The sequence below is a fragment of the Chanodichthys erythropterus genome, chromosome 6 (assembly GCF_024489055.1).
Source record: "Chanodichthys erythropterus isolate Z2021 chromosome 6, ASM2448905v1, whole genome shotgun sequence".
NCBI classification, from domain to species: Eukaryota; Metazoa; Chordata; class Actinopteri; order Cypriniformes; family Xenocyprididae; genus Chanodichthys; species Chanodichthys erythropterus.
In genome coordinates, this window is record NC_090226.1 from 27,336,290 (window position 1) to 27,408,378 (window position 72,089).

A 72,089-nucleotide genomic window follows, 5' to 3' on the forward strand; every position below is an offset into this window, starting at 1 on the left:
TATTTATATACACCTGTCGGGGGCGGTGCGCATTATGCAAATATCGCACGCCAATTCCATTGGCTTGTTTTAGTTTACACGAAGCTGATAGGGCTCTCTAAGCGATATCCCAATTCGTCGGTCACTACTGACGTACGTCTCCGTTCCCTCCTTCAGGGAACGAGGGTTACATACGTAACCGAGACGTTAAACACAGAGCTTATTTTTTTGCGATTTTCCAAAAGTCTATGTGTTACGCCCCGTTCTATTAAAAGAAAGGGCTGGCGTGAGTTTTGTGGATAACAGGGAAACCGACTGTTCACCACAGACAGCAAACTAAGATCCACAAAAAATGTATAAAGGTGGAATACAAAGAAATCAAATAAAAGGAGCCATGGCTTCAGGGTGCCCCAAGGCCAAAACAACAAACATAACAGCTTAAAAATAAAATAAATAATTACCCTAACAAAAGAAACAAAAATACAATCAACTTCCCTAACTCCCTAAAATAAACAAATCGCAAAGAAAGTCAAAAATAAATGGCAGGACACCCCTACGCTCCTACAGCATAAACAAAAATGTAATTGAAGCACTTCCGAGAGCGCCGCCCTTTTAAACGGAGCAGCCGCAAGCTCAGCCAATGACTATCTGTCCACAGCAGCCAATCCCTGCACAGACATTTGAAAGGGAAAAAACAAAACTCCACATACAAAACAAGACAGATGCCGAATATCGTAACACCCCCACACATAAAGAAAAATCAATAGTTGATTTTAAACAAAACTGAAAGAACGAGATAAGGCATCTGCTAATACATTGTCCTTGCCCTTTTTATAACGAATCTCAAGATTAAAATCTTGAATAAACAAGGACCAGAACATAATTCGCTGATTTGCATTGCGCATTCGAGACAAGAATACCAGTGGATTGTGATCAGTAAAGACAAGCACTGGAACAGAACTTGATCCCACGTACACTTCAAAATGTTGTAACGCCAATAATAAAGCAAGAGCTTCTTCTTTGATAACACTATAGTGTAACTGATGTTTCAAAAACTTTTTTGAGAAATACGCTACGGGATGTCATCTTGCAAAAGAACTTCTCCGGCTCCAGTAGCACTAGCATCAATGTCAAGTTTAAACGCACGTGAATAATCCGGTGCAGATAACAACGGTGAAGATCACGCTTGGTTTCTGGTACAGGAAAATTAACAATTGCTTGTACTTTCTGGGCGACAGGACGCACTTGTCCCTGTCCAACTCGCTTTCCCAAGTACATGACGGCCGCCTTGGTAAATTCACACTTAGCCAAGTTCAACATGAGGGAAGCATTAAGCAAACACGTAAAAACAGTGGTTCCCACAGGAAGGTGTTACCACCGAAAGAGAAGCAACAGTAGAGCTCTTTAACTCCACTTGTTCACCCCGAGCAACATAACGCTTCAACATACTGACATGGCACACACAAGTCTTTCTCTGTCGATCACGAGTACAGATAATATAGACAGTATGGCTGAGCTTTCGCTCCACCACATAGGGTCCAGAAAATTTTGCTTACAGAGCAGAGCCACGGAGTGGTAGTAAAACTAAAACTCTGTCTCCTTTCACAAAAGAATGTGCAATTGCATTTTTATCAAAACGCTCCTTCATCTTCACCTGAGCGTTTAATAGAGCTGACTGAGCAAGATCTCGAGCTTTATGCAAGCGTTCTCTAAACGAGCTAACATAATCTAAAAGATTACAAGTGGGCTTTTCTTCAGACAACGAGTTCTCTTTTAGCAGCTTAAGTGGACCGCGCACCACATGCCCAAAAACTAACTCCGCAGGGCTAAATCCCAGAGAATCCTGAACACTTTCACGCACAGCGAACAACAGCAACGTTAATCCTTCATCCCATTCTTTTTCTGAATCAACACAGTAAGTTCGTAACATAGTCTTCAATGTTTGATGGAATCGTTCCAGTGCTCCCTGAGATTCAGAGTGATAGGCACTGGAAACGACATGTTTAACATGCAACTGGGACACGACTTGATTGAACAACCGGGACATAAAATTCGTTCCCTGGTCTGTCTGAATGACCCTTGGAAGTCCAAAAGTAGAGAAAAACACAGTGAGGGCTGTGAAGGAACGAAGTGGAATTGCTTCGGGGTAACGAGTTGCTGTGTACATAAGCGTAAGCAAATAAGTATGCCCTGCTTTCGTTTTCAGTAGAGGCCCCACACAATCTAATATGATGCACTCAAATGGTTCTCCAATAGCAGGAATTGGCTTGAGAGGTGCTGGAGAAATAACCTGGTTGGGCTTCCCATCCATTTGGCAAACATGGCATGATCTGCAGTATTTTGGAACATCCGATTTAATCTTAGGCCAAAAGAAATGACGCAGAACATGATAAAGAGTTTTAGCCACACCTAAATGGTCAGCCATGTTATCATGCGCCACACTTAATACTTGTTTTCGAAAACATTTGGGAACAACTACTTGGTACAATGTGTCCCAACCTGAATTATCCGACGCTGAAGGTGTCCATTTCCGCATTAACACTCCATCCTCAAAGAAATAATTTTCTTTTTTATTTACAGCAGACTCTCGACAGAATTCAAGCGACTGGTCTTGCCTTTGCTCAGCTGCCAATAACGTACAATCTACAGAAACATATCAGCGCAATCAACTTCAGCACCATTGCTAGCGGACAGGTTGGTGCTGCTTAGCGGACACATCTGACTGTAACGTACCCGAATCAGTCACATTCTCATTAACGAGAAAACTATCAGAAAGATCAATCACGACCGGAAATTTTTGAGATTGAGCTGGAGTAATGACACAAGCGGGAAACACCGACAAATTTGCTTCTTCCTTACACACAGCGGAAGCTTCGTAAAGTGGATTTTCGATAACTTCAGGAAGAGGGAAGACTTTCCCACCTGCCAGGTCATTTCCGATAATCAGAGTTACTCCATTTATAGGCAATTGTGAATGAACGGCCACTTTTACGAAACCAGTTACCCACTCAGATCGAATATATATTTTATGCAAAGGAACCTTTTCTACTCCCATTTCAATTCCTTGGACTAGCACATCAAAACCAAAATACATTTTCTCCAAGAATAGCAACACACTTCCTAGAATAAATGACTGCACAGTACCAGTATCACGCAACATGGTAGCAGCCCACTCGATCGTTTTCCAAATCAGTTAAAGAAATCATTCCCTGCCAAATGAAAGGTTCAAAAACTGCATCTATTTCTGGCTTTGATTGTTTGGTAACAGTTCGTACAAAACCAACTCCTTTTGGTTTAGCCTTATTTTTCTTTTTCAAAACGGGACACGCCGCAATTAAATGGCCAGCTTCGTGACAATAAAAACACTCACGAACATCAGATTGCACCGAAGATTGACGTCACTTTGATGCTCTCGCCGCCAGCGGTGTGAACACACAGTAAGGGACAAAGCAGAACAAACTTCCTGGGCCTTTCCAGTTAAGCGACAAAAGAGGCCAAACTTCCTTCGGCCAACTCAATGCAGCAGCAATGCGTTCAAACGCTCCAAAATATGAATCAACCTCGGCCTCCCGAAACAGTGGGACGAGGTTGATCTGTCTACTAATGTCAAAATCCGGAGACGTTACAGAAGGCATAGGCAATGATGAATCAGAAACATGTTGCAAGCTCTGACTAGTTCAATACTAAATTCCATTATTCTATATCCTTTTCCCCGATACTCAAGAAAAAAACTGCCAATCAAACGCAAACACCAGCAAAACGAAGAAAAAAATTTTACATACCATACAACGAACATGTTACCATCTAACGCGTCCCAATTCCTTACGAGCGGACGAGCCCCCATTAGTTACGCCCCGTCCTATTAAAAGAAGGGGCTGCCGTGAGATTGGTGGATAACAGGGAAACCGATTCCAGCCGTCAGATCACCACAGACAGCAAACTAAGATCCACACAAAATTTATTAAGGTGGAATACAAAGAAATCAAATAAAAGGAGCCATGGCTTCAGGTTGCCCCAAGGCCAAAACAACAAACATAACAGCTTAAAAATAAAATACATAATTACCCAAAGAACAAAAGAAACAAAAATACAATCAACTTCCCTAACTCCCTAACATAAACAAATCGCAAAGAAAGTCAAAAATAAATGACAGGACACCCTTACGCTCCTAAAGCATAAACAAAAACGTAATTTAAGCACTTTAAACAAAACAGGAACTGTGGTTCGCGATCTGCTGACGGGAGAAGGAATCCGGAGCTCCTCACGCCAGCAGGCCAACGCCATCTTCCGAGAGCGCCGCCCTTTTAAACGGAGCAGCTGCAAGCTCAGCCAATGACTATCTGTCCACAGCAGCCAATCCCTGCACAGACATTTGAAAGGGAAAAAACAAAACTCCACACACAAAACAAGACAGATGCCGAATATCGTAACACTATGGGAAAAATGCATAGGCTTTCGATCGAGAGAATCCGTGCACTGCTAACTTCTGGGTTGGCCTACAAAATCATGTAATCTCTGAGGTACTCTATATTAGCCTTAAAAGTGTGCATAGATCCACACTTCGAAAATATATTGGAAATAGTAGACCATCCGGGGACTTTTGGCATACTTTTTTCAACATATTATGCTTTGGGACACACATAGGGTGTGTCTCAATCAGTTCCCTAGCTCCCGAACTTGTGAATCAGTATATCATGTACACAAATTCGGGCACTAGTAAGGACAATAAAGGACACTGGCTCACTACACATTGGGACACTTATGACTATATTTGCGGCGACGTGACAAACGTCCTCATTGTACAACATCACTACTGGTATTTATGAACAAAAGTAGAGCTGATTCTGACATTGTAATGTTATTTAAAATACTTTATGATAAATACTTTGCTTGTTACATATACGTGCAACATTTCAGCCATAAAAAAAAATTATTAATGTTAGCTAGTTTATGTTCATTACCTGTTTAACAATGTATGTTTATGCTGAAATAAATAATGGTTTGTATTTTTAAAAACATCTTTTGCTCATCGTTATATGTAGTGAGTTTGCTCATGTGATTTAAGTTTCATACTTCAGAACTTCTGTTAAGGGAGCAAAGTGAGCATCGATGCGCCCTGGTTTTCATGGTGCATTGTGGAACTTTTTAGGAAGCGAACGTTTCAGTGCCCTGAAAGGATTCTGCGATTGAGACAGCCCTTAAAATGGCCGACTCCCTGATCAGTGTCCTGACTACTGAACTAGGGAGCTGATTGAGATGCACCCTTATCTTACATATTATTTAGGATGGATAGTATGAACATTGGGACGCAGGGCTTGATTCAGATCCCAGTAGGTCGGGGTAATTTACTACATAGTATGCAACCCGCCGTTTAAAAAAGAAAGAAAGAAAGAAAGAAAGAAAGAAAGAAAGAAAGAAAGAAAGAAAGAAAGAAAGAAAGAAAGAAAGAAAGAAAGAAAGAAAGAAAGAAGAAAATAAAGCTTATACTACATAAGTTTAGGGTAGATTTTGCTGTTGCAGACAGATTTCCAAGGTCTGCGACAAAACCCCTAGATCGTGCTCACTGCAGTTGCCGATGCTTGTTAAGTATATGAGCAGGTCAGCATTGTGGTCTGAGCCTGTCTCGAACATTCTCAAATGCTGTGATAAAAGACTTGTTCAAGATGCATGTGCACTGTACAGACCGATGGCATCAAAGTACCGTGAGAGCGTCTGGACAGCATTTGACTCCTTATGCTTTTGATTCGCTCTCATGCCTATTTTCAAACTTGTTTGATATTACTGCCACATGATCTTACATGGTTCATTCCAAACGGGATATATCGCCCTCCGAAGGGCGCTTCGGAGTGAAAACAATCATGGCCACCATATTGAAGAGATGTTCCAAACCGAAGTGCTCAAAACTGGCCACTTCAAAGGGCCCTTCGGAATGAAGGATTTCAAAGGGTACAACTGATGGACACTTCGGGCCCCCATGATCCTTTGCACAAGGAAGGTGTTTGGCGTCACAGAATGGGTACAGGAGGCTCGAAGTTCGATTTTACCTATAAATGTATGTATAGTATTTTTCTATACTACTGTAATATTTATACAAGTTAGATTTGGTACATTATTATGGTCAAAATGACATTGTACTTCAACAAAAAGTCTTTACAGCTCCCTTTATCAGTCCATCCAAATGTTTAAAATACATAGACACAATATACAATATGGTGCGACAAACCAAAAATAAACAAGTAAACTAATGTTGAACAAAAGCCACATCTTTCCCAGTCTACTCATTGTTCAGAGTGTTTTTTTTGGTGGTCAGCCAGCGTACAAAATGTGCGACAAAGGTGCCTCCTTGATTGTTTCGTTAAAATGACGCAGAAGTGCATTTTTTTTTACGCCTATATCTTTCATCCCTTCAAAGCTCTTCAAAGGTAAACTATTTGAAGGGATTAGGGCATAGGGATGATCCATTCCGAATGGAAAGCAGGAAAAGTGTGTGCAGTGCAATGTCAAGGTGGAACTAATCCAGCCAATCACAATGCAGATGGTATAAATGGAAAAAAATCTTGTAATCACTTATGTGAATTTATGTGAGAAAATGTTTTTTTTTTTTTTTTTTTTCCCATTGTTGTTTGGGACTTTTGACCAAATGTCTTGTAGTTTGTGCACCTCGTCAGCGTTGTGTTGTGTTGTATGCTATGACAAGACAATGATAGATGGCAAGAAACCTTGTTGTGTGGTGTGAGCACCACAGCAATTCAGGTAGTCTTGAATGAACCCTAATGGAGACAAACATGTGGAGAACCTTGATCCCCAGGACTGGAGTTGAGAACCACTGACTTAATATATCCCACCCCTTGACAGGTACCATTGTACCAATATCAATGTTATTCACTTCACCTGTCAATGGTTTTCATGTTGTGGCTAATTGGTACATTTCAGAGAAGAGTTTGGTAGAACTTCAGCTGACACAAACTTAAAACTTAACAAAAGATTAAATTGGTAAAACTTAAAACTTTTAGATTTTGCACTACACAAACATGTTAATTGCACTTTAATTGTAATATTGTCTAAGCAACAATTTGTTAGCGTTAACATCATCAATCAACAATATCAGCAGTTGCCTGCTAAACAGCAACAGCACACTTGCATGTATTAATGTAACAAGCAAAGACACTGGCATTATACATTTGCACGTACACAGTTGCAACATACAGCACATAAAGTCTTATAGGTTTTGAATCCCATCGTTGACCAAATTACAAGCTGTACTCAGCCAAGATGTCCCTAGAAGCAATCCACAAATCCCCAGCTATACTATCTTTTATGGTATAATTAATTCTGCAGATATTGCCAGTTGCCAATCCTTTGACATTCCCCACATAAAGAAGATGCAGCTGAAGCTCTACAGGTAAATATAACACACTTTAGGCTGGAATATAATGACCAATCAGAAGATAATAAATTAATGTCACAGATGAACTCTTGATGGATGCTGTATTCATTAGTGCATAATTTGAAAGTGTTGATTTTAGCACATATATTTGAATATCCAAATCAGTCAGTAATCAAATGTCCATTTTTTCCATGTTGTTGTTTTGGTCTTCCAGAGGTGCTCTTTGACATCAGCCTGTTAAGTGAAAAAGAGGAAGATACTGGATTTACACAAATACACAAATACAGTACAGTTTTATGATCTGTAGTTTATAAATTAACCTGTTAGGCTGACATGGTGAGGTTCACAGCTTCAAACCCTACAAGTTCGATTGGTGAGGGAATTGCCTTTTTGTAGATAGTTCGCTAGAGAGGACAAAGTAATAATATTGTTTTCAGCCCACAGAAGCAGGAAGGCAATAAGCCATTTTAAATTAAAAAGACATATGACAACATATGAAATGTGTTTATATGACAACAACCTCTGGAATTTTCACTTTCATGTCAAAGGTCTCTGGTGAGGATGCTACAACAGTGACAGCTGCCTGGCGTTCTGGATTTTTCTCATATTTCTGGTAGAAACCCATAAAATAAGACATGCCAGGAACATACTCTTGAATTCTGAGGGAAATTCATGTGAGAATAGAAAGATAACATAAGGCCTGAGATTTGAAATAGTATAATAAACAGTAATCTCAAGCTGTGCATTGGTATTTCAAGAAATTTACCTTTGACCAATTGTTGTGAACATTGAGGGCAGAGCTCCCCAATTAATCTTGGTGTATATGGAAGTTTTTGACTCTGGCTGGCATGCTGAGGACACCCTCATAGATACATCATATGTCTGACACTCTGCACCCCATCTGAGATGGGCCTAAAAACAAAGGACGAAAATCAGTGAGGAAATATGGAAACCAACAAGAATAAGGTGCACCAGAAAGCTTAAAAGAACTTTACCTTTGCTGATGAATAACTCTTATCTACATTTGCATTGGCACACATTTTCCAGTTTGCTTCTTCACCAACTTCGGAGACTATCATTTCAATGTCGTCTCTTTGGGCTGTTGGCAGATAAAAGGCTACACCTTCATAGCCCAGTGGTTTTGCTGGTGGACTTAGACCAAGTGCTTTTACTGTGACTACAGGGTCTGGAGTAGAATCAAGGTCCTACAGCATGAAGAGAACAGCAGAGCTTAAATAAGTTGACTAAGTAATTCCTAGATAGTTACTCTCTAGATATGTTCAGAATATTGAAGTGCTAACATTAATCCTGTTCTCATAGTCATTTTATATTACTTTTGCACAGCAATATCACTGCTCTAATACTGCTATAACTGCACTTTCTAATACAATTAAGGAGTAAATCTGGATTCATTGGAATCACTCAAATGCAATTAAATGCATTTACCAGCAGTTACATAAATCTCTGGGTGTACTGAATGAAAAGTTTCTCACACACTGTATATCATGCAGTACATTTACAGTATGCACAGTTGTAATCAAGCTAGTCTTCATCTGTCTGTCCAATACACAACACAATATGTAATTGAACATTTGAAGGATTAAGTCCTTTTTAAATATCTTCATTTGAATCAATGATTTTAGATGTTTGTATTGCACCTGATTTGCAGGGTATGAACTGGATAGACTGTGTTCCCCACAGGAGGTGATCTCATCTCTTGTGTCCTACATAGAAGGAGCATGAAAAACAAAATTTATTCTGAGTTCACTAATGGGAATGATGAAAAGTTATGGCTGAGTCATTGTACCTTGAAGACTCTGCGACTGAGATCCATCATTTCACTGACTCCTGGAGGGTGTTTCATGCCCGCAGTGACCTGAATCTGAATCTTTTCAATGGGTTTTGCACTCTTTGCTTCAGAAAAAGCAACAAGTTATTGATAGGAATCCTTAAATATTCTTTCTTTAAAATATTCTTATAATCCTTTGGATTATAGCAATAATTAATTCAAGCTTCTGGTACCTGGTTCTAGTTGATATGAAAAGCGGGTATTTCCAAGGAAATAATACAGAGGATATTCATGTAGGTAGTGTGATCGTTTTGCTTCTGCCTCAATGCAGATTGCAGTTCCATAAATCTTGGCCTCAGCACATTGCCTGAATTTCACCTCATTGTCCTCAGTCTGCCACAGAAAGACTGTTTAGACAGCAGGATTTGACAAACATCTCCATTTTGTTCTAGAGTTGTAAGGGCTATTGTACTGTACCTGTTCATCCCTTGAAGTGGGTAAAATTCTTCTGGCCAATGGCAAACCCTGCTGGGAATTCTCTGTCTCAGGCATCATGGGAGTTATTTTGGATAAGGATGGATCCTCAATGTTTCTCAAAACAGTGAACACATTAGAACTGTTTGATGAAGAATAAGAAATCATCAGGATATTTGGTGGCACTTTATTGTGTATCACAATTGTGCAGCTGAAATCTTGGAAAACGTACTTGACTGAAAATAACTCAGTGTCTGTTTTGCTCGGAGTCAAGTTCATTTCATATTTTTGCTCTTTTATGTTTATTTTCAAGCCAAATGCCCATGGCAGGCTAGTTACTATTTTACTCTTCAGCTCAACACCACACTGGAAAAGATCTATGTTGATTCCATGGAAGACAAAATGATCCTTTGTCACTCTGTAGGCAGGAGGAAAGTCAAATTTCAGCAAATAAACCATAAATAATAAAGAAATAGTTACATCAAATAATGAAAATTGTGTCATTGTCTAATCACCCTCATGTGAATTTAACAACTATTTTTATGGTGGACTTATGGTGCTTTTTTGTCATTTTGAAGATAACAATCCCTGTTCTGATTCACTTTCATTATACAGAAAAGAGGGGCTAGGATATTATTCACAAAATGGCTAAGATGTTCTTTTACAAAAGTAAAAGTCATACAAATAATACAAATTTTAATTTTTGGATAAACTGTTTCTTTAACATGCTTTGTGATCCAGATGAGCATAGACATAAAGGTGCAGTCAGTAACTTTTCCATCATTAAAAACATTTTACACAAAGAACTCACTGAGATTGAATACCATTTTATTTTACATTGAGTTGATCACATGATCTCTGAATAATATTCACTTTATTTTAGTAACAGTGGAATAAATTCATGGCTGACGGCAAATTACAAAATTCTACAATGGCATGGGTAAATGGTTACATATGTCTTAGGGTTACGTAACCCTGGGTACGTAACCAGGGTATGTAACCCTGGTTCCCTGAGAAGGGAATGAGAAGCTGTGTTAGTGGCTGATGCTATGGGAACACGTCCTCATGGAACCCAGTGTCTGAGTCATACCTGAAGCATGGTGACACAACACAGTGTTCATTCCTTTTTCAGGGGACCGGGGTTATATATGTAACTCAGTTGCTGATGCTATGGGTACGTTAATACCCACCATGCCATTCTGACCAATGCCTGCCAGTGTGCTAAGACACTAAGTACAACTCTGTTGGTCCTAGGCATTGAAGGGCTCAACAGGCCCCGACCTGAAGCAGCCTTATGCATCAGCAACTAAGCTGGCACATTGCCTTGCATAAATACCCCGCCAAAAAGGATGGGGAAGGTGAGATAAGAAACTGGACCACCCGGGAACTCCACCCTACTTCAACACCCAGTTTTTAAACTGAAGAGGGTGATTCCATCTGTCAAGCTCAACCAGGGGAGGGATCAGCCTTCACCAAGTAGAATGGGAAGAAATTGGGCCACTAGGGAAAACAATCATATTTCAACTCCTAGAGAATAAAAATAGGATGGGCAACACCTCCTTTTTTTAATGTAATATATTGCTCTACCCTTTTAGGAAGGGAGGATAAGCTCTAGCTTAACCCCTATTCCTTAGAATAGGAGGAGGGTGACAGGTGACAACGTCTATTCACCTCTTAGCTCTACTCACTGGATATCCATCAAAGAGCACAGCCCTGCCTAAATCTTTCTCTCTTTCTCTCTCTCTCTCTCTCTTTACAATAAAATGGAGAGGGCAAGGGTGGGAGAATGGGCCATACCGCATCAACACACCTAATCCATCTCAAGACCTAATAAAGACTGGAGAGGAAAGGCCTTGAGTGTCAAGCTCAACCCAACAGATATCCATGAGGAGCATCCCCAAACTTCTCCACAACTATCTCAACAACAGTGCCAAAAAGTGCAGGGGGCGAAACTGAGGCATCAAGGGGGACAATCTTATCAGACTCATTGATGCCTGACAAATTGAGCCAAGATGCCTAAGAAGGTCGGCTTCCAGCCTCATTGTTGTCTGGCAAGGCTTGGAGGGCAAAACAGGAGCCTTCAACAAAGAGGATGACCCCAGAAAGAGATAACTAGCTAAATTCTTTTCAAACTGAGGCATCCCTGCTTGCACAGACCCTCCACCTTTTCATAACTCAAACTAGAGGGAACTATATGGGCTAACTATGGCACCAGAGCTGACCTGACAGGAATTACTTATCTGAACAACACTAATGATTTCCTGTTTTGAACCCAACCAGTCTAGCCCTAATCTGGTGGTAGCCCGTCATAAACTCCACATGCTCATAATATGCGGAGCTACAATAGGAGCCATGAGGCCATCCAAACCCTTTGAGAACTGAACGCGTGTGCTATTAATTGATGTTGCTACATCCTCACCACTGGGTGTCAGTGTCCAAGTTCAAGATGACTGTCATTTCAGCCTGCCTACCATAATCCAAAAACTACTAAGTGCACCTTTAAAGAATCGTAGCTGAAAACATTTTATCATTACCCAGCAAAGCCATCTGTTTGCAGGGAAATGTCTGATCTTAGCAGTTCATCCAGATGTTCCTTGGGAGGAGGATTAATTTCAGCTTTAGCTGTAGACATAGAATATATTATAATTTTATTGTTATCCCCATCTTTTCCAGTATTCACAGACGTCTAATGAGAAACTGACAATAAATGGAAGGGGAAAAGGTATCACCTTTCATAGTAACAGCATTTACTATGGAATAATATTTGCTGATTTCAACTGGGAGACCCAGACAAGTTGGCTGTATGAATCGAGCTTCATACACAAGATGCGGCTTGGTCCAGTGCCAGGAAATCCCTTTTTGAACATCTTGAATCTTTTCCCAAACTTTACTCTCCTTCCCTGCAGAAGGACTAAGTGACTGAGGAGTAAAAAAAAATGCTTTATGTTTCTAAATCTACACAAATAAAGAATCAACAAGACAAACAAGTCTCTATATCCTGCTAAAAAAGGCAGATGGTGTAATACCTTTGTGATACTCTGAATGAAATCTCCGCTTACATCCATTAAAAAGGCTTCCTGTCCAAACAAGCGTATATATGCTGTCAGTAGAGGTTTGTCTTTTGGTAGATTCTGCCAGTCTGAAAGCTTTAAAAGATCAGAGAATATCCATTAACTTAATGACTGACATAAGTTGTACATTTCATAAATCCTGAGACTGACGATGCTCACAATTTTCAATATAGTGGCAAAATCTGTGACTCCTAAATCTTTCTTGAGTTGAGGGATTTTTCCTGCAAACAGCTCTTTTATTCCATCTGCGTGGACACCAAGCTGGAAACATATTAAATATAACATATAAAATCATGGTATACATAAAATTACTTTGAATATCATAGCTTTGATTTGATTACCTCTAGACATTGTAATATTCTGCCAATGAAATGAATTTTTCCCTTTATCATAAGTTTTGAGGGTATGAGACTTTCATTTTGCAGAATATAAACATCAGTGGATGTCCCAAATAAAAAGTCATCTGAGGAGACAAGAAACTGCATCAGACCATCCCCAGCAGCATTAAAACACTGTACTACAAAGCTAACAATTGAAGAGAGTCAAACCCACCATGGAACCAGTCAAAATGCATGCTCTTGCTGTAGCGATAACTCAGATGGCCAAGTTTGCGGGTAAGGATCTTCATGGCAATATTACAGGCAGTTGATCTTTTTACAAGAAGTAAAGAGGAATGAGGACATTTCAGATGCTCTAAAAAGGAGATGAGAAAAACACAATACTCATTTTTGCATGCTTACAGATGTTGATTATCAGGGGTGCGGGACTTGGCAATGCCTTTGAGCAGAGAGTAGGAGAAGCTGGCAACCTGGAGGTCAATCTCCTCTAAGAGGACCTCAGTTATTACTGAGATCAGAGCTATGGATGGCTTGGTCTCTAGAAGCACCATGCAGGCCAGCATGCGGATTTCAGCAGGAAGATTCTTCTGTACAAAGAGGTTCAAGACAATATCCTGTACCTGCAAACATACAAGAGATAGAGAGTTGGTCTGCATCTGCTGAAAGTGGTCCTTGCTAGTAGAGACCTTTGTGCTCATGATTTTTTCAAGTAGCATGAGCTCCTGGATCAATAATTTTTCTTGGTCCTGGAACAAAATTTCTGTCAAATCTAACAAATGTGGGAAATTAACACTCTCTACTAAAAGTGGAAATGTTTTCACAGTGGAGGGTAATTTTATCATATCAACAAGTTACTGTGGTCAGAAATGTGTCTTGGATTGGTCTTTGACAAGAAATGCTCTTGTTTAGTAGTAACAGTGTTCTTGATTACAGTAAGTAAAAAAAATTTATTAGATGTAAAAACAAAAACAAACAAACAAAAACATCCAAGTTTGCAAAGGCATGTTCAGATATTGCCATTATACCACTTGTGCCCATCATGAGCACTCTTCATAGAACATAGAACAATATATACTTAAGCACAAAGTATACTTCGATTTTTATGTGAGGGTTCGTATACAGTACACATGACCAAATTTCATCACCAGAATAGTATGATCACTGCCTGATTGTTGTACTTGGTCATAACTCCTGGATAAAAATACTGTAGTGCAGACACTGGACAAAGATGAAACTTTCTAGAGTGCATATGTGGACTCTCTGCATTCGTGCATGCTATCAAATGAACTATACTTTGAAAAGCTACGCATTTGACTGTATGCATACACTAGTGTACACATAAAAAAAAAAAGAAGTAGCTTTACAATGCATTCAAAAAATATTCAGACCTTTTGAGTTTTCACATTTTTATGTTGTTCTATTTTTTTCACCTCAATGTACACTCAATACCCCATGAGGATAAAATGGATCTGTGAAAATATTGCAATCTATTAAACAAACAAACAAACAAAAGCCCTAAAAAAAAAAAAAAAAAAAAATCACAATTACTTGACATATTCACACCATTAACTCAGTACTTTGCAGAAGCACCATTGGTAGTGATTATAAACTCAAGTCTTTTTGGGTATGATATGTCAAGCTTTGCACTCCTGGATGTGGATATTTTCTGCCATTCAAGTAGATCTTCTTAACTCTTTCCTCACCAGCATTTTATTTTTTAATTGCCAGCCAGAGCCATTTTATTCTAGCGTATTTAATTATTATTATTTTTTTCATTATTTATTTTTTTTTTTTATCAAAACTTGAATGGGGGTAAGTTTCATTAAAAATGATTGAATTCAGAACGATGATCAAAACATAGATTGAGCAGATTGAGTCCATCAGCACCCTCATAGCTTGCACAGTCATATGCCACTTTCTGGCATTTTTTTTGGGGTGGGGTGGGGGGGGGTATTTTAAGCTGAAACTTGACCAGACCAGAGACTTAGGGTGCTTTCACACTTGGTTCGACTGCCTGGACCGAACCCGAGTTCGGTTGCTCCCCCCTCCACCCTGCCCCCACTGGACACATTATATTATTTGGGTCCGACCCGCGGTTCGTTTGCGTCATCAAACCAGCAGCTGTTTACTACGTTGCTTAGTAACGATGGTGCAGGAGAAGGCGGCAAAAAGCATAACGTTGCTCTCCTCACTTTTATATTTTTGTTTTTGAACCGTTGGTTTTGTTCATAACGGCTCTTGCGTCTATTTGCCGCGAATGTAGAATGTTGAAGGCGAGCAGAAATGAGAAAAGCTACGCTACAGCTCTCTGTTGCATCATGTCAGTTACGCTCGTCGGGAAATTGAGTGAAACACACACACACAAACACACATTATCATCAAATAATACGGCGTTAATAGCGGTTCACTTCCGCAATTTGGTACGTTAGCATTCATATCAGAAGCGAACCGTACCAGAGTTCACTTGAATCGCACCCCAGACCACCCTATACATCATGTGAAATAATAGGTTCATAATAGGTGCCTTTTAACCCAACCTGCTGGGTTTGTCCATATTTTACCCAGCTTGGGTTGTTTTTAACCCAGCATTTTTTAGAGTGAACAGTGCTGTTGACAATATATTTTTGTGCTAATGAATGTGTCTCTGTGTGCGCGATCTGTATATGATGTGCGCCATACTGTCTGTGTGTATGTGAAGTGCGTTTGTTTAAAACAGCAATTAACTAACGTCTACAATAAGAACGATGTACATTCACATGATCAATATTGAGTATCCAGATTGTATAATCAAACATATCTTGTGGAGCGCTCGCGGAGTATGCATTTACTTGTCATTAACTGTTGGATCCAGAGCGTAGGCTAAATGTGAGATTCAAAGATTTTTTATCCTGTTGCACTCTCTATAGGTCATGATCATAGTCAACATCAAGCTTAAAGCATCATGGCAGAGCATGTGCAACCCCTAGTGCACACCAATTTGTAACAGGGTATGTGGCTTTGTACAGAATTAACTAATCATCAAGCTCTTGTGAAATAGTACACACCTGTTTTAACCTGAAGTGACTCTGATTAACTTCAAATAAATCTCAGCTTAAATCTCTTGTAGGGTTTTTTTGACATCTTCTTTGTTGCATGCTCCTACAAGAGCCACAAAAAGGCTTACAAAGCATCAACAGGATCTCATTACAAAGGAATCGCTCAAATGAAGGCTACGAAACAAATTCCAAGGCATTAGATAGGCCTATGCCACGGAACACAGTGATGACAGTCATTAACAAGTGGAAAATGTATGGCACAGCAGTGACATTATTTCAAGAACAGGGCATCCCTCCAAAATTGACGAGAAGTCAAACAGAAACTGGTAAGGGAAGCTGGCAAAAGGCTTACAGTAACATTAAAAGAGTATCAGCTCTTTCGGGCAAGTATTAGTTTGCTCCCTACATGTGACAACTGTTTCCTGTATTCTCCATCAGTCTGGGCTATGGGGCAGGGTGTCAAGATGCAAGCCTTTTCTGACTAAAATAACAACAACAACAACAAAAACAAACATCCAACCCCAGCTAAACTTTGCAAAAACAAATATCCAGTCTCCCAAAACCATGTGGAAAAATGTGTTATGGTCGGATGAGACTAAGTATTTTATTGCCAAAATTTAAAAAGGTGTGTTTGGCACAAAAACAACACAGCATAGTGGTAGTAGCATCATGCTTTGGAGCTACTTTTCGTTAGCTGATTATGGGGCTTTAGTGAAGGTGAAGAGAATCATGAATATCTCATTTCTGTATTTGACTGCATTTAGCTTTTCTTTTGGCTTCACCAGTGCACAGTCCCTCCTGCTGAGAAACACACCCACAGCATGACGCTCCCACCATGGATGGTATTGCACAGCTAATGAGAGGTGCTTGGTTTCCTCTATACATGATGCTTGGAACTGAGATTCATTAGACCAGAGAAAGTTGTTTCTCACAGTCTGAGAGTCCTTTTTTTAACCAATTCCATGCACACTTCTGTCTCAACAACCATAATGTCTTTCTACAAGTTTCCATCTCTACACATTGATCTTTGGAGTTCAACCAGAGTCACTACTGGGTTCTTAGTCACCTCTCTTACCCAACACTTCTACCCCAATTGTTCAATTTCTTCAGATGGTTAACTCTAAAAAAAGTTACATTTAAGAATTATGGAAGCCACTCTGCTTTTAGGAACCCTTGATGCCCTAGAATGTTTTTGTAGCATATCAACACAGAACTGACCTCAGCTGAACAATGACACTATTTTCTTTTTAAAGCAGCTTTACGTAGAATTGAACTTGTTTGCATCATTTAATCAATATTTTCCTGTTTATCACTGTAAAGCTGTTTTGAAACAATCCCTTGTATAAACAATATCGATATGTAGTTGACTTGACTTGAGTACTTACACTATGGGGGTCCCTGCCTGCAAGCAGTCTGAATGCCTGGACTGCAGCACCCTGTACTCTGGTTGGAAGTTTTTCAGCTCCACCTGAGTAGCCTGGAAGGAACTTTAGGAGAGTCTTGATGCTGGAGGGATGAGCTGCATTTCCCAAGGCCTTTAGTGTAAGGACCATGTCCTCTTCAGAGTTTTTACTTAGGCTACTTGCAGCCATATCCAGTAATGGCTGGACAACATTATTTACAGAAGACAGGGTAAGGTAAATAACAGAGAAACAATTCAACAAAACTAGCAGATTATAAAATATTGTATTTGTATAAATCATTCGAAACACAGAAGTGGGAGACCGCAAATACCTGCACCACAGTAACAGGGCAGGGATCAGTATACACACAGTATCTGTAAAGAAGAGATCCATATGCCAAAACTACGGTGTTCCACAGGAGAGGTTGGGATTTACTGAAAGGAATTGTCAGGAACTCCTGGAAAGCAGAACAGAGGATCAGAAGGCAGCCATTAATAATTGTAAAATATTTTTTACTAGGTCACTGACTCACCTGAGCTAATGCCACTGACACAGGCTCAGCAGACAAGTGGTTAAATGCCACTACAAGTGCCTGTCCTGCCTCATTCGCTGTTATGTCTCCTACTTTGAATCTGGTCTCAAGGAATTTGAGGATCCTCTCATCTGTTGCCTCCACAACCAAGTCCAGGAACCACCTCCTGAAGACCAAAAAAGAAGAGTCAGTGGGAGAAGATTGTATAGTATTTACTTACATTAGAGAAAATACCTGTGCTCATCATTTCCTGAGACCTGCTTCCATAACTGCTCTAGATTTTCAAGTGTTTCCACACGTAGCAACTGAATTAGATCCAGAATATCTGTGCTGCTTGCGCTGTCCACGTGATATATGTTAGCCTGAGCCAAGCGCTTAATTAAATCTAAAATCTGTGGAGTACAGGATAATAATAATAATAATAATAACAAAACATTCATGAGTTAATGTACACGTCTGTACATGTTTGAATATTTATAGGTGTATGATCTTGTAGGTTTGCCTTTGGTGCTGGATTGTTCAGGTTGATCATCACAACAGGAATTGGTTTGAGGTCCTTCTCTGTCTTGTACATTAGGTTGCCTCTACTTTGCACCTGTCCGGTCACTATTTTGTCCGCTGTGTCTGAAACTTTGAGAAGCTCAATGTCTCGTCTGCCAAAGGGAACACAACAATGTCATGCCCAATCAGCAGTCTTGCAACCATTTTTTAGCTGATGACTATTTAAAGCACTTACAATGCCAACATTCGAGAGTTTCCTCCCTTTACATTGAACGGAGAGAAATATTGGCGCTCCTGAGCAAATGCTTTAGTGATCAGACCGCCATCTACCGTGGACTTCACTGTGTAGGTGTGTTTCACTGTGGAAACAACATTCTCACCCCTCTGTAAGTTCATATAGCATAGCATTCAGATCAGTTCAAGGTTGAACTTCAGACTTTTCATTTTCAACTGAAATTTACAGTTATTTACAATCGCTAGGACCCATTTCTCAATACTTGGGTCACAGTGAGCACAACAGAAATCTATGTGGGCTAAACTCTGGATCATTTATCATTGCTTCGGCACAAAATGCATTCAATGACTACATTTTCAAATTACATTAATTCTTTTCTCACTTCGACACAACAAATGGCAAAACCAATTTGCACATGCTTACATACTGTTTTAAAAACTGTTAAAATTAAGTTCAAAACAACAACATAATACAAAACTGAATACGACAAAAATATGTTACATTTCTACAGTAATACTGTAATGAAATTTATTCTGAATCTAAAAAAATCAAATACTATAAAAGCAATTAGATGAAACTTATGGAATCCAAAGTCTGATAAAATTAAAAATAAATACATAAATAAATACATAAATATACAAAGAAATGTAAAAAGCAACAATAAATAAATAAATAAATAAATATATATATATATATATATATATATATATATATATATATATATATATATATATATATATATGAATAAATATATATAGAAAAGCAAAAAAAAAAAAAAAAAAAATATTTATATATATATAATTATGTACATATTTACATATTTACATATACATTAATTATGTATATATTTATTTTTTCCACATTTATTTATTTTTTCTATTATTTATTTATACATTTATTCATTTTTATTTTTATTTATTTGTTTATTTCCATATTTGTTCATTTCCACATTTATTAATTTCTACATTTCCTTTAGTTTTACATTTATGTGTTTTTACATTTCTTTGTCTGTAGGGTAATGAGGAGGGCGTGGTTTGCCTCAGACATAGCAATCGAGCTCAGAGTAGGTGAGAGCAAAGCGTTGAGGACACAGTGACACCTTGTGGTGTGCCCTGCTGACGTTAATAATGGGATGAATGATTTTGATGGGTAGTCTGGCCAAAATCTTATATCACGGGTTAAGTAATATCACCCTAACTCACCCTAACTTCTTTCCGTGTCCTGACCAGTGTCCGAATCTCAATCAAATGCATGCCCGTTCATTCAAATGATTAATAATGGGAAATAACAAGCACTTCCATCTCAGAGTCCCTGTTATCAGATCTGTTGAAGATGTTGCTGTTTATGTTTGCCAGCACAGGATATTTTACAAATACAGACCAGACGATGTTCTACGGGCATGTCCGGAATAAAGAATAGTCTATCCATGTCACACAGTACAGTTAGGGTGATATTACTTAACCCGTGATCCATACTACCCATTCAAATCATTCATCCCAGTATCAACGTCAGTAGGCTACACTTCTTGCATTTCAGGCACCCTCCTCATTATATGGACAAAGAAATGTAAAAATACATAAATGTAAAAATAAAGAAATGTAGAAATGAATAAATGTGGAAATTAACAAATATGGAAATAAATAAATAAATAAAAGAAAAAATAAATATATACATAAATAAGGAAATAATTATATAAATATATATTTTTTTGCTTTCCTATGTATATTTATTTATATATTTATTTATTTATGCTTTTTGTTTTTAAACATTTCTTTGTATATTTATTTAAGTATTTATTTATTTTTAATTTTGACAGACTTGGGATTCCATAGAAACTTAGCACCTACACAAACAGAAACATTAGTCTTTCATCCATTTATCCATTCAAAGGGGAAAACTTCAGAATAATTTTGTACTGTTATGTAAACATGGCTCATGTAACAAACTGCAGTGAATTATTAACAATAGAGAGTGTTATTCTTGTTTTGTTAAGAAAAGAAAAAGCTGAAAAGAGAAAACTGATGTTAGCATTTTTAGCTCTGTGTTTTATGACTGACAAAGTGTGTTTGCTGGGTGAAAATTAGTTGATTTGAAACATGAATGAAGTGTTTTGGTAGATTTAGTGCATTTTTAGCGATTGTAAAGAACTGTAATGAAATTTAACACACACCTGTTTGCTAAGTTTGTCTTCAGGGGCGAGAGCCATACCGCTGTACAAAGCAGCTGGCTGTTGACAGTTGGTGATATCAACCATTTGGGTCACTATCAACTCTTTGGCATTGGAGTCTTCTTCAACAGTATAACTGCTCTGACATACACCATGAATTCCCAACTAAAGACATACAAGAATCATATTTTCATGTTATATGTATTCCCCATAGAATCATTCTCTCATTAATGACTGTTTCGTTCCAATAACATATAGATTTCATACTGTACCTCCACCAGTTCATAAAAACTTTGTGTGGTTTTGACTGTGACTTGTAGAAATCCAAGGATCCCTCTCACAATATTTACAACTGAGTTTGAGACCCCAGGTGCTGTCCGAATGTCAGTAATTTGTCCTTTGGAGAATTCAAAAACGATTGGCTGGCTGAACTCGGCAGACAGACGTTTAGTGAGCTTTTGGGAAGGGCTAAAGACACTTTTCCCAGGTATGCCATTAAAGTCTTCAAAGTCTACATTTGAGATCTTCAAATGAAAAGCACATTTTATTGCATGATTAGACATTATGTAATTATTCTTAATATCTGCTGAGTCAAGAATATATCATGTTTCTTAGTTCAGAACAGATTGAAAATATAAATATTAGTGTTAGTACCTGAAGGACAAAGGTTTGTGGCGATTCACCGATGATTTTAAAAGTGCACCTCAGCTTCAGCGCTGACTCAACCAGGTCTGGCAGTTCCCGTCCCACTCGTACCAGTCCCTCATATTTATACTCGTATGTTTTTTTAGAGTTCAGGAAAGGCTCTAAAATGTTGGCCATCAACAAATAATGAACCAGTATTATCTGATATGTCTCTGAATCCTAATTAACTTGTTTTAAAAATTGATTTTATTGACATATACATCACATACAATAATAAAAATAATATTGTAGTAAATCTTAAAATAAGGAGGCAATCTCTACAGGTTTACATACCATAATTGACAGTCTCGCTGGCTAATGGAGGGGAAAGAAAAACATTACTATTCTCCTTTTTAAGCATTAAAGTACAACATTTATGGGAACTTATTTCTAAATAATAACCTGGAAATATCATGACCACACTCTGCATGCAGTTGAATTTGGCTTAACTCTTTTCTGTTTGTTATTATTATTATTATTATTATGTACTCACCAGCCAGGGGAACCAGGAGACAGAGATACAACCACCACATGATTAAGTCCAGAGGTGGTATCAGTCACTTTGACATCATCTTTTATAACAGAGATATGTCTTTCCCTCCTACTCCCTTATCTGATGCAGTTAGTGAGGTAAAGTGACCCTGTGGCACCACATTTTGGTCCTACTTTATATTAAGTGGCCTTAACTACTATGTACTTACATCAAAAAATAAGTACAATGTACTTATTGGGTTCATATTAAATTGCAAAACACTACTGAGGTTAGGGAAAGCTTTGGTGGTATGGGTAGGTTTAAGAGTAGGGGTAAGGTGTAAGGGATGGGTCAACAGTGTAATTATGAATGTAATTACATAAATTAATTGCAGATGTAATTACATGCAGGTGTTTTTAAAACATAAATACAATGTAAAAATATGTATGTACACAATAAGTGCATTGTATCAAATGATTAATTTAAATGTAAGTACATAGTAGTTAAGGCCACTTAATATAAAGTGGGCCATTTCTCCTGTTTCTTCTCTTTTTGCTAAAAATGTAAATATGAATGGAATGTATATGTTACATCTTATGCTTGGTCACTAAAGATTTATATTTTACAACATAAAAAGTAGAAATTGTTCATTACATTGGCAGTATGCATATATGTATGTTAAGTATATTGTTAAATATAACAGAATATAATGTAAAATATTACGTAATGGGAAATTATTCTGTAAATGCTAGTCTATAAGAATGAAACACTGGTTTATGTTGTAGAAATAGTTTGAGTAAACAGAACTAGGGGACAAAGGTGTGAGACAGGTCAGCGTGATCACAGACAGTGTCATCACAACCTGTTAGGAGAGCATGACCTGTTAAACAAATAACAAGATCAAACTTGTACATCTCATTTGAACTTGAACATATCATCATTAAATATTAATTTAAATATAAATCAACACACATAAAACAATTATCTAATAATAATTAGGTGTCATTTCACATTCTAAAATCTTAAAACTATTGTAATAACACATTTTGTTATTAGTTCACATAAGGCATTAGTTCACCCATTTACTGATCCTTATGTCATTCCAAATCATTAAGACTGGTTATCTTCACTATTATTTTTTTAAATTTAAAATTATGACATAATTTTCAAAAGCTCTGAGGTTAGTCTAACAATGTAGCATTCTTAATAAATAAAAGAATGCAATTCTTTGAAAATCCTGGGATTCTTTAAGGATTGTGTTCTGGCTGCTCTCTACTTATTGTGTCTTTTTCTTGTCTTTGGCTGCATCTGAAAGCTGAAAAATGTAAGTGTGGAAGTAAAAAGGTAACACGGAATGTCCAAATCCAATGATTGTGTCACATCCTGTCTACTGAGATACCTTCATCTGATCAATTTTTGAAGGCAGCATAGATGTATCCTTCCCTCCCCTGTCTATGATATCTCGTTATTATGTTCATTCGATTCTGTGACATTTGAGCAAAAAATAAAAGTGGTGTCTGTTTGTGTAAATGTATAATTTTGACCAACTTTTTCCACTTTTAATGTCATTTATAGTAATAAATTAGTATTATAGCAATTACTTATTTACTTAGTTATAACCAATCCTCCCTCTATTTTATTGTAGATGCTTAAACCATTAAACTTCTTCAGAAGTGTCTAAAATCAGTTTCATATGCAAACACTGCCTGTAATATCAATGCCTGATGCCTAAGCTTTTGAATGCAGCCTTTTTTTTTGTCTGTTATGTGCTCCCCTTGTCCTGCCCACTTTGATTCTGCCACACATCCCTCAATTAGCCCTTGTCTAGTTCGCGTTCTGTTAATTGCATCACCTGTTCCTCATATTTTTCCCTCTGTATTTGTTGTGTTTCTTGCTGTCCAAAGGATGTGCCCTTTGCTCTAGTGCTTGTATTTCTCTTTGTTTGCCACAGTTCTCTACCTAACTTAGCCACAGTTCTCTACCTAACCCCCCGACTTCCTGTCTCAGGGTTAGGGGCCTGTCTGTTTGTCCTTACCGGCTTTGTTTAACATTACTATATATTAAATATAGTTATTAACTCTGCACTTAGGCTGACATGAACACATCAAAGTAGGAAAATGTTTTTATTAGTCTGGAATACAGTACATACAAAATCATCTTAGTCAATAAATTGTCAGAAATAAAGAAATATTTAGCTATTGACTGTCATTTAGCTGCTGAATGCAATTGGTTATAAAATTTCTATATCATAGTGTTCAGTAACATTTTAGTTTTTATTACATTTTAATACATTTCTCTCAAAAAATAAATATATTGGAACTTTTGCACAAATTTTCATAAGTACATCTTTATAGTGCTTAGATTTAAAAGCATTTGTAGACTGGCACAGAAGTTAATCTCTCTTTTGATAAAGTTCATCGCAGACACTCAAAACAACATGGAACATTCTTGAATAATCTGTAGTACTCCTCTTGAATCTGATGATAAAAGTGAAAACATTTGCAGTTAAAGGTGTAAAATGGTAAACATTAATACTGAATGAGAATTAATGAAACGTCTCTGGTTACATATGTAAGCCATTTTTTATTATTATTTTTTTTAAATTAGGGAATGAGATGCTGCGTCATGACATTGACTATGGGAACACCCCTGTTTAAGCCGGTGTCTAAAACATGTGGAAACACAGCAATTTCATTGGCCAAAGGCGAGGTCAGGTGATCAGCATAATTGCATCATCAAGACTATAAATAGGTGCCTGAAATAAATGTCATCAGATTCTTATTGACTGAAGGAAAATGCTCAGGCATGCATAAAATATGGTAAAGGGACGCTGCATCTCATTCTCTTCTCATAAAACTGGTTTACATATGTAACCAGAGATATTCACATTCGAGGGAACTCAACGCTGATTTTGACGCAATGGGAATGTTAATTCCCACATCCCCATACAAAAGAAATGTCTGACCAGCAAGGTTGAAAAGTATGCATACACACAAACCCTGTAGCCCAGAGAGCAGATTAACCCAGAAGGAGTGAGAGCCTGGGATTGAATCCATGTTCACTGTTAAACATTATGAATGTCTGTGGTGAGGGCCAGTCTGCCACAGCACAATCATCTCGTAAAGGTGCATGATTAGATAATGCCTTAGAAGAGGCCACACTCTAGTGGAGTGGGCTCTGATGCCTAGAGGTGAAGCCAATCCACAGACCTCATAGTCAATCTAAAAAATGCTTGACTAGCAAGGTTGTGAAGTACGCTATGCACAAACCCTGTGGTCAACTGAAAGGATTGACCCAAAAAGACTTGAGAGCTTGGGTTTGAATCTATGTCCGAACTGTAAAACCACATGAATGTTTGCAGAGAGGACCAGCCTACCGCAGCACAAACATCTTGTTAAGGCGCACCCTTAGATAATGATTTAGAAAAGAAAACTTATACTTTGAAGCCTAGAGGCAAAGCCATTCCATGCACGTCATAGGCAAAAGAAATCACATCAACAATTTAATGCAACAATCACTGCTTGGTGGCAAGGGAACTTTTGCTGCATCCCCCAAACCAGACCAACAGTTGATCATGCCACAAGCCTGAGTGGTCAACTAAATATTTAATACCCTGACTGGACATAAGAGGTGAAGGCTCTCCTGCTCCATCAAGTCAAGTGGTGGAGGAAAAGGCTAAAAGAGTGACTGAAGGAACTGTTGAGAAAGGCACCTTCAGAACATAAGCCAGCCTCTGGTGAGTTATAACTTTGACCTGTCTAGAAGCAAAATCTAAGCAGGACGAGGCTATTGAGAGGACCTGCAAATATCCTGCTCTTTTAAGTGAAATAACACCACTCTAAGGCTGACTACATAGGCTCAAACGGAGCCTCTGACAAACCTTCCAGGATTATGGGAAGATCCCAGAAAGGAACATGCAGTCTGCAGACAGGCCTCAGCCATCTGGCATTGCACAGAAAACAAGTTTCTATCTGGCACCATATAGAAAACAAGATACTTGGGGTTGCCTCCCTACTGAAGCTCCATCAATGCAAACGTAATCTCAAGTATATCAGGGGACAGCCCTGCTGAAAGATGCTCCTGCAAGAACTCGAGCACTGAACCAACTGGGTAGTGGACTGGGTCAGGGTGGTGCTGGGTTCACCCTGATGCGAGGAGATGCCACTTTAGGGCATAAAGTTTCTTTCTGTAGGGAGCTCTAGCATGTATGATGGTCTCAACAACCTCAGTTTAGAGACTGGAATCTATGAGTTGGTACCATTCTTGGCCAAAGCACAGCTTCCAAATCTCGGGCCAGGGGTGGAGAATCAAACAGAAGGTCCATACCTGGTCAGAATCTCCCATGGAGAGCCTTCCAGGAGATATATTAGATCCGAGAACTAGACTTGAGTCAACCAGAACAGAGCCATTAGCAACAGGCTTCTGATAGGCAAAAGTCTTGCGACGGCAACATGCCATAAGAGTAGGACCCTAGGCAACACCGGGGTCTTTCACAGAGAAATGTAAGAAACATCTGCGTGTAACCCTTATGACTCATAGAGGGTCTCTCAAACATCCGGCTTCCTAAAGACAAAGAAGCTGATGACAATTATTTCAGGTGCCTATTTATGGTCTTGATGACGCACTTACGCTACATCACCTGACCTCTCCTTTGGCCAGTGAAATTGACATTTCCACACGTGCTTCAGAGACCTGCTTATGCAGGCGCATTCCCATAGTGTCAAAGTCATGACGCAGCGTCGAGTTCCCTCATCAGGGAACTGTAGATTAGTGTGCACCTTACCCTTCTGGATAGAACACAAAGGAATATGAAAATGAACATCCCCTGGAACACATTGGCGAAGGTAAAGAGATACGCTGTGAGGGTGGTCTCATATAATATGTGCATGACACCAAATGTCCATGTAACTCCCAGAACAAATAGAAGAGCAATAGCTCCTCTTGCACAAGACCTGTGGAATAATATTTGAATAGCAAATGTTAAAAATATGTCTGCAACATTTTTCAGGCTGCAGTTTGATTAGTAATTTTAGTATTTGGCTACCCTGACATGCCCTAAGAAGAAAATTAAAATTTAGTCAGTGCCTGAAAATTGGGATATAAAGACAGAGTCCAAGTTAAGTCACATGTAATGTCCACATGTACATGGAAATGATGTAAGATTTATTTACCTGATATTTTCATAGTGACTGATTTCAGGTTTCTTTACTGCAGTGTGACGATAAACCTTAAAGATGATCACAGCAAATGCCATCAAATTAACCTGTGAGGGAGAGGGAAAATTGGCTTTGATGTAATATTCATCCAACAAGAAAGTACACTATGAACTGTATGCAGGAATTTGTTTGATTAATTAAACATCATATTGTTTATTTATTTATTTATTACATTTTTTGAGAGCTCTAATTAAATTACATTTTGGATATCAATTTATCTAGATTTGTTTGTGGTAATTCAATCTGCTGTATTAAAACTACATCATAGTTCTAATGAAAAGGGTTTTGTTAGTGTATGTAAGCCCAGAAGAGTATCAATGGGTTATAGACTGTCTATATTACAGTGTTGTTAGTGGATGTTACTATATGTGACACTAAAACAAGAGGAGATACTCACCAGAATGATCAGACAGGCTGGTCCTATGAAACTCCAGATGAAGTTATTTTCAGTGCTTAGCCAACACCTTAACAAGATATTAATAATATGAAATAATTACAATTATTGTAAAACTAGATTTACATTGTTTGAAGAAAATATGTGTTATACTATCCACCTTATTTTACAACATGGAAGTAAGCTATTTTTTGTGAACGTGTGAGAATTCCAATTTGTTAGCCACTAGAGGTACAGTAAATAACTAGAAGAATAATAAAGTGACTATGGTGACTATTTGCGCTACAAACCAGTGTGTTTATGATTACAACAGGAAGAAAATATAATATGAAAACAACTACCAGTTTGCAATATGAAGCAGCATTACAAGCAATTTTTGTACAGCTAAAATAACTGGAAGATACCGGAAGTTTTGCAAGTTAATGTTGACCATGTTAAAAAAAAGAGATGGATTTCTCAAAGTAATAGTCATGCTTTTCTTAGCAAATACCACTACATTTAAATTCTAATAACTTACACAGTACTGGTGCCATAATATTTATAGCCAAGTGTTGCAGATATTGCGACGACCACTGCGGGGCTCCCATAACCAAATACGTAGAAGTTCCGGTGTAGGAAACCTTTGTTATAGATGACACCAACAACGATGAGATATAAATGGATCCCCTCTATACACATCCAAGCAAATGCAGCCAAGAAGAAATAGTGCAGCAGGCCAGCGATAAGAGAACAGAACCACTGAAACACACAATGATCAAACATGAATCAACACTACATTACTTAATATAGGCTACTTTTGTACAGAGTTTATGTTGCCATCTGACACATTAATAAAGTCGGAGGAGTGAACCTTGTGTGCACTCTTGTTAATCCCGATGAGGAAGATGAACTGAGCCATGAAAAGGCTGCAGCAGAGGTTCTTGTGGATCGTGGTTCTGGTGTTCTGAATGTCTCGGAAGAACCAGAATGTGAAGATACACAGCGACAGGCATATTAAGGAGATCACCATTCCCAGCTGCGTTATCCTCGTCAGAACGCTATAATGCGCAAGTAACTACATAAAACAGAGCAGGAAAAGGCATTTAGGATTGTTTAAAACCAAATTGTGAATTCTTCTCTAATTGTACCATGTTTACAAATTCAGAGTCAGTTGGATTTACAATGTAATAATAGCATACATTGATGAAAAGGTGAGTGAGGCTTCTGGGTGGTTTTATAGCACATTGTTATGTGGCTGTTATGATGCCCAAAGTAACTATGATATTTTAGATTCCTAGATATAGTTTGGGTTCCTGCTTCAATGTTTTATTGTCTGCCAGCTATTCTCAACAAACCACATAATTAAAGGTAACATAAATCATTGCTTTTTACAAAGTAAAAAGTTCTTGTCAGATTAATGTTGTGAAATATATTATTACAATTTAAAATAACTGTTCCCTTTCAGTCGGTCACGTTCGACGTACGTCAGTAGTGACCGACGAATTGGGATATCACTTAGAGAGCCCTATCATCTTCGTGTAAACTAAAACAAGCCAATGGAATTGGCGTGCGATATTTGCATAATGCGCACCGCCCCCGACAGGTGTATATAAATAGGAAGCGGATGCAATCGCACTCTGTCTTTCGCTTCGGAGCCATTCTCTGGTGTCCTGTCTAGAAGACTCCTTCTTCGTTTTGTTTTCTTTACTAAAACATTGCCTTTAAAAAGCAGAAGAGGATTGACAGCAAGCTGTTGGTGCTGGTGAAGAAGGGCACGTTCAGCGAGGTCGCGAGTGTCCGAGGAGCTGAGCTATAAGCTCGAAAACTGCTGTTTTCACAGCAACACAAAGAGTGTGTGCGTAGTAGCGATTTGGGCCGGTTCCTCGGTGTGTCAGGGAGTGGTGTACCTGACACATCGCGTCGCTCCCTGGGTGCTTCAGCACGAGTGAGTTGACTTCCCCTTCTAAAAGAGACTTACAGACGAACCCTGACAGTATGTCATTTCGTCTGTGCGTTACTGGGTGTGGTCGTTCCCTGGTCCCTGCTGATGGGCACAATCGCTGCATCACGTGTTTGGGCGTTCAGCACGCAGAAGCAGCCTTTGTGGATGGTTCATGTTCCCACTGCGGGAAAATGACCATCGCGGTGCTGAGGTCGAGGCTCTCCTTCCTGAAGTCTCAGGAAGCGGGAGTCCCCTCTCCTATGCCGCGTACGACCGTTTTTTCCGGCCCCAGGAACCGGAATGACGGTACGGCGCTGTATAGGGAGGGCGACCTGAGGATAACGGTCAGGGCTCCCCCGTCGAGCGGAAACGCTCCGCGGGCCCCTGCCCCCTCATCAGCACCGCAACCCATCCTGCCGCCGTTGGTTTCCGCTGGGCCCTCTTCGGACTGTCCAGCCGTTACCTTTGGTGCCCGGCGGAGGATCAGATGTCGATCGCTGCGTCGGAAGGCGAGTTTGAGTGTTCGGGGGAGGAAGATCCGGACGCGCTTCCGCCCCGTTGCCCGAATCGGATCCCGAACTCTCGGCTGTGCTCTCCCGGGCCGCCTTGTGTGTCGGGCTCGAGTGGAACCCTCCACCCTGTCCCGGCCCATCTCGGCTGGATGATTGGTACTTGGGGGGGGGTCGCGCTGGTCAGCCCCAGCGTCCCGCCCCAATGCCTTTCTTCCCGGAGGTACATGACGAGGTGACCAGGTCTTGGCGGACACCGTATAGTGCCCGTACCAGGCCTGGCCCCGCGTCCGCCTTCACCTCCCTGGACGGCGGGGTAGCCAGGGGGTACGCGAGGATCCCACCAGTCGAGCGGTCTGTTGCGATGCAATTGTGTCCAACGGCCACTGGCTGGCGTGGTGAGCCGCGTCTCCCGTCCCGGGCCTGTAAATTCTCAGCCGGTCTGACTGAGAAAGCTTACAGTTCCTGTGGGCAGGCTGCCTCCGCCCTGCACGCGATGGCCCTCTTGCAGGTTTACCAAGCAAAGGCGCTGTCGGAGATGCCCCAGGAAGGTCCTGACCAACAGCTGCTGGGGGAGCTGCGCGCTGCCACCGACCTTGCCCTCCGGGCAACGAAGGTGACAGCACGCGCTGTTGGTCACGCGATGTCTACCCTCGTAGTCCAGCAACGCCACCTCTGGCTGACCCTGGCGGACATGCGGGATGCCGACAAGCAGCGGTTCCTAAATTCCCCCGTGTCCCCAGTCGGCCCATTCGGCGACGCGGTGGAGAGCTTCGCCCATCAGTTCTCCGCTGCACAGAAGCAGGCTGAGGCTATCAGTCACGTTATGCCACGGCGGTCCGCTGCTGCCTCCACCCAGCCGCCCGTGGCTCAGCCTCAGCCCGCTCGTCGGCGAGGGCGCCCACCTGCACCGTCCTCCGCCCCTGCTAAAATGGCAAAGCAGCAGCCTACACCAGCCAAGCAGCAGGGTGCCGGTCGCGGGCGTGGTGCCCAGCCCGTCTCCGCTAAGCCCGGTGGTAAACGCAAGAGCAAAACACGGCACTAAGACGGGCAACCTGGAGGGGAAGGTTCTCGCTCTTCGGGAGAGAATACCATCGTCTCTCCCACCCCCGGAGGAGGGCCGGGGGGAATTTGTGATGTCTGTCTATCAACCGCCGCTGGCTCCCCGGAGTCCAGCGGTACCCACTTTTTCACAAAAAGAGCAGTTTCCTCAAACTCCAGGTCACAACAAGGTGTGTCTGTCAGTGTGCCAGGCTCCGCCTCGCCGCTGACAGCTCCCTCCCTCCAGGCGGCAGTGTGATGGCATAGACCGCGTTCCGTGCGCTGTCTCCCATGCACACTGCTGCCTCGCAGAGTCCGACCCCACTCCGGGCCGCCCCCAAGCCGTCCGAGTCGGGTCCCTCTCTGCCTTGCTGCCCCACCCCCGGTGCGTCTGTGGTGCCTTTGGTCCCGCTGGCTCAGTGTCTGGAAGCGTGGATAGCGCTCCCCAGCCTGTCCAGTTGGCTCATTCGTACTATCAGACACGGCTATGCGATTCAGTTCGCCCGGCGTCCCCCGGTCTTCAGGGCCGTCCACTTCACTCAGGTGTCGTTGGACAGTGCACCTGTTCTCCGGGTGGAGATTGCTGCTGGCGAAGGATACAATCAAGCCGGTCCCTCCAGCCGATATGAAGTCGGGGTTCCCATTCAGTCAGTCACGTTCGACGTTACGTCGATACTGACGTAATGGGGTCTCGCTAGGGAGCCCAATCACCTCCAAGGATACAAAACAAGCCAATGGGAATTGGCCTGTGAGATTTACATGCCGGGCCCCTCCCCCGGCATCCGGGTATAAATAGGGCCAGCATACTCACCTTCATTCATACTTTTGCTTCGGAGCCGATCGGCTGATCATCCTTTCACCTCCTCAAAGAGTGAATTTCTGAACTAAGAGAGCAAACAGCAATTTTAATTGCTAAGGACTCGGTCCTGAAAACAGCAATTTTAATTGCTTTTACTGTCTGTTCTCTGGTGGCTGCTTGTATCTCTCCAGCTGGTTGGGAAGGCACGCTCAGCGGTGGGTGTGACGGTGCGCTGCCCAAAGGACGGTGCTGCACTCATCCCTGTGTGCTTCGGTTGGTGAGGTATTCTAAAAGAGCAAGCACGGGCGATCAGCGTCTTTTTCAAGATGTCTTTTCGTCCGTGTGTTTCTGGATGCGGACGTTTCCTGACTTCCTCTGACGGCCACGATCACTGTCTCACGTGTTTGGGGAAACCCCACGCTGAGGCAGCGCTCGTGGATGGTACATGCCCTCATTGCGAGAGCATGTCCATGTTGGCATTGAGATCGCGACTCTCTTTCTTTAACAGAAATGAGAGTCCCCTCTGTTACTACCCCAGCGCCAGCGGCTGTAGCGGCCGCTGGCCAGGTTAGTACTCTGGGAGATCTGAGGGTTACAGTGGGAGCTACTTTGTCGGGTCCGTCCCCACAAACCTCCCACTCCTCTGCAATGCCATGTGCCGTCGAGCTGCCGGCTGCTGCCGCGGGGCCCTCCTCGGGGGTGCCTCGTGTCACTTTCGGCGCTCCGGAGGAGGATCAGATGTCGCTCGCTGCATCGGGGAGTGGGTTTGCTGGTTCAGAGGAAGACGAAGACTTCGAGCTTCCGCCCTCAGGGGCGGTCGCTCAGTCTGAGGCGGACTCTGAATTGGCGGCCATGCTTGCCCGGGCCGCCGCAGGCGTCGGTCTTGTGTGGAACCCTCCACCGTGTCCTGAGCGCTCGCAGTTGGATGATTGGTTTCTGGGCTAGGGGCGCGGTTCTCAGCCGCGTCCCGCCCCAGTGCCTTTCTTCCCGGAAGGGCATGAGGAGCTCCAGAAGACGTGGATGGCCCCTCACACGGCCAGAAACCGTTCTTCTGCCTCCTCCACTCTCACTACCCTCGATGGTGGGGCTGCCAAGGGGTACGCGGAGGTCCCGCAGTTGGAACGTGCGATTGCGGTGCACTTGTGCCCGCAGTCCGCGGCCACCTGGCGGAACCGTCCGCGTCTCCCGTCCAACGCGGGTAAGACCACGGCCGCTCTCGCGGCCGAGGCTTACTCAGCTGCTGGACAGGCAGCCTCTGCCCTGCACGCCATGGCCATCTTGCAGGTCCATCAGGCGAAAGCTCTTAAGGAGCTGCACGAGGGTAGTGCTGATCCAGGGTTGCTGCAAGAGCTACGCACGGCGACCGACCTCGCCCTCCGGGCGACGAAGGTCACGGAGCGCGCCCTGGGTCAAACGATGTCCACCCTGGTGGTCCAGGAACGACATCTTTGGTTGGACCTGGCTGAGATGAGGGAGGTCGACAAAGCTCGCTTTCTTGACGCCCCCATCCTCCAGGCCGGCCTCTTCGGCGACACTGTCGAGGACTTCGCTCAGCAGTTCTCGGCAGTGCAAAGGCAGACAGAGGCCATAAAACACATCCTGCCCCGGCGTGATGATGCCACCAATCCGCCACGGGCTGCGCCTCCGTCTGCTCCTCGCCGAGGGCGTCCTCCTGTGGCTAAGGCTTCCGGGAGATCGGACTCGTCCCTTCCTCCCCGAGCTTCCTGCAGGAAGACCACGCCCCCCGCCCAGACCGCCAAGCCTTCTTCTAAGAAGAAGAAAGGCGAGAAGCGGCCCTGAGACGGGAGACCCGGTGGTTTTTGGAGACTGCTCTGTGGGAGACGGTGACCGCACCGCTCCTTCCCCCGGGAGAGGGCCCGGGGGAGAATCCTGTGTTCTGTTCCGCCGCTGGCCCCAGTGCCAGCGGTACCCACATTTTCACAAGAGCAATTTCCAAAAACCTCTGGGTCATATAAGAAGGTCTGCGCTGGGGGTGAGCGAGCTTTCGCTCCCTCTCTCTCAGCCGTTCCTTCCTTCGCCACGGGCAGGGTCTTGGCGCCCCGGGAACGCACCGCCTTCCCACGCCACCCTGCCCACTCGGAGCCATGTGAGTGGACTCCACTCACAGCCTCGACCTCGGGGCGCACTGCCTCCCGAGTCAGGCCACAGTGCTCCATGCTGCCCCCCCGTGGGTACTTCTGTTGTCCGGATGGTTCCACTCGTACGGTGCTTGGAGGCGTGGCTACGCCTTCCCAACCCGTCCCGTTGGCTCATTCGGACAGTCAGACTCGGCTACGCGATTCAGTTCGCCAGGCGTCCACCCAGGTTCAGCGGCGTTCTGTTCACCTCAGTGACAGGTCCCAACGCTTCTGTCCTGCGGGCGGAAATTGCGGTGCTTTTGGCGAAGGACGCAATAGAGCCTGTCCCTCCAGCCGAGATGAAGTCTGGGTTTTACAGCCCTTACTTCATAGTACCCAAGAAAGGCGGGGGGTTACGGCCAATCCTGGACTTGCGCGTCATGAACCGGGCCCTTCACAGGCTCCCGTTCAAGATGCTCACGGTGAAACGCATTCTCACGTGTGTTCACACCCAGGATTGGTCTGCAGCTATCGACCTGAAGGACGCGTACTTTCATGTCTCGATCCTTCCTCGACACAGACCGTTCCTACGGTTTGCGTTCGAGGGGCAGGCATATCAGTACAGGGTCCTACCCTTCGGGCTGTCCCTGTCTCCTCGCGTCTTTACCAAAGTCGCAGAGGGGACCCTTGCCCCACTCAGGGAAGTGGGCGTTCGCATCCTCAACTATCTCGACGACTGGCTCATTTTGGCCCAGTCACGAGAGCAGTTGTGCGAACACAGGGGCCTGGTGCTCAGGCACCTCAGCCAGTTGGGGCTTCGGGTCAACCGGGAGAAGAGCAAGCTCTGCCCCGTGCAGAGCATCTCTTTTCTCGGTGTGGAGCTGGACTCGGTCAATATGACAGCACGTCTCACCAACGAGCGTGCACAGTCGGTGCTGAACTGCCTGAACTCGTTCTCGCGGAAAACAGCGGTCCCACTGAAACAATTTCAGAGGCTCCTGGGGCATATGGCATCCGCAGCCGCGGTCACGCCGCTCGGATTGCTTCATATGAGACCGCTTCAGCACTGGCTGCACGACCGGGTCCCGAGGTGGGCATGGCACCGTGGCTCACTCCGTGTGGTCATCACACCGAGTTGCCGCCACACATTCAGCCCGTGGTCGGACATTGCTTTTCTACGGGCCGGGGTGCCCCTAGTGCAAGTGTCCAGGCATGTTGTTGTCACAACAGATGCCTCTGCCACCGGCTGGGGTGCCATATGCAGTGGCCAGTCGGCGTCGGGGTCCTGGACGGGATCCCATCGCCATTGGCATATCAACTGCCTCGAGTTGCTGGCAGTACTCCTTGCGCTGCGCCGGGTTCGACCGCTGCTGCAGGGCAAGCATGTACTGGTCCGGACGGACAACACATCGGCGGTAGCGTATATCAACCACCAGGGTGGTCTACGCTCCCGTCGCATGTCGCAACTCGCCCGCCATCTCCTTCTGTGGAGTCAGCGCCGACTCAGGTCGCTGCGCGCCTCCTACATCCCGGGCGAGCTCAATCGTGCGGCCGACGCGCTCTCACGACAGCTCACGCTCCCGGGGGAATGGAGACTCCACCCCCAGGCAGTCCAGCTGTTATGGAGCCGGTTCGGGGAAGCACAGGTGGACCTGTTCGCTTCTCTGGAATCCGCCCATTTCCAGTTGTTTTATTCGCTGACCGAGGGGACCCTCGGCACGGATGCACTGGCACACAGCTGGCCCCGGGGCCTACGCAAGTATGCGTTTCCCCCAGTGAGCCTCCTTGCACAGACACTGTGCAAGGTCAGGGAGGACGAGGAGCAGGTCTTGCTAGTTGCGCCGTACTGGCCCAACCGGACCTGGTTCCCGGAACTCATGCTCCTCGCGACAGCCCATCCCTGGCGCATTCCCCTGAGGCAGGATCTCCTCTCTCAGGGGCAGGGCACCATATGGCACCCACGTCCCGACCTGTGGAACCTCCACGTGTGGTTCCTGGACGGGACGCGGCAGACTTGAGTGACCTACCGCCCGCTGTAGTCGACACCATCACTTCGGCCCGAGCCCCCTCGACGAGGCGCGCTTACGCTTTGAAGTGGAGTCTGTTCGCTGAGTGGTGTTCCTCCCGCAGGGAGGACCCCCGGAAATGCCCGGTCGGTGTTGTGCTTTCCTTCCTTCAAGAGGGTTTGGAACGGAGGCTGTCCCCTTCCACCCTGAAGGTCTATGTGGCCGCCATCGCAGCACATCACGATGTGCTCGACGGCAAGTCACTAGGGAAGCACGACCTGATCATCAGGTTCCTCAGAGGCGCCAGGAGGTTGAATCCCCCTAGGCCTCGCCTCATTCCCTCCTGGGATCTCTCCATCGCCCTCTTGGGCCTTCGGGGAGCTCCCTTCGAGCCCCTTGAGTCAGTCGAGCTGAAACATCTGTCTCTTAAGACAGTGCTCCTGACCGCGCTCGCCTCCTTCAAGAGGGTTGGGGACCTGCAAGCATTTTCGGTCAGCGATTCGTGCCTGGAATTCGGGCCGGACTACTCTCAAGTCATCTTGAGACCCCGGCCTGGATGTGCCCAAGGTTCCCACCACTCCCTTCAGGGACCAGGTGGTGAACCTGCAAGCACTGCCCCCGGAGGAGGCAGACCCAGCCCTTGCGTTGCTGTGTCCCGTTCGTGCTCTGCGCGTTTACGTGGACCGCACGCAGAGCTTTAGAAGCTCTGAGCAGCTCTTTGTCTGTTTTGGAGGTCAGCAGAAGGGAAAGGCTGTCTCCAAACAGAGGTTGGCCCACTGGATAGTGGATGCCGTCGCCTTGGCGTACCAGTCCCAAGGCGAGCCGTGCCCTCTCGGGTTGCGAGCTCACTCCACTCGGGTTGTTGCTTCCTCCTGGGCGTTGGCGCACGGCGCCTCTGTTGCGGACATCTGCAGAGCTGCAGGCTGGGCGACACCAAACACATTCGCGAGGTATTATAACCTCCGAGTGGAACCGGTGTCCACCCGTGTGCTTTCTACTCGTAGTTAGCCATGGGTGTTCGCTTGCTGTGCCATTTCCCTCGGGAGAGGGAATGCGAGCACTGTTTTCGCTCCTCAGTTCAGTTCCCCCGTAACGGCGAACCCTGTGGAGTTCCTCCTGCATCCTGCGGCAGCCAGACGCGGCGGAGGCGTCAGGCGCCAGGTCCAGTACTTGCGTGTATGCCCAGTTGGTCTGCCCTTGTACTGGACTAGATGCCCATATGCTGTGATTCCCCTCGGGTAATCCCATATGAGATTGTCCACGGTAAGGTTTCCCTGACGGTAAACCCGTGTCTTTCCCTGGGCGGCTTCGTTTTTGCCCCGTCTCTGATTGCTAGTCGTTCCTCCCGAAAGGTAGGACCTACATCAGAGATCTTCCATATGCGTTACTGTTCTCAGACCAGTCCATATGTGTCTCCACACGTTACCTCCCTTCGGGCAGGGTGTGGTCTCCGTAGCTTTCCCCTCCTCGGGGAACGCTTTCCTGGCGTTGTCGTTGCTGGAAAACGAGGGATTGAGTTCCGAAGCACTCTCCCCCGTGGGGTAGGAACAGCAGCTTCGACTTCTCCACGGTAATGCCCTGTCCTCTCCATCCCACCGGTATGGAAGACATTCCTGGGCTTACTCTGGGCGCTGGAGGGTTGCGAGTATGGGCCGCATTTGCACTTGGCACGCCTCAGCCTGCCAGCACCTGCCTCCCTAACACTCGTAACGTGGTTCAGTTGCTATGGCGTTTTCCACGGGACCCCATTACGTCAGTATCGACGTAACGTCGAACGTGACTGACTGAATGGGAACGTCTAGGTTACTAATGTAACCCCCGTTCCCAGAAGGAGGGAACGGAGACGTTACGTTCCCTTGCCATAGCTTTGTGCCACCGCTGAGCGGCCAGATACCTATCTCGGCTCCTCAGCAAAAATATGAATGAAGGTGAGCATGCCGGCCCTATTTATACCCGGATGCCGGGGGAGGGGCCCGGCATGTAAATCTCACAGGCCAATTCCCATTGGCTTGTTTTGTATCCTTGGAGGTGATTGGGCTCCCTAGCGAGACCCTATTACGTCAGTATCGACGTAACGTCTCCGTTCCCTCCTTCTGGGAACGGGGGTTACATTAGTAACCTAGACGTTCTACAGCCCCTACTTCATTGTACCGAAAGAGGACGGTGGGCTACGGCCAATCCTGGACCGTCCCCAGGATTGGTTTGCAGCAATAGACCTGAAGGACGCGTACTTTCATGTCTCGATTCTGCCTCGACGCAGACCCTTCCTAGGTCGGTCTGCGTTCGAGGGTCAGGCATGTCAGTACAAAGTCCTACCCGACATGGTTGTAGCTCCCAGCCAGTTGGGTCTTCAGGTCAACTGGGACAAGAGCAAACTCGCCCCCGGGTAGAGGATCTCTTATCTCGGTCTCGAGCTAGACTCGGTCGCACGGACTGCGCGTCTCACCGAGGCGCGCGTCCAGTCGGTGTTGAACTGCCTGAGCTCGCTCAAGTGCAGGACAGCGGCTCCACTGAAAGATTTTCAGAGGCTCCTGGTGCATATGGCATCTGCAGCCGCGGTAACGCCGCTCGGATTGCTTCATATGAGACCGCTTCAACACTGGCTCCGCGGCCGGGTCCCGAGATGGGCGTGGCAGTGCAGCACGCTCCGTGTCCCCGTGACACCGAGCTGCCGTTGCACCCTTGTCCGGTGGTTGGACCCTTCGTTCCTGTGGGCCGGAGTACCCCTCGAACGAGTGTCCAGGCACACTGTGGTCTCCACAGATGCCTCTGCCACGGGATGGGGGGCCACGTACAACGGGCATGCAGTGACAGGTCTTTGGATGGGGCCTCAGCTGCATTGGCATACCAATTGCCTCGAGTTGCTAGCGGTTCATCTTGCGCTGGCCCGCTTCAAGAAGCTGTTGTCAGGCAAGCACGTTCTAGTCCGTTCACACAGCACTGCGGCCGTTGCGTACACCAACCGTCTAGGTGTCGCAACTCGCCCGCCATCTCTTGTTGTGGAGTCAGAAGGATCTGAGGTCCCTTCGGGCCACTCGTGTCTCAGGTGTGCTCAACCGTGCAGCCAATGAGCTGTCACGGCAGCATCCACTTGCGGGTGAGTGGCGGCTCCACCCCCAGGCGGTCCAGCTGATTTGGCAGCATTCCGGCGAGGCCCAGGTAGTCCTGTTTGCCTCCCCGGAAACTGCCCTCTGCCAGTGGTTTCATTCCCTGACCGGCGGCACGCTTGGCACGGATGCCCTGGCACACAGCTGGCCCCCGGGTCTGCGCAAATATGCGTTTCCCCCAGTGAGCCTTCTCGCACAACTCATGTGCAAGGTCGGGGAGGACGGGGAGTAGGTTCTGTTAGTGGCCCCGTACTGGCCCACTCGGACCTGGTTCTCAGACCTCATTCTCCTCGCGACAGCACCTCCCTGGCCGATTCCTCTGAGGAAGGACCCCCTGACTCAGAGACAGGGCACCCTGTGGCACCCGCGTCCCGATCTTTGGAACCTCCACGTGTGGTCCCTGGACGGGATGCGGAGGTTCTGAGTGATCTCCCGCAAGCGGTCGTAGACACCATCACTTCCGCTAGAGCTCCTTCCACTAGGAATCTCTATACGTTGAAGTGGAACCTGTTCGTCGAATGGTGCACCTCTCCCCGAGAGGACCCCCGATCATGTTCGGTCGGATCCGTGCTTTCCTTTCTGCAAGATGGGTTGGAGCGAAGGCTGTCTCCCTCCACCCTCAAGGTGTATGTTGCCGCTATTGCCGCACATCACCATGCAGTTGAGGGTAAGTCCCTGGGGAAACACGATCTGATCATCAGATTCCTGAGGGGGCCAGGAGACCGAATCCTCCTCGCCCTTCCTCCGTACCCTCTTGGGATTTGACCCTGGTTCTCACAGCTCTCCGGGGTCATCCCTTCGAACCTTTGCAATCAGTCGACCTGAAACTAATGTCTCTTAAGACGGTTCTTCTGGTTGCATTGGCTTCCCTGAAGAGGGTAGGGGATCTGCATGCATTTTCGGTCGACGAAACGTGCCTAGAATTCGGGCCCGTGATTCTCACGTCATCCTGAGACCCCGGCCTGGATACGTGCCCAAGGTTCCTACCACTCCCTTCAGAGATCAGGTAGTGAACCTGCAAGCGCTGCCCTCGGAGGAGGCAGACCCAGCCCTAGCTTTGCTCTGTCCCGTCCGCGCTCTGCGCGTTTACGTGGACAGAACGCGAAGCTTCAGGACCTCAGATCAGCTCTTCATCTGTTACGGAGGCCAGCAGAAGGGAAAGGCTGTCTCCAAGCAGAGGATGGCCCACTGGATAGTGGATGCCATCGCCTTGGCGTACGAATCCCAGGGCGTGCCTTGCCCGCTCGGGTTGAGAGCCCACTCCACCAGAGGGGTAGCCTCTTCCTGGGCGCTGGCTCATGGCGCCTCGCTGACAGATATCTGTAGAGCTGCGGGCTGGGCGACACCAAACACGTTCGCTAGGTTTTATAGCCTACGTGTAGAGCCGGTATCCTCACGTGTACTCGCATCCACTAGTCGGTAGACGTGTTGTACCCACTCTAAGTGTCGGCTTGCAATGCCATTCCCGCCACTGGCCGGATACGTGCATACTTCACTCCAGTCGTGTTCCCCGCTTGGTGAACCCTGTCGAGTTCCTCCGCCTCCCCCTTCGGCTCGGACATTGCGGAGTGTCTGATGCCAGGCCTACATCCGTCGCTGACGCTGTCTGTTGGCTGGGGCCATATGCCGTGACCCCTCTACGTGAGCGGTCCCATATGTGTATTTTCCACGGTTTAAAACTCCCTACGGGCCGAGTCCGTGTCTTTCCCTTAGCAGAGCCAGCTCTGCTGTCACCTGTCAGATGAGTCTCCCCCTACCAGGTGGAGCCATCCCAGGGACTCCATATGTGTACTGCCCCCCGGGCCAGTCCATATGTGTATTCCCACGTAAACTCCTCCCCCATTGGGTAGGTAGTGGTCTCCGCAGCGTCCCTTACGGGACACTCTTGGTGTAAGCTCGCCCCCTTCTCCGCCAGCCGGTGCTATGGGCGGCTGAGCTTGTGCTGGGCACTGGAAGGGGTTTCGTAACTGTGGCGCTTTAGTTGGGATCCCAATTCGTCGGTCACTACTGACGTACGTCGAACGTGACCGACTGAAAGGGAACGTCTCGGTTACGTATGTAACCCTCGTTCCCTGAAGGAGGGAACGGAGACGTACGTCCCGTCGCCACAGTTTCTGTACCCTCGCTGTAGTGCGGACACCAGTTGTCTCCTCAGCGAAAAACAGAGTGCGATAGCATCCGCTTCCTATTTATATACACCTGTCGGGGGCGGTGCGCATTATGCAAATATCGCACGCCAATTCCATTGGCTTGTTTTAGTTTACACGAAGATGATAGGGCTCTCTAAGCGATATCCCAATTCGTCGGTCACTACTGACGTACGTCTCCGTTCCCTCCTTCAGGGAACGAGGGTTACATACGTAACCGAGACGTTTTTGATTATAATATATTCTAATATGTAATTTAGCAATGGCATCACAGATTCAAAAATAATTCTAATATGCTGATTTGATGCTTAAGAAACATGCTGAAAACAGTTGTGTTGCTTAATATTTTTACTGTAACCTTTGATCAATCTTTGATCAAATCGTACTGACCCCACACCTTTGAATAGTAATGTAAAATCATTTTAAAGGGTCAGATCAGGTAGAAATAACTATTTTGTGAGGAGGACAGCTGAGGGAAGCAGTAGTTCAGACTTACATTGGCTTGAGCAGAGGACATGAGAATAGCAAAGTGTGTAAGGTGATTACAGGAACATGAAGTATGAGTGGAATTCACATGAGTGCGTGTACAGCCATCCAAACTCCAGTGTCCCATCATGCTCTGGGAATACTCCCAGAATGCACACTTAGTCTCATCATAGGCAGGATCTATCTCCTGTATGAAAAAGCAAAATTTGTTCAATGCATATTAAAATGACATTCAAAGCCAAAACTATTTCAAATTAATTAATCAAAAAACGCACCTGTGTGTGTTTGAGAGTGAAGGTCACATTGTTCAGTGCAAATGTCTTTGGGTTGCTGATGGCTGCTGCTATTACTGGTGAATTAACTGTAATTTCACCCGCTGCCGCATAGCGAGAGTAATCGGCCACACCAGGGTCATCACTTGGCTTTAAAAGATCCCCAATACTGTTATAGATTAGAAATACAATGGAGGTGCTGCCTACAACAGAGAAAGATAAAAAAAGACATGCATTTGAATAATTTGGTGTATTTGTATTCAAGTTGCTATTAACTTTTTTTTAAGAACATTTACAAACCGTTGTTGCTTTTGTTTTTTGCATTCTTAGGGGTCAGTGAAATGGAGTTCCCTTGGATGTTGGTTGAAACTGAATTCTTATGTGCTTGGTGGGGTTCAAAAGTGTATAGTTTCATTTCTGGAAATCATTCAACACAGCAATTAGCAACTTTTCGTCAAATGCAGATTCAAACAAACAAACAAAAAACACTGGTAAATTCAATGTACAACGTAACAATGTTTCAGGTATTATGGAATCACAAGAAAAAAAAAACAATCAAATGTGATTCACCATGCAAGGACATTTTATTTTTAATAACAACAATAAATAATTTGTTTTAAAATAATGTATGATTTTTTTGTTAATATAATATAAAACATTATTCAATCATTATTTTCTGAATATTTTCATACTTTTTATTTCCAAAAGCTATTAATCGTATTGTATTTTAGAACAAATTAAATTTTCCCATTCAATATATACAGTTAACTAACTAGGAGGTTTTTACATTATTTTTCAGTTCATTGTTTTAAATAGTGTATACTGTATTTGTTCTGTCAGAACAATCAATATGGAATCAATCAATATGGAAAATCAATATGGAATATTCCCTCATATTAACTTTGGGCCCTGTTTTTATTGTCTCTTCTTAGGCCACAAAAGTCTCACCTACTTCACCGGCATCCACCTGCATCTGCGTAGTGTGTGTGTATCCAGAAGACAGGGCCAGTGTTTCCTTCTCTGCTGTGTGAAGGAGTGTTGTGATGTAATACTTCTTCAAATCCTCACTTATCCTGTCCCACTCCACCTTTTCATCCTTTTCGACTAAGTTATTCACAATAAAAACCAAATTCTACAAGAAAAATACAGAAAACAGAATGTCTCAGGTTACGACTGTAACCAGACTGTAACTTAGGATGAGAGCACTGGTATATAGTCCAGGTCCAGGCTATAAAACCTTATAAACGTGTCCACAATCCATTTACTAATGGTCTGCTTGTAAGCTGGGGAGCCCCGCCTGAAGCAAACCAGCAGCTGGTCAGTCTTACGCCACTGAGCAGTCATAACATAAGTCCAACATGTTCTCCAACCAATACGACCAGATAGGTTGTTTGTCACTTCCCTGAAATATGACCCATAGGAGCGTTTACTAAAGTGGCGCCCCTATCGACAACAGAACACTTTCATTTTAATTCATGAAATACGACCCATAGGAGCATTTGCTAAAGTTGTACCCCTATCGACAACAGGACACTTTCATTTTAATAAATTATTTATCTGCATCATATTTCAGGTTTCGACTGGCAGAGCATTGCAATAACAATATGTGATCATGCAATCGTGGGTTCGATCCCAGGGAACGCATGTGCTCATAAAATGTATATGCACTATACATCACTAAGAGTAGGTTTTAAAAAAATAGTTATGCAAAATGGAAATAGGATAAACGGTGTAAAAAGTCCACAAATTGCATTTAAATGAACACGCATTTTGATTGGTAACGACAGTCATACGTCATTTCATGGCGACAGAGGTAACACGACACTGTCATTATTTTTATACCAGCTAGAGGGCGCATGACTTTAAAACGTAAATATAGGTCATAATAAGGTGCTTGAAAAACAACCTATAGGGTAGTTTTTTTAATGTCTCCATAAGTCATAAGTCTCAAGGTCCCTAACTGGGCAAAGCAAATTAAGCTTCTCTTGGTTCACTGACATTATACAAGAACATGATAGCCTCTGAGATCTGGGAAGAAGTACCTCAGAGCTAGAAATATAGCCATCATCTACAGGTAATTTATGTGCCAACTGCCAAGAGAGATGATGCTCTCTTCACAGACCTCGAATTGAGCAGACGTCTAGGACCGTTAGCCTTTTTGGAATGACATAAAGACCCCAGCACAGGTGTCTGGGACAGATACCGAGGTTTCTTCCACATCACCAAGGAACAAAGGCATCTGTGTGTAATCTTGTTCTTGCAACATGGGTTGCCGCTCGGGGAAAACTTGAGCCACCACTGCAATGGTCTCATGAACAGAAGGCAAAAAACTGAATTATGTTGGATCCACCTGCCATGAAAAGCTTTTGAAACTGTTTCACAGTGATGGCTTGGCCTAGCCTGATTCTGCTTACTACTAAGAGGAACCAACTAAGAGAATCAACTCAAAACAAGCAGTTGACAGACATGCTTGCATGGTAACCGAGTCCCAAACTACTCCTAGAAAAGTTGTCCACTGAACTGGAGAAAGCATACTCTTCTTTGAGTTTAGTCTTATCCCCAAGCACCTTATGTGAGTGAGGACAGCATCTCGATGCTGGCTAGAATTAGCCAGTCATCGATATATGGATGCCCAGGAGTCTTATCAGACCCAGAGCTTTGTGAAGGTGCAAGTGGACAGTGCTAGGCCAAAAGGAAGGACCTGATCCTGGCAAGCTTTGACCCCAAAAGCAAACCTGAGGAACTTCCTTCATTGGTCAAAGGATGGAAATATGGAAGTTTGCGTCCTTTAGATCACTCATGATAACCCAGTCCTCGGATCAGATTTGAGTCACAATACTATCTAAATTAATAAAATTTAAAACATTGTCGCTGGCTGACCTACTTAGGTCAGCTTGCTTTTACGATGGATTCCTACTTCTGTACAAGTGACAACTTCCACCAGCTCCTCATAATCAGGGGATAGAGGTGGCGCTAATGCTGGATAACGCTAACATTAGGCTCTTTTGATATAACATCAGGGCAATTCACTTTACTTGAGTACAATTTCTGGGGAAAAATATCATTTTATAATATACATAAATACACACACACATTGGGGTTAAGTTTTGTGTTTTAAACTTTTGTGGTGTAAACCATTCAGGCTTATTCAAACTGTCAGGTGTGTTTCTTTCTTACTTCATGCCCTGTGTGTGGAATGGCACATAATTTACCGTGATGGTTTCATTGATGTGTTCCTCAGGATATTTAGACTCATCTCCAGTGCCTAGTTTATGGCTGGCCATGGCCTCAATGTATGATATGAGGATAACAGGGGAGAGTTCAGCTGATGTTTGATGTCTTATCTCTTTCAGACGCTCTGGAGTTGACAAATTAATCATCTACAACCCAGAGAGAGAGAGAGAGAGAAAGTTTTAATATTCAATCAAGAAGGTATATGACACAGTATTAATGACAGCATTTGAAAGATCATACATTACAGGGAATGAGACAATACACAGATGTTCTAACATGCTTATATCATAGGGCTTAACCAGCAAGCACATTCAAACATTTCTGAAAATGTATAAACTTCCTCAGACAAATTTGTTTCATAACAGGATTAGTCTTTTGTAGTTTATAAAGTCAAATAAGCTTCTAACAAAGCTAGTACCAACCAGAGAATAAGAAAATAGAATTAGTTTAAAATAGAAAATAGTTTAAATGGTGCTGAAATGAGATAAGTAATTTTTAGATATTTGCTATGAGAGGAACTGCAAATCAACTGCAACTGAAAATCAACTTTGCCAGCAGAGGACGCCATTTCCTCACAATTACATCACGATTAATGACTGAAAACTGTGAGGACCGAAGAGCACCTATGTTTTGTCCTGAGATTTTTGTCATCAGGATGTAAGGAAATGTCATCAATATTTCAGGAATGGTGTGAGAGGCCACAAAGGAACATTCGTAGTTTCATTAATTTAATTTAAAAAAAAATAAATAAATAATATTTTTACTAGGATATAAAACTAAGCTAATATACACTAGCTTAGCATTATAGTATCATACTATAATTTATGGTAATTAGCCTATATAACTTATAGTCTTATAGTATTATAGTTTTAATATTGTCATACATTTCCTGAATGTGAAGCACAATGTAAAATTGATTTGCCCTTTTTACAAAAATAAAATAAAATAAATATTTATGAATGTGTGGCCTCTCACACCATTCCTGAAATACTGATGACAATTCCTAAAATACTCTGTCCATCCTGATTGGTATATGACAAAAATATAATGACAAAACCTCCAGAACAGCTGTTTCCTGAGCAAAAGCTGTTCTCAGCAAGGTGAGAGGAAAAACATTTGAGAGAGACGTGACTAAATTCTAGTCACAAGATTTCCAGTTATCACTGAGTGTACAAGCTACTGATTACACACACAAGACTTTTAAAATTACGACGCCATCTCATTGTTAAACTTCACATTGTTTTAATGTTCCCATTTTACATTTTTGTAACAGTTACATTACAGTTAACCCCAAAATATTTGTATACTGATGTCACATTTAAAAATCTATCTACAAAATTACCATCATACCAGTTGGAATAAATGACTCATGCTATAAAAGTGAAGTTAGTTATGAGATATGCACTAACATTTTGTGATCATTCATGCATTTTTAAGCATGCTTAGGAAACCAAATTCAAAAAGGGCCACTTTATATTGTAATTAATACATTATTAATATTGCACTCTGATTATGGGTTTAAAGTGCATTATACCCATAAAAGATAACTATTACAGTTGTGTATACTATTATTCACAAAATGTTGTACCCCCCCTAAATGTTAATATTTAGTAGTTAAAAACCACTTAAAAAAATTATAAGTGGGACAGAAATTTATTTTTATATTTCTCTGTATAATATGCTGTATAATGGCAAAAAAAAAACTTGTCAAGTAGCTGGCATTTATTGTTTCCCTAACGATATAATAATAATAATAATAAAAATGTTTATAATGTAGGATTATTTTGTGAAATTAATACTTAATGTTAATAATGTAACTCACTTTTTGCAGTGTGTTGTTAACAGCCTCTTTAATACATTTGTGGTCCTGATGGCAGTGCTTCTTTGGGTTTTCTGACACAAACACAGAAACACGCAAATGCAAATATATGGAAAATGTACATTATTCAAAAGTTCACATTTTATTCAGAGTTAAAAGGCTTTTAAATATGTTCAAATGTACAAGCAAGCATGTGGGAGAAAATAAAATGTATTCACAGCAAGATTATTCACTTTAAACTGAGAGCAGAGTGTAACTTTTCTCACCTGTGCAGTTGTTCCTGCTGTTAGGCATGAACCAGGGCCCTGCTGGGGACGTATAACCTCTCAGACATGAGCAGATGAATGAGCCGTTTGTGTTGTGACATTTAGAAGAGGGTCCACATCTATCAGCAGCATCCTTACACTCATCAATATCTACAATTCAAATAATAGCCTTGCTTATATTCATTATAGAGAGTAAATATAAGAAAACATGGAATTAGTTTCCACTGCTATGCCGATGATACTCAGTTATATATTTCAACACAACCAGATGAAATCTCTAAATTATCCAATCTGACAGAATGTATTAAAGAAGTAAAACATTGGATGACTAGTAATTTTCTTCTATTAAATTCAGATAAGACTGAAGTATTACTTATTGGGCCAAAAACCTGTACACAGAATCTCTCAGACTACAATCTGCATTTAGAAGGATGTACTGTTACTCCATCCTCGACGGTTAAAGACCTGGGTGTTATATTAGACAGCAACTTATCCTTTGAAAATCATATTTCATATGTTACAAAAACAGCCTTCTTCCACCTCAGAAACATTGCTAAGATACGGAATATGTTATCTATTTCTGATGCAGAAAAGTTAGTTCATGCTTTCATGATGTCTCGACTAGATTACTGTAATGCATTATTAGCTGGTTGTCCTGCTTCCTCAATAAATAAGCTACAATTAGTACAAAATGCAGCTGCTAGAGTTCTTACCAGGTCAAGAAAATATGATCATATAACACCAATTTTATCATCTCTACACTGGTTACCTATTAAGTTCCGTATTGATTATAAAGTATTGCTAATGACCTATAAGGCTCTAAATGGTTTGGCTCCTGTGTACTTAACTGATCTTCTGTCACCCTACAATCCTTCACGCTCTTTAAGATCACAAAACTCTGGACTTCTGGTTGTACCTAGGATAGCTAAGTCCACTAAAGGAGGGAGAGCATTTTCACATTTGGCTCCGAAACTCTGGAATAGCCTTCCTGATAATGTTCGGGGCTCAGACTCGCTCACCCAGTTTAAATCTAGATTAAAGACACATCTCTTTAGCCAAGCATTCACATAATGCATCTCATATCAGATCAACTGCACATGACTATCTTTGCTTAATGTTAAGAACAGCAGCTATGCTAATTATTATCCATTTGCTTTTCTGTTTTGCCTCGGGACACCCGTCCCGAGGTGACTAGAGAGTACTTCAGCTTCAGTTTGGATCCAGCCTCTTAAGAAGACCTCTGATGACCAACACCTATGAAGAGACGGCGCCAACTCCTGCGAGGACTTCAGAAGACGCAATCATCTGGATCAACATGCACAATGCACATTTCTATATCCTAATTATTGTTAATGTAATTCATTTTTCAGGAGCTCATTGCTTCTACGTTCAGTTAAACTGCTAACAGTGATTGTAAATTAATTGCCTAAATTATTACATTATTGCTAACTGCATTCTTTAAATTGTAATGTTGACATGCATTCTCTGTAAAGCTGCTTTGAAATGATATGTATTGTGAAAAGCGCTATACAAATAAATGTGAATTGAATTGAATTGAATTAAATAGTGTACTATTCTTGGCATTCATACATTTTTATGTAGTTTCCAAATGCCTTTTGGAGCCATTCATACCTGTGCAGTTGGTCCCATCATTAGTTTGAAATTTCTCCTTTCCATTTGATTTGAATCCAGACAAACAGGTACAGTAGTAATGTCCAATAGTGTTGGTGCAGTTGGCATGTGGGCCACATATTCCAGTTACATTCTCACACTCATTGTCATCTGTGAGGGTCAGACAAGCAAATTCATTAAACTAGGTAACAGTTATATGCATCTGATAAACCAATTGTTTTACCTGAGTGTTTCAGCAAGACCAGGGAATATTCAAAAGAGAGATATATTAGGAATAACTAGGATAGAACATTTTGAATGTTGTCTTGACAAAGCCTTTTCTGAAAGTGTTTTATGTAGTTTGAATACTTGGGAATTTGAAGTCAGGTTTTCAAACCTTACTATTACTAAGCTGCTCTGTGTGGTTGCGAAGCAGTTGCTATGATGTGGGTAGTTTTTAGGGCGTTCTGACTGGTTGCTACAGGTGGTAGATGCTAGGTTCTAGATTTTGTCTCAGAAGGCAATTTAAAAACAAAAACAAAACATGATTGTTAGAATGATACTGCTTTTATACAGCTGCCCAATAAACAAGAAGTTATAAACATTGCAGACTAATGTTATTTTAAGCATTTGTTCTCTGCCAACACAAATCACAGGGATTAATTGCAGCTGTAATTACATATAGGTATTTATTAAAATATAAGTACAATGTAAAACATGTATGTTAACAATAAGTGCATTGTATCAAAATTATTAATTTAAATATTAGAACGTAAAGAAAGACTATGTATATAAATAATATAAAGTGGGACCCACATATTGTTACAAGACTTATAAACTACTCATATAGCACAATCTTTTCTGATTGAATTTGTTACTTTGTTACACTAATAACAAAAGCACCGAAGTGTGTTTAGCTTTTTGTTTTAATGTAATAAAATAAATGGCAAACCCTGGCAATTGTTGATTCCATCACCAGTGAACCCTTGTTTGCAGTAGCAGGCATTTTTGGAATCAGTGCAGGTGGCATTCTGGTGACAGGAGTGGCAAATGTCAGCAAAGCTGCATGGTTCCAGCACACTTGAAAACCAAGCTATAAAAAAAGATATATATATATATATAGATATAGATATATTATAGAAATAAAATTATTTTCAAAAATGAATGCACATAAAATACAGACATTATTTTTGAGACTATTTGTCACATGGTTAGTAACTATGAAGTTTAGCATAAAACATCATATTGCACAAATGCTTGCTTTCCCTATCTAAGGTTTTTTATCTTGGTTTCAAACACCAAGTTCGATACTTTCTTAAATGACTATTTTCTTAAACTACTTTCTTAAATGGTAGTCCACTGTATGAAGAAGTTTCTACAAAGTAAAATATGTCACAGTTTACTTTATTTTGCTATTCTCACTTATATAAATGAACTAAAGAGCCCTGCACCCACTAGTAAAAATAAATAAAAAATATCAAAAATGTCTGAATAATATATGGTTTGGCTCTCTCTCTCTCTCTCTCTCTCTCTCTCTCTCTATATATATATATATATATATATATATAGGGCATGTTGTCGGATTAATGCTGACAATATTTTGTGTGTGTGTGTGTGTATTCATTTTTTATCATTTAAATTTAGCTGAAAAGCAAATAAATGGCATATAATACATTTACATAATACATTTAAGAATACATAAATATGTATTCTTTTCACGTTCTTTCTTTCTGTCTTTCTTTTTTTTTTTTTAAGTTTTCTTTTCAAACAGCAGGTCCCCATTTTGACAACTTACACCATATAGCGTGACGACATGCTCCACTACAGGCGCCAACATATGATCAATAAACTGTATATATTTCCTGACCAGTAACAGCGGAAAAAAGCTTACAGCCAATACTTGTACAGAAACTTACTGACAAAAAATAAAGATATCTTAAAAAATAGTATTAACTGGAATAAAAAGTATGAGAAATAGTGATGAAAATCATTTGTATGTATTTAACTTCATTTAACTTATTTATCAAGATTTCTTATGCTATGAGTCTTTCCAACATAAATAAATAATAAAAAAAAAAAAAGTAAAGCATAATTGAGGAATGTAAGTGTATTTAGATCATAGAAGGTGATCAAAGTGACTTACCAGCAAAAAGCAAGAGTTTCATTGGAGAACTGTGGAAAAACTCCATTTCGGAGGTGAGGCTGGAACGTCTTTAAGCAGTAAGTGAATATCTGTGTGACGCACAGCACTTCCTTATGTCAGCTTCCTGTTTCTCTAATCCTGACCCTTCCTGTCCGGCTCAATCAACTCACAAAAACACAGAGGGACACAACAGCTCATCCTCACGCACACAACGCTACACTATACACAATCATACAAACAATTTACTGTTGGTTTCTGAAGTCTAAATGTGTTTAACAACTAGAAAATGAGTTTTTGCAAAACCTCAAGATTAATGTCATCCAGTATGATTTGAGAATTTATCGATCTGTGTGCTTCAATGAAAGCAAGTACAAAATTGTCCACATGGTCAGTGTCACATATTTGCTTATTTGATGATGTCACTGAAGTTTTATTGCTTATATTATTTGGTCACAAAATAGCACACATTTCTTGCAGCCAAAAACTTTACACTTTATAGAAATTTCTATCAACAGAGTGTAGGTATCAGAGTTGGGTGGAGGTATTTTTAACCACAGACCTCTTTGTTGTAGACGTCTGCAAGAAATGTGTGTTTGAAGATAAGAAACAAAACCACCGAGGACTGGCTGAACCACAACACCCACTAGAAGAACCCACTAGGGGAAGCTGAAGGCAAACTTTGACCTTTGTTTCAGGATTGCTTAATACTCTCCCTTTATTTCTTGGTCACTAGATGCCAGCAGTCTCAAAGAGTATTTTGACACTTAAACAGTCTGAATATCATTGCATTAGATAACAAAATGTCAAACCAAGCAGCATCTACAAACAAATGACTTTAGAGATTTTCTCTCACTATATGCATTACTTTTATTGATGCAATTTCTTTGAACTGATTTTTTTTTTTTTTTTTTTTTTTTTTACCAACTGGTCTGTAGGTGAAGTTTTTATTATGAAGTTTTCTCAAGTTTAGGTGTCCTAGCAGATATTAACTGACATGTTCCACTAATGTTTGATAACCAGAAAGTGTCTAAATATTTTTGCTGTAACATGTTTTATCATTAAAACCTAACAAGCTTTTTTTTGTGAAATCTGGTACTTAAAAAGTTTGCTTGTGAAAAGGTCTGAAATTCTACAATTTCAGTGTGCATAATTTGATGTGGCTCAGAAGAATATTTCTTGCATTTGAAATAATCTCAGACTGCTAATCACAGTTTTCAACAAATGCACAGAAAGATCCCACAATTATTTATTTTTCTGCACACCTTTTAAGTACCACATTTCACACAAAATAGCTTATTAGGTTTTAATGATACATATTACAACAAAAATATTTAGACACTCTGGTTCTTTAAAGAATTTGCCACTTATTAAAATAGACTAAATAAATATGACTGTAACATGAACACAGATCCCTCACAGTGTTCTGTAACTTTTATCCCAGTGTGACCCGTGACAGCAAGATGGAGGGTGCGGCTTTTCCTTCTGCCTTCAAACAATAAGACAGGACCTTCTGCCCCCAACACTTCCGCTCTGTATTGGGATGGTGTTTACTGTAAGTACTAAATAAGTTGTCACACAGTTTATCTTGACTGCCCCCTTGTGGCTAATTTTGTATAAGACAATACAGTTTGTTAAAAAGGGTTAAAACCTGCAGTTCAAGAATTTGCACTTTCTTATTATAAACTGCTAAACATGACACAACCTAAAGATAGACATTTATAATATTTGTGTGTATACATACAGTTGTGCTCAAAATTACTCATACCCATGGTAAGTATGACCAAAGAAGGCTGTGAAAATAAATCTGCATCGTTAATACTTTTGATATTTTATTTAAAAAATCTACAAAAATCCAACCTTTCATTGGAGAACAATAATTTTAAATGGGGGGGAAAATCTCATTATGAGAGAAATGTTTTTCTCTAATACACACTGCTCACAATTAATCATACCCTTTTATTCAATACTTTTTGCAACCTCCTTTTCCCAAAATAACAGCTCTGAGTCTTCTTCTATAATGCCTGATGAGTTTGGAGAACACCTGACAAGAGATCAGAGACCATTCCTTCATGCAGAATCTCTCCAGACCCTTCAGATTCCCAGCTCCATGTTGGTGCTTCTTCTCTTCAGTTCACTCCACTCATTTTCTTTAGGGTTCAGGTCAGGGGACTGCGATGGCCAGGGCAGAAGCTTGGTTTTGTGTTCAGTGACCAATTTTTGTGCTTTACAGGTTTTTCAACAATTGAACAGAAAGTTACAAAAGCTATTCAATCAAGAGGGATTTCTTCGTCTTCTGTCTTTTGATTAACATTAAACAGAGAAAGCAGGAATATTAGACTGTTGTCCCTTTAAGACATAATTCAAAGATCCAGTACACTGATACTGATACACATGCGCTGTCTCGTTTTTCTCTTAAGACATAACCTACTATGTTTGTTAGGATACTCGCTAAGATGGGCATATTGACATAATTTTTGGGTGAATTTGTCCGTTTAGGTGCAAGAATTGGGCGAGAGTATTAATTTGCATGCTGTGACGTGGCTCTCCATGAACACGCTTCAGATGAGCGCACACACAAATCTCCTCACAGTGCATTGAGTTCTTTCGCGTTTTACAGATGAATGTTTAAATTGTCATGGTTTAAATGAGTTTAGTTTAAACACAGATAGCAACGTGAGATGTTCAGGTCTCACCTGCGCTCACATTGCGCGCTATCAACACTCGGGTGATGATGGCGTAAATGACTGGTCATAGAGCTTTCGGCACGTCTCGGAACATTTGTTTACGGTGACTGTTTTGTCCATTTTCTTTTGATCTTCGCAATTGTAACGTATTGGGAAACCAGAATGCACATCCATCGACTGAAACATATATTAGCCAAATCTGTCTGTCTGTTTTGCACGTTGTTTTCAACAAATCATATTATTGATGCATCGTCAGATTTGGGATGAACCGCGGTTCAAGTGCGTGCCGAACCGTGGGTGGAGAACCGAACGGTTCCATCCCTAACAGCAACATACACAGGACAATTCCAAACATTATCCTGAATGTGTGTGAAAACAACATGAATATCCTGAAATGTGTTTGTGCATAAATATGCGATCAGTGCGTCAAGAGCGCTCATACATGATTTGTTTGCCCATCAATATAACGGACTCATGCGTACTTAATGTACGACTCTTGTACGTCACCGCAATCGTCTTTACTTTGATTGCAATCCTCATCCATCAAAACTTTCATAGCAAGAAGCTGGCCGAGAAACATAGCCGCGAAACATAGTTTTCACATCATCTGGCAATACAGCGGTGGGATGTTTCGACGTTCCGTTCAGACAGGAACAGCGCGATGCGGGAGGACTCGCGCTCTTCAGACACAATGACACAATATGACAGAGAGTTCGTGTTTTAAAGTGAAACAGACACTGGAATGAATAATTCTCTCCACCATTTCTGATACAATCAGCACGGACTTTAAGATCCTCTAACTTCTGTAATTTTTTGTATTAAATATGCGTTAAATTATTTTAAAGTTGCCCTAGAACCCTTTTTCACAAGATGTAATATAAGTCTAACGTGTCTCCTGAATGTGTCTGTGAAGTTTCAGCTCAAAATACCCCGTATAAATTTTTTAACTGCCTATTTTGGGGCATAATTAAAAATGTGCCGATTCTGTGTGTGTCCCCTTTAAATGCTTGCACTCCCCGCCCCCAAGCTCGCAACTCTATAATGCATTGCATAAACAAAGTTCACACAGCTAATATAACCCTCAAAATGGATCTTTACAAAGTGTAGTATATGCAGTATATCAGATCATGTAAGTATGGTATTTATTTGGATGTTTACATTTGAATCTGAATGAGTTTTTTATAGTATGCCTCGGCTAACGGGGCTAAAGCTAACATTACACACTGTTGGAGAGATTTATAAAGAATGAAATTGTGTTTATGAATTATACAGACTGCAAGTGTTTAAAAATGAAAATAACAACATGGCTCTGGTCTCCGTGAATACAGTGAGAAACAATGGTAACTTTAACAGTACATTAGCAGCATGCTAACGGAACATGCAGAAAGACAATTTACAAATATCACTAAAAATATCATGATATCATGGATCATGTCAGTTATTATTGCTCCATCTGCCATTTTTCGCTATTGTCCTTGCTTGCTTACCTGCACAAAGTCTGTTGATTCGGCTGTGCTGCTCCAGATATTAATACTGGCTTGTCTAATGCATTGAACATGGACTGGCATATGCAAAAGTTGGGGGCGTACATATTAATGATCCCGACTGTTGCTTCACAGTCAGTGTTATGTTGAGATTCGCCTGTTCTTCAGAGGTCTTTTGCACAAATCGAATTTACATAAGAAGGAGGAAACAATGGTGTTTGAGACTCACTGTATGTCATTTCATTGTACAGAACTCTAATTATTTAACTATGCCAAGGTAAATTCAATTTTCAACACTAGGGCACCTTTAACGCGTTAAGGATTTTGAATTATTGTCATGCGTTAATGCCATTATATATATATATATATATATATATATATATATATATATATATATATATATATATATATATATATATATATATGTGTGTGTGTGTATATATGTGTATATATGTGTATATATATGTATGTAATGGTTTCCACAAAAAATATTAAGCACCACAACTTTTTCAATGTCTTGAGCTCCAAAGCAGTAATGATTTCTGAAGAATCATGTGATACTGAAGGCTGCAGTAATGGCTGCTGAAAATTCCGCTTTGCCATTGCTGGAATAAATTTCATTTTAAAATATATTAAAGTAAAAAAACAATTATAATTATTATTATTATTATTATTATTATTAATAAATTGTAATAATATTTCACAGTATTACACTTTTACTGTATTTTGATCAAATCAGTGAAGCCTTGGTATTGGTAATGTACTGTAGCCTTTATATGGACACCCTGCGTTATTTAGATTTTAACCAGAACATTGAAACACGTTGTGTAGACACTAATTTTTAGGGCGGATCAGGTTGTGACATTTTAATTCAGGCAGGTTTTCACAGCAGACAAAACAATGATTTGACATTTTTGCATGTTACCTTTAGTTTTTCCCTTATGCCAAACCTGGACTTCAAATATTGCACTAGGAAAAATATATTTGTTCCATGTTTAAAATAATAATAATAATAATAATAATAATAATAAAAGAGTAAAATAAACAAACCATTTTGATGTTTTTTCCTTTATGGCAGTGTGTTTTTGTAAGTCAGTATTCATGGCTTTCTTTGTTCATGCCCTCTATCTCGTCTTCACAAATAAAGCTGCACCTAGACCTTTTAACTTTGGCGTGTGAGCCTACATTATACAGCCACAGCAATATAGTCTGCTGGTGCTGTAGTGAAGTCTGGACCATCTTTGAGGATAAAATTGATGGTTGCGAAACTCTAAACAAATTAAACTGTATATTGCGATTTTCTCTGGGACTGAAGTTTCAAGATGAGTAAGCACTCAAAGACCAGTCCTTATAAAGCACTGCCCCTCCTGCCTCAAAGCCTCATAAATATATTTGTCTTGCCTGTCTTTGCCTGAGATTCACCACAGTTGACTGAACTAATCCATATTCCCTGCAGTTTAAGGGCAGTATTTCCATTTTGAGAACCACTTTTCTTGCGAATTTGCACATGCCTCATGGGCAGCAAGTGTGGACAAATGCATCATTTGCTCTCCTGTGACGTGTAGCTCATTTTAAACCTGAAAGCAAGAAGCAAGGAAGACACTTTTTGTGCCCGCAAGAGGATGTGTTCCACTTGCCATTGTGCTCCTGTGTGCACATACATACGTATGAGACAGGCATCACATTCTGATGAAACGATAGCCTAAATGTTGGAGGGCATTGGAATTGTTTTTGGTGAATTTTAATGCTCTGTTCTGTATTTGAGGTTGAGAGTTTATTGCGAGTAAAACAGGGACTTATTATTTGACTTTTTGCTTTGAGTTATCAGATACTGATACAAAAGACCATTCCAACTAATACTAAACTAATTTTCTTTTTATTTATGTTATACTAATACTTTCAATTTAAGACATTTAAATGAAACAAATTCTACTTAACTATAAGCTCGATTTCATGTGTAATTGCATTTCAAAATGCTATTTGTAATGTCACATCACACAAAACTGAGCAAAACTGAGCACTGCAACATTGTAATCCTGCAGATTTGAAGTTTGCATTCTTTTTATTCAGTTAGGAGGTCACACAGGTAACAATCTACGTAGAAGATACGTAGAAGAGGTTTTAAAACAGGTTCACATTTGCCCATCTACTGTACGTCCCGTCACTTCAGGCTTTTTCTTCGTGGCCTAAAAGGACGGAGGCTTGAGGCCTTGTATTGACGATAGAGCTCTCAACAAAGTGACTTTCAAATTTTGTTATCCTCTTCCCCAAGTCCTACCAGCTCTGGAGCCGCTGTGAGGGGCAACAATATTTACGAAGCTGGACCTTCGAGAGCCTACAACCTCATTTGGATACGGAAAGGGGGTGAGTGGAAAACCATAATCCTAAAACCTACAGGCCATTATGAATATCAAGCTATGCCGTATGGGCTGGCTAATTACCATAATTCACATCTACATATTATATAATTTCTGTCATGCATTTGACAAAAAGGTTTTGTTGGCTATATAAAAAGGTTTTACCTTTGGAACCTAAGACAAGTGCAACTCTGGCATCACAGGTGTATCTCATGAGCCGCTTTTTTATTTTTTATTTTTGAGAGAATTTATATGCATGGTTTTTGAAAAAAAAAAAAAAAAAAAAAAAAAAGTCACTGAAATAAGGCCTCCAAACACATACTAAACATTTTTTTCAAAAGACTTTTAGGAACTGTATATTTTAGTCTAGCGTTTTTGCTTCACAATGATGTAAAATCATCTTGCTTACTCAGTCATATAAAACATATATAGAATTTTTGTTTAGGAAGGTCATATTTGAGGAGGCATGAATCTTCATGAATAATGCTGTGATTGACAACTGAGGAGATTAAGACCCTGCCCCTAATGACCCGCATAATGAGCCATTTAGTGAGGAATGTGACTGAGTGCACAACATTTGTTTTTTCCTGTGAATGCACACAATTAAAAAAGACATTCCACAGTTTTTAATAATATATAACTCTTGTGAGGTGATGAGGTGGTATCGCCAGCGCGATGACAGACCCATAAGTGTTAACTGTTCCATTCCGTGCCAATCCGAGCTGGCTGGTATGGACATGGTTTCATTTTCCACTGTGGGGCTGATAACGGACCTCTTTGTAATAATAATAATACTATTATAATAATAGTAATACAAACAAGTCAGTTGTTACCATGGTAACATCTCGTGCTACTTCACTTGAACCCTGTTCCCTGAAAAAGTGGGAACGAAATGCTGCGCTTGATTCAGCGCTAGGGGCACAATTTTTGGTGTGACAAGCTGTGAATATGTGTGCAACATGTCAATGAAATTGACCTAGAACTTTTATAGCCTCTGGCAGTGACATCATCAGAATGTGCCTGTATCAGAGGCTATAATTAGATGTGCCACAGGTGCATCGTCAGGTATTTTTGTCTGAAGATCAGTCCTGGGACATCCTCAGTGCGGCAATGAAGTGCAGCATGTTGTTCCCGCTTTTTCAGGGGAAAGGTTTCAGTGAAGTAACCCAAAACATTCCCTTTCAAAAGCTACACTTAATGCTGCGCTTGTTTCGGCCTCCATGACAAATTAATAGTTGCTCTGATTTACGCCACTGACTAATGTGGTGGATGTAGGTCTGAAGAGCATGGACTGGACACAACCTGTGAAGTCTCACCTGATCTGGAATTGTGAACAGTGTAGGGCAGAAGGCTTCAAGAGTGACCTGATGTGCAGTCGAGAAAGCGACTTTTGGCAGTCAGAATGAGGATGCAGAATTGCTTTCAACATTCCTGGGGCAAAGTCTAACCAGAATGGTGAAACAGACAGAGCATGCAAATCCCCAATTCTTTCAAAGAAGCGATAGCCATAAGAGAAAACATCTTGTCAGGCACCGACTCTAGAGGTCCAAAGGGGATCTTAACCAGACCCTCAAGCACTATACATAAGTCCGGAACCTCTCGTGGTCCTCCTGCTGGACTTACGCCAAGACCAAGCACGGAGGTTCCACGCGGTTCTACAAGCCCAGCAGGAGGACCGCGAGAGATTCTGGAGCTGGATGGACCGGGGGATTCGGCCGGAAGCCACGGAACATCAAGCTGTGCCGGCCCACCTGCCTCTCAATAAAATGGGCCCTGCGGACGACCCGGAGGCGTTCCTTGACTTATTTGAAAAGACGGCCGAAGTCTGTGGGTGGCCGAGGGACCAGTGGCCCATGCGCCTAGTCCCCCTGCTCTCCGGGGAGTCCCAGGTTGCGGCACAGCAGCTTCCGGTTCAGAATCTCCTGGTCTTTGACGACCTGAAGAGGGCCATCATCCAGCGGGTCGGCCAGAGCCCTGAACAACACCTCCAGTGCTTCCGGTCTCTGGAGCTGAGCGAGTCCGGCCAGCCCTTCGTGATGGCCCAACAGCTCCGGGACTCCTGCCGCAAATAGCTGCTGGCTGAGGGAAGCGACGTGGAGGGAATTATCAATCGAGTGGTGCTGGAGCAGTTTATCACTCGGCTTCCACGAAGAACGGCCGAGTGGGTCCAGTGCCACTGCCCCACGTCACTGGACTCGGCCATCCATCTTGCTGAGGACCATATGGTGGCGTGCCCAGGGGTTGGCGAACCCCTCCCATCTGTCTCTTTCTCTCCCTCACTTCCATCTCCTTCTCTCTCTCGGCCTGTACCTTTACCCAGGTCCCTTCCTAGAGGGGCGGGGCGGGAATGACCAGGTTCCCTTTTCAGCTCCAGCTCCCCAGGGGGGCGGGACAGTCATCGGCCGGGTTGGACCCCGCTCCTGTTTCTTCGCTCTCTCCACGTCAACTGCTTAACCCACTCTCTGCCACGGGAGCGGCGGGGAGGTCTGGGCCGGCCTGCTGGTGTTGTGGGGACCTGGATCATTTTGTGGATAGGTACCCCGTTATGGAGGTGGGGACATTGGTCCGGGTCCCGGATGTCCCACAGGCTATCCCCGGTCAGGCTGGGTGGTACCAAATACCTGTGAGTATCAAGGGGGTACCTATAAGCCATTGGTGGATTCAGGTTGTAACCAAACCTCCATTCATCAAAATCTGATACAATCCAGGGCATTGGATACAAGCCGCATGGTTAAGGTGCGGTGTGTGCACGGTGACGTGGTAGAATATCCTATTGTGTCAGTCATTATTCAATTCCGGGGAAAAAAGCATAGTGTTGAGGTGGCAGTTAATCCGCACCTCCGGCATCCGTTAATTTTGGGAACCAATTGGCCAGCATTTACAGAATTGTTGGGGGTTTTATGTACGGATGCCTCTTGGGGGAAAAATACACTGAAGGGGAGCAGAGTGAAATCGGAAGACTCATTCTTTCGGAGCGCAATGATTTTCCCCTGGAGCAGTCTCAGGATGAGACGCTGAAACGCGCATTTGAACAGGTCAGCACCATCGACGGTCAGCCTCTCCATCCTGGACAGCCGCTAACTTATCCATATTTTGCAATTATAAAAAATAGGTTGCATCGAGTGACCCAAGACGCTCAGACAAAAGAAGATACAACCCAGTTGTTAGTTCCAAGGAGCCACAGGGAAATGCTTTTTCAAGCGGCTCATTCTAATCCAATGGCTGGTCATTTAGGACAGGGATCAACACTAAATCGCCTCATGACCCGATTTTTTTTGGCCGGGCATTACGAGAATGTGCGCAGGTGGTGCGCAGCTTGTCGTGAATGTCAGTTGGTAAACCCACCGGCCACCCCAAAAGCGCTTTTGCGCCCTCGCCCATTAATGAAGGTCCCCTTCGAGAGAATTGGCATGGACCTCATCGGGCCATTAGAGCGATCAGCAAGAGGACATCGTTTTGCATTAGTCATTGTGGATTATGCAACACGATAACCAGAAGCAGTGGCTCTCTGCAACATTTCCGCTAAGAGTGTTGCTGACGCACTGTTTTCTTTAATCTCCCGAGTGGGGATTCCCAAGGAAATCCTCACTGATCAGGGCATGGCGTTTATGTCACGGACGTTACGCGAACTTTAATAAACATGAGAGCGCTGTATACACTGACTACTGTGTGTCCAACTCATACCAGTAGCCAGAGGGCGCTCTGTGCACCTTAAGTCCACAAATAATACATCATGAACAAGAGGCAATCATGTGACATACACGGAACTAACAGAGGCTACCAGACATCGCTATAATCATTGATATAAATATACGTTACTTTTGAAAGTAATAAATACACGATTGTGACGATATGTGGTTTTTTCTGTGTTCTTCACGCCATGTCAGGTATTCATAAAAGTAGATTATATGTATAATGCAATGCTAATCGAGATAGCTTTTCTCATTGTGCAGAATAGCCTAAAATGATATATTTTCTGTCTGATTTTTGATCCAAAGCCACATCACATCAAAGAAGGTTATTTAAAACAATTGACTAGTAAGTTTGGAGAAAAAATGTGGTTTTAATCTTATAAATTGTCGTGTTTTGATGGTGTGCTAAGCTAACATGCTAACAAGCCCAGGGATGCACCTGTTCTGAGCTAATGCAAATAAATAATTTTTGATGTGCAGTCGAGAAAGCGACTTTTGGCAGTCAGAATGAGGATGCAGAATTGCTTTCAACATTCCTGGGGCAAAGTCTAACCAGAATGGTGAAACAGACAGAGCATGCAAATCCCCAATTCTTTCAAAGAAGCGATAGCCATAAGAGAAAACATCTTGTCAGGCACCGACTCTAGAGGTCCAAAGGGGATCTTAACCAGACCCTCAAGCACTATACATAAGTCCGGAACCTCTCGTGGTCCTCCTGCTGGACTTACGCCAAGACCAAGCACGGAGGTTCCACGCGGTTCTACAAGCCCAGCAGGAGGACCGCGAGAGATTCTGGAGCTGGATGGACCGGGGGATTCGGCCGGAAGCCACGGAACATCAAGCTGTGCCGGCCCACCTGCCTCTCAATAAAATGGGCCCTGCGGACGACCCGGAGGCGTTCCTTGACTTATTTGAAAAGACGGCCGAAGTCTGTGGGTGGCCGAGGGACCAGTGGCCCATGCGCCTAGTCCCCCTGCTCTCCGGGGAGTCCCAGGTTGCGGCACAGCAGCTTCCGGTTCAGAATCTCCTGGTCTTTGACGACCTGAAGAGGGCCATCATCCAGCGGGTCGGCCAGAGCCCTGAACAACACCTCCAGTGCTTCCGGTCTCTGGAGCTGAGCGAGTCCGGCCAGCCCTTCGTGATGGCCCAACAGCTCCGGGACTCCTGCCGCAAATAGCTGCTGGCTGAGGGAAGCGACGTGGAGGGAATTATCAATCGAGTGGTGCTGGAGCAGTTTATCACTCGGCTTCCACGAAGAACGGCCGAGTGGGTCCAGTGCCACTGCCCCACGTCACTGGACTCGGCCATCCATCTTGCTGAGGACCATATGGTGGCGTGCCCAGGGGTTGGCGAACCCCTCCCATCTGTCTCTTTCTCTCCCTCACTTCCATCTCCTTCTCTCTCTCGGCCTGTACCTTTACCCAGGTCCCTTCCTAGAGGGGCGGGGCGGGAATGACCAGGTTCCCTTTTCAGCTCCAGCTCCCCAGGGGGGCGGGACAGTCATCGGCCGGGTTGGACCCCGCTCCTGTTTCTTCGCTCTCTCCACGTCAACTGCTTAACCCACTCTCTGCCACGGGAGCGGCGGGGAGGTCTGGGCCGGCCTGCTGGTGTTGTGGGGACCTGGATCATTTTGTGGATAGGTACCCCGTTATGGAGGTGGGGACATTGGTCCGGGTCCCGGATGTCCCACAGGCTATCCCCGGTCAGGCTGGGTGGTACCAAATACCTGTGAGTATCAAGGGGGGTACCTATAAGCCATTGGTGGATTCAGGTTGTAACCAAACCTCCATTCATCAAAATCTGATACAATCCAGGGCATTGGATACAAGCCGCATGGTTAAGGTGCGGTGTGTGCACGGTGACGTGGTAGAATATCCTATTGTGTCAGTCATTATTCAATTCCGGGGAAAAAAGCATAGTGTTGAGGTGGCAGTTAATCCGCACCTCCGGCATCCGTTAATTTTGGGAACCAATTGGCCAGCATTTACAGAATTGTTGGGGGTTTTATGTACGGATGCCTCTTGGGGGAAAAATACACTGAAGGGGAGCAGAGTGAAATCGGAAGACTCATTCTTTCGGAGCGCAATGATTTTCCCCTGGAGCAGTCTCAGGATGAGACGCTGAAACGCGCATTTGAACAGGTCAGCACCATCGACGGTCAGCCTCTCCATCCTGGACAGCCGCTAACTTATCCATATTTTGCAATTATAAAAAATAGGTTGCATCGAGTGACCCAAGACGCTCAGACAAAAGAAGATACAACCCAGTTGTTAGTTCCAAGGAGCCACAGGGAAATGCTTTTTCAAGCGGCTCATTCTAATCCAATGGCTGGTCATTTAGGACAGGGATCAACACTAAATCGCCTCATGACCCGATTTTTTTTGGCCGGGCATTACGAGAATGTGCGCAGGTGGTGCGCAGCTTGTCGTGAATGTCAGTTGGTAAACCCACCGGCCACCCCAAAAGCGCTTTTGCGCCCTCGCCCATTAATGAAGGTCCCCTTCGAGAGAATTGGCATGGACCTCATCGGGCCATTAGAGCGATCAGCAAGAGGACATCGTTTTGCATTAGTCATTGTGGATTATGCAACACGATAACCAGAAGCAGTGGCTCTCTGCAACATTTCCGCTAAGAGTGTTGCTGACGCACTGTTTTCTTTAATCTCCCGAGTGGGGATTCCCAAGGAAATCCTCACTGATCAGGGCATGGCGTTTATGTCACGGACGTTACGCGAACTTTAATAAACATGAGAGTCCATCAATATTTCTCCAAATGTGCATGCTTTTAAGCTAAAAGGCTATATCAAATGCCATAGAGGTAACATAACTGTTCAGACACTTTGTATCATAGAAATGCATTATATTTTAGTAATAGAATACCATTATTTTAAATTGTAATAATATTTCACAGTATTGCTGTTTTTTCTGTATGTTTGATTTACATTATGATGAGCTTGAGACATGATCAACAGAGGGTTTTTTCACAGCCTATCTGACTGAAAGGCCTCATTATTTATGCAGGTCATTAGAGCTCTTTTATGCGATTCTTTTGTCTTCACCCATTATTTATGATTATTCACGCCTCCACGCATACTGTGTTTCTTGACCAAAGATGTTTTATAAATTTAAATCTCTCTATTGTTTTATATGAAGAGTAGGAATTATATTTTTTACATAATTTTGAAGCAAAAACTCTAGTCTACAACCTCCAATACCCAGAAGTCTTGTGAACACAGATTTAACCTGTTAACCAGCACTGGCACGCCGACGCACCGAAGCTTCTTTGTTTAAATTAGCTCAAATTTAGATTTAGATTTAATGTAATTAACTTGACAAACTATACATCATTAAAAAGATCTAAGACTCGAGCTTCAATTTTTAATCTTTATTTTACTCTCAACATCGTATAGTGACCGTTATTTGTTAATATGCATCAGGAGTTATGAATATGAGAAACGGAGTCGTTACCTTTGCATTGAAATATGAGCGTCAGCTTCAGCCATTGAGAAAAAAACTCTGTACGATCATCATGAAAAAAATCCACAAAATAACATCCCTCGGGGCTTTTAGCTTAAAAGCATGCACATTTGGAGAAATATTGAATAAATATTGATAAAGTCATACGTTTATGTCAATTTTCTATACAGAGGAGTCATATTTATTCAATTTTTACCCAAAACGCTCTGTTTTCATCATATGAGCGCTGTATACACTGACTACTGTGTGTCCAACTCATACCAGTAGCCAGAGGGCGCTCTGTGCACCTTAAGTCCACAAATAATACATCATGAACAAGAGGCAATCATGTGACATACACGGAACTAACAGAGGCTACCAGACATCGCTATAATCATTGATATAAATATACGTTACTTTTGAAAGTAATAAATACACGATTGTGACGATATGTGGTTTTTTCTGTGTTCTTCACGCCATGTCAGGTATTCATAAAAGTAGATTATATGTATAATGCAATGCTAATCGAGATAGCTTTTCTCATTGTGCAGAATAGCCTAAAATGATATATTTTCTGTCTGATTTTTGATCCAAAGCCACATCACATCAAAGAAGGTTATTTAAAACAATTGACTAGTAAGTTTGGAGAAAAAATGTGGTTTTAATCTTATAAATTGTCGTGTTTTGATGGTGTGCTAAGCTAACATGCTAACAAGCCCAGGGATGCACCTGTTCTGAGCTAATGCAAATAAATAATTTTTAATCGTAAAGCTTTTTTTTTTTTTCTCTTTTTTTTTCCAAGAAGGGCATTAGATACAGTTTGAAAGAAGGTGAAGTGAGAAGTTTGGTGAATGAAATGAGGGATTAAATCATCTTGAATAGAACATCAGTAATTATAATAGAGACAAAAGAAAAGAATAATTAGAGCTATAAGCTGGCTGGAGAGGTGTGAATGTGTTCAGGGGAGACTGAAACTGAATGGGGCTGTTAGCACCACAAACACAATATAGACAATACACGTGAATAGATGACAATAAACATCAGTTAACATTTCAGAGTCCTTTCTAAATAAAGTCTCATGACATGGTCTTGAAAAACATTTAATAAAACTCAGAGTTTTAAACCTATCATCTTCAGATTTGAAATATAACATGGTCAGACATGTGGCTTTAGCTGCAGTGCATTTCTAGATTGCCACAAGGTCAACTTCAATTTTATTTTCATAAATATATTTCATAAAAATAAATTTCTAATAACTTTTCAAAATTTCAAAGCTATTTTTTGGCTTTATTTCAGTGACTGAATGACCTTGCTGATGCCGCTCTTTCCCCTATTGCGTTCTTTGATCTTAAAATTAGCTGACGATGAATAAAATTCAGCTCAGCTGCAGATCTGTTGCTTTTGTTGACGTGAACTCCGTTAAACTTGCATATAGCATGAAAAAATAAAGCGGATTTATATTCATTTTGTAAAGAAGGTAAGTCAACTTGCGTGTTTTTTATTTTTCATTTTCGTTTGTCGTCTGCTAGCAGCTTGGTTGTCACTTTAAAAAAACAAAAACATTAAAAGGTTAGTTCACCAAAAAATGAAAATTCTGTCATTAATTACCATCATGTCGTTCCACACCCGTAAGACCTTCGTTCATCTTTGAAACACAAATTAAGATATTTTTTATAAAATCTGATGGCTTATTGAGGCCTCCATTGCAAGCAAGATAATTAACATTTTCAGATGCCCAGAAAGCTACTAAAGACATATATTTAAAACAGTTCATGTGACTACAATGGTTCAACCTTAATGTTATGAAGCGACAAGAATACTTTTTGTGCACCAAAAAAACGAAATAACGTTAATATCTAGATAATATAACGACAATATCTAGTGATGGGTGATTTCAAAACACTGCTTCATGAAGTTTGAAAGCTTTACAATTTTTTTTCTTTTGAATTAGTGGTTCGGAGCATGTATCAAACTGCCAAAGTGTTTCGAAATTTCAGTGGTTTACCACTGGGGGGCGTGACTTTGGCAGTTTGATACATGCTGCGACTATATTAACATAAAGGCTGCGTCCGAAAACCTAGGTAGCTGTCTTGTTGCCTCGCTCCCTTATCAGATAATCACTTGTACGGTAGCGAAGGCACGTCCATAAACAGTTTCGGACAGCTTTCTGAGGTCACGTAACGTTATGACGTGGCTAGGTTACCAGCTGCTCATTAACGCCATCTGGTGTCTTCGGTGTAGGATTTCAGTGTGCGATTAATATAAAAAAAAAAAAAAAAATGGAAAAAATCGAGCTTATACAGTTGTGTATTAATACTATAATGATTCTTAAAGACCTTGATGAACTTGCCCACCAAAGGTACCTCCGCAGGAGGAGAAGGTTGAGAATGTTAGCTACTTACTTGAATAGAAGCACAGAGGTATGTCTTCATTGCAGGTCAGGTGATAATAATAAAATATAAAATATTAAAATACAGGGTACCAATTTATATTAGGTGGCCTTAATTGATATGTCATACATTTAAATTAATAATTTGAATTAATTATTAAATTCAAATAAATAATTTGAATAAAAATGAATAATACTTATTGTGTATTAGGGCTGGGCGATATATCAAATGCTTTCGTCACGCGCATTTCGTCAATAAAGCCAGTTCCCTGATTACCGCTAAATCACCATCACCTGCTTTCAAATGGAGCTGCATTTAATAGACAGAGCCATAGTTCACTGACAATATCGCGTTCAATACCGACAGCGATTCATATCGATAATGAACGCGATATTGCGTGGCTTGTCAGTGAACTACAGCTCTGTCTATTAAATGGAGCTCCATTTGAAAGCAGGTGATGGCGATTTAGCGGTAATCAGGGAACCGGCTGTCACGATCGATTGTGTGAGTGCCCTATCTGCCACTTGAGGGCGCTCCATCCTGGACTCTTTCACCCATTGACTACACTACCCATAACGCACTGCCGGGCTCATTATCCCTCTATCACTTCATTACCACCAGCTGTCATGCATCATTTAATCAGTGTCTGTCTATTTATACCCTGTCTGTTCTGTTCACTTCCTGGAGTTTTCAGTTCACTTTCCCAGTCTGTGTTGCTCCCTGTTCCCGTGTTTTGTTTTTGTTATTTTTTTATGGACTGATACCTGGTTTTTGACTCATGCTTGTTGTGGACTACGATTTTTGGATTTCCCTAATAAATTACCTGCTATTGGATCTGTCTCTTGTCTTCGTGTGTGAGTCCGTGACAGAAAACTCCAGCCATCTAAGGATCCAGCAGGATGGGGATCCACATCACTCCTCCTACCACTGTGAGGGAACGGATGGCTCGCCTGAGCAATTTAACCACCCTGCGGCAACAGGGTCATCAGGTTGGTGGATTGGCACAAATGTTTTGGACCCTGGCGGCAGGGCTAGGTTACAATGATGCGTGTCTGATTGACCTTTTCAACGGTTGTCTGGATGACCCGTTGCCGTCGAGGGAGAGAGATGGATTGGGTGACATGGATTTTTGGGGGTTCGTCTACTACCTTGAAGATCGGGGTAGGGGGACCCCACCTAATCTACCAGGCAGTGTACATGCTCCAGCCCATGAATCTGTTCCAGAAGTCTCAGGGGAGGTAGGCACTGAGCTTCTGCTTAACCCTGGTAAAAGGAGGAGGAGGAGGAGAAGGAGGAAGGTTCCCTTCTTCCCCCAAGGTCCAGAGCCCGCTCCAGCCAGTGAGTCCATTCCAGAGCCCGATCCAGCCAGTGAGTCCACTCCAGAGCCCGCTCCAGCCAGTGAGTCCACTTCAGAGCCCGCTCCAGCCAGTGAGTCCACTCCAGAGCCCGCCTCAGTCAGTGAGTCCACTCCAGAGCCCGTTCCAGTCAGTGAGCCCGCTCCAGTCAGTGAGTACACTCCAGAGCCCGCTCCAGTCAGTGAGTCCACTCCAGAGCCCGCTCCAGTCAGTGAGTCCACTCCAGAGCCCGTTCCAGTCAGTAAGTCCACTCCAGTCAGTGAGTCCACTCCAGAGCCCGCTCCAGTCAGTGAGTCCACTCCAGAGCCCGCCTCAGTCAGTGAGTCCACTCCAGAGCCCGCTCCAGTCAGTGAGTCCACTCAAGAGCCCGTTCCAGTCAGTAAGTCCACTCCAGTCACTGAGTCCACTCCAGAGCCCGCTCCAGTCAGTGAGTCCACTCCTGGTCCGTTCCAGTCAGTGAGTCCACTCCAGTCAGTGAATCCACTCCAGAGCCCGCTCCAGTCAGTGAGTCCACTCCAGAGTCCGCTCCAGTCAGTGAATCCACTCCAGAGCCCGCTTCAGTTAGTGAGTCCACTTCAGAGCCTGCTCCAGTCAGTGAGTCCGCTCCAATCAGTGAGTCCGCTCCAGCCAGTGAGTCTGCTCCAGCCAGTGGGTCTACTACAGAGCCCGCTCCAGCCAGTGAGTCCGCTCCAGCCAGTGAGTCCGCTCCAGCCAGTGAGTCTACTACAGAGCCCGCTCCAGCCAGTGAGTCCGCTCCAGTACGGCATGCTCTCCCTATCAGTCCGGTGATGGCCAAGAGGGCTGTCCTCACGTTCTATGTTTTGGCGGTCTTGCGTGCCTGGAGGATGCTCTCAGAACAGCCTCAGCCTGAGCCCGCTGCCGTCCCAGAGCAGCCCCAGCCTGAGCACGCTGCCGTCCCAGAGCAGCCCCAGCCTGAGCACGCTGCCGTCCCAGAGCAGCCCCAGCCTGAGCACGCTGCCGTCCCAGAGCAGCCCCAGCCTGAGCACGCTGCCGTCCCAGAGCAGCCCCAGCCTGAGCACGCTGCCGTCCCAGAGCAGCCCCAGCCTGAGCACGCTGCCGTCCCAGAGCAGCCCCAGCCTGAGCACGCTGCCGTCCCAGAGCAGCCCCAGCCAGAGCACGTTGCCGTCCCTGAGCAGCTCCAGTCCGAACACATTGCCGTCCCAGAGCAGTTCCAGTCCGAGCCCGCTGCCGTCCCTGAGTCCTCCGCTCTCCCTGATACGGCCACGGAGGCCGTCACCGAGCTGTCCGCTCTCCCTGATACGGCCACGGAGGCCGTCACCGAGCTGGCCGCTCTCCCTGATACGGCCACGGAGGCCGTCACCGAGCTGCTCGTTCTCCCTGATACGGCCACGAAGCACCCTTGGCCAGCCCTGTCGCGCCGTCCAAGCCTACTGCCCTGCCGCCGCCGTCCAAGCCTACTGCCCTGCCCCCCTCCAAACCTTCTGCCCTGCCGCCGTCCAAGCCTTCAGCCCTGCCGCCACCGCCCAGATCTTCTGTCCTGCCACCGTCATCCAAACCTTCTGCCCTGCCGCCGTCCAAGCCTTCTGCCCTGCCGCCACCGCCCAGATCTTCTGTCCTGCCTCTGTCATCCAAGCCTTCTGCCCTGCCGCCGCCACCCAGGCTTTCTGCCCTGTTGCCACTGCCCAGGCCATCTGAACCGTTGGAACCAGCCTGGTCAGTTCCTCCGGCACCACCCTGGCAATCAGCCAGGACTCCAGACCCGCTGGAACCAGCCTGGCCAATTCCTCCAGCGCCACCCTGGCAATCAGCCAGAATTCCAGACCCTCTGGAACCTGCCTGGTCAGTTCCTCCAGCGCCACCCTGGTATTCAGCCAGGACTCCAGAACCGCTGGAACCAGCCTGGTCAGTTCCTCCAGCGCCACCCTGGCTCTCAGCCAGGACTCCAGAACCGCTGGAACCAGCCTGGTCAGTTCCTCCAGCACCGCCCTGGCTATCTGTGGGGCACCCTGGATCTGACCCGCCATCCCTCCCCTTGATCCTCCTCCTGTCCACCTCCCTCCTGAGTTGTGTTTTTGTTTTGTCTGGTGGAGCGTCTGGTAGCCGCTCCTTTGAGGGGGGGTAATGTCACGATCGATTGTGTGAGTGCCCTATCTGCCACTTGAGGGCACTCCATCCTGGACTCTTTCACCCATTGACTACACTACCCATAACGCACTGCCGGACTCATTATCCCTCTATCACTTAATTACCACCAGCTGTCATGCATCATTTAATCAGTGTCTGTCTATTTATACCCTGTCTGTTCTGTTCACTTCCTGGAGTTTTCAGTTCACTTTCCCAGTCTGTGTTGCTCCCTGTTCCTGTGTTTTGTTTTTGTTATTTTTTTATGGACTGATACCTGGTTTTTGACTCATGCTTGTTGTGGACTACGATTTTTGGATTTCCCTAATAAATTACCTGCTATTGGATCTGTCTCTTGTCTTCGTGTGTGAGTCCGTGACACCGGCTTTACTGACGAAATGCGCGTGACAAAAGCATTTGATATATCGCCCAGCCCTATTGTGTATGTACGTTTTTACATTGTAGTTAATTAAAAAAGAACCTGCATGTAATTACATCTGTAATTAATTTCTGTAATTACATTTATAAATACACTAATGACCCATCCCTTACACCTTACCCCTACCCTTAAACCTACTTAAACCACCAAAGCATTTCCTAATATTACCCGTATCCACGTCAATAGCAGCAAAAGAGATTTGCAATACAATATGAACACAATAAGTACATTCTACATATTTTTGGATTTAAGTACAGTAGTTCATAAGACATGATACAAATTGGGACCAAATACAGTAAAAACAGTAGTACTGTTCATTGTTTTTTATTATTTTGTCATTACTGTATGTTAATTTCAACATCACTTTGGCTGCTATTAATAAAGAAACTGACAAAGTAACAAGTTTTTGATTTGAATATATATATATATATTTTATTATACATAAATGTTGTTGTTCTCAAATGAGTTTTAATGGAAACTTAACTATTCACAGCAGAGCTCCCCAGTTTATTCCATCCGCAACCAAGTAGTCGTAGTCCTGCGCATCTTTTTTGAAGGGGGTGATACGCGGCCTGATTTCCGCCTGAGCCGTACATCCATTACAGCCCTTCTCCAGCTCCTGGACCAGACCCGGCTTCACGGGTGGGGTCCAACCATCGAGGTGCTGGTCTTCCTTTTCTGGCTGGCCAGTGGAACCTCTTACCGTGTGGTGTCCAGGGCATTTGACATGCCCAAATCCACAGTTCACCAGCTCATCCATCGAGTGGCAAGAGCAATGAGACGTCTGACACCACATGTGATAAGTGTCCCAAACACTTTGGATGCACAAAGGGAGGTGGGTGAGGGTTTCAGGCAGTTGGCTGGGCATCCAGCTTTTCAATGGTCAATGGGTGCCATTGATGGATGTCACATCTGTATCAAAGCTCCTGGAGAACCCCATGCTCAGTGCTACAGAAACCGCAAACTGTTTCACTCAATCCAGCTGCAGGCTGTATGCGACCACAAAGCAAGGTT

General features: G+C 43.0%; 2 protein-coding genes and 1 pseudogene across 3 annotated transcripts; 1 reads left to right on the plus strand and 2 right to left on the minus strand.

The window, feature by feature from the left end:
- Nucleotides 1-7,871: 7,871 nt before the first annotated feature.
- Nucleotides 7,872-22,128, minus strand: vtg3 (vitellogenin 3, phosvitinless). Its single transcript, XM_067388529.1, has 26 exons — nt 22,089-22,128; nt 21,890-21,910; nt 21,566-21,717; nt 21,184-21,435; nt 20,915-21,076; nt 18,745-18,893; nt 18,511-18,661; nt 18,243-18,400; nt 18,009-18,174; nt 17,808-17,933; nt 17,459-17,677; nt 13,441-13,658; nt 13,253-13,350; nt 13,042-13,163; nt 12,860-12,961; nt 12,656-12,775; nt 12,359-12,548; nt 12,164-12,251; nt 9,862-10,047; nt 9,633-9,771; nt 9,389-9,548; nt 9,174-9,280; nt 9,025-9,090; nt 8,362-8,571; nt 8,133-8,278; nt 7,872-8,025 (listed from the first exon to the last, which is right to left on the minus strand). Exons 1-26 carry the CDS (start codon nt 22,126-22,128, stop codon nt 7,872-7,874), a joined length of 3,702 nt encoding a protein of 1,233 aa, XP_067244630.1.
- Nucleotides 22,129-24,182: 2,054 nt separating this feature from the next.
- adgrl4 (adhesion G protein-coupled receptor L4) lies at nt 24,183-51,208 on the minus strand. Of its 2 annotated transcripts, XM_067388530.1 has the most exons (16): nt 51,117-51,208; nt 49,926-50,066; nt 48,995-49,144; nt 47,363-47,512; nt 47,100-47,170; nt 45,256-45,423; nt 42,992-43,175; nt 42,344-42,460; nt 42,047-42,246; nt 41,782-41,958; nt 28,528-28,731; nt 28,195-28,415; nt 27,681-27,747; nt 27,239-27,330; nt 26,851-27,019; nt 24,183-24,544 (listed from the first exon to the last, which is right to left on the minus strand). In XM_067388530.1, exons 1-16 carry the CDS (start codon nt 51,160-51,162, stop codon nt 24,482-24,484), a joined length of 2,220 nt encoding a protein of 739 aa, XP_067244631.1. In that variant the 5' UTR covers nt 51,163-51,208; the 3' UTR covers nt 24,183-24,481. The 2 variants fall into 2 exon arrangements, with proteins under 2 accessions (XP_067244631.1, XP_067244632.1); XM_067388531.1 differs by lacking the exons at nt 48,995-49,144; nt 49,926-50,066; nt 51,117-51,208 and adding an exon at nt 48,279-48,961.
- A 16,869-nt stretch (nt 51,209-68,077) lies between these two features.
- The window catches only part of LOC137021277 (uncharacterized), a 4,515-nt pseudogene continuing 503 nt past the window's right edge, over nt 68,078-72,089 (plus strand).

Bases quoted from the DNA above. Each gene is read 5' to 3' on its own strand.
- vtg3 (XM_067388529.1), bottom strand. From the start codon at position 22,128: ATGTGGTGGTTGTATCTCTGTCTCCTGGTTCCCCTGGCTG. The intron at 18,401-18,510 runs GCAAACCTACAA...TGTACTCCACAG, and splicing joins TGAACAATCCAGCACCAAAG to ATTTTAGATTTAATTAAGCG. The intron at 12,962-13,041 runs GTAATCAAATCA...ATATGTTTCCAG, and splicing joins GAATATTACAATGTCTAGAG to CTTGGTGTCCACGCAGATGG.
- adgrl4 (XM_067388530.1), bottom strand. From the start codon at position 51,162: ATGGAGTTTTTCCACAGTTCTCCAATGAAACTCTTGCTTTTTGCTG. The intron at 49,145-49,925 runs GTTTGCCATTTA...TGACCCTCACAG, and splicing joins TGGAATCAACAATTGCCAGG to ATGACAATGAGTGTGAGAAT. The intron at 42,461-42,991 runs GTGAGACTTTTG...AATGATTTCCAG, and splicing joins GGTGGATGCCGGTGAAGTAG to AAATGAAACTATACACTTTT.